We start from the raw sequence: 72,089 nt of genomic DNA on the forward strand, positions 1-72,089 counted from the left end.
TTGATGTTAGTTTAAGATAAAGGCTATCGTCTGCATCTATTTTTCCACAAGCTTTTTTCAGTAGCTCGTTTAAACCTAACTGGTCGTTTCTCAATACACCTCTCTGTGGTACAGCCCATGACTCTGCTAAGCTCGTCACAAGCGGGCTGCCTGATTTAAAGGTGACCACTATTTTTGCAGCAAGGCATGCGCAGCTTCTGAGTACAATGGGGCATATTACCAACGATTAGCGATATTTATCGCTATCAAGGCTTAGCAACACATTTTTTATCGCTATGCATCGCCTGAAATTATCACTGAGATAACTTGCTATTAGCAAGGTGTATCTCCAAAGCGATAATTTTTCCAGCGATAGCGTGAATATCGCTGAGAATACAGCGATATTCACGCATTAGCGACAAAATGTTCTTAGCCATGTTATCCACCTCCCATTGGATAACATGGCTAAGAACTGGTCTGAGCAGGCGTTAGTTTTTGGAGATATTCGCGCTTAGCGCGAATATTTCCAACGGTACGCCTGCCTTGTTAATAGACGATAGCGATGTTATCGACTGCTTTCAGTCGCTAACAGGTTGGGTACGCCCACTTTGCATGTCATTAGCGATAAACATCGCTGACATTCAAAGCGGGCCCCAAACCGCTCGCTATCGCCTAAAAGCTGTTGCTAACATCAGTTAGCGACAGCTTGCTAATGGGGCAATATAATTATCGCCGTTTTGCGGCTGAAAACGGCCGCTAAATCGGCGATAATTGTCTATCGCCCCCCCTTGATAATATGCACCAATGTTCCTTGATGGCTGGTCCTGAAGACAAACTCCCAAGGAGAAAGTCTACCTTCGGCACTGACGTAAATAATGTCACCCTCGTGCTTGGAGTTTTGTATCAGCATGTGGGAGACATTTTAGGACTTCCTCAGTTAAGAGTAGGGAACACCACAGATTATGTGTAATCCCAATCAGAAAGGTACCATTGCCACAGGTGTGGGGCCTCCTGCAAGGGGGGTTGCAGCAGAACCAATGGCCGTAAGCGATTGGGAGCACAATCTTTCTCGGCAATCTACGAGCCGCAAGGGAAGAAATAGTGGTACAGGTGACGCTTCCACATTTTGGGGCTTAATTACAAGCCTCTTGCGCCACCGGTGCATCACTTTTTGCGACGCAGCGCCGGCGCAACCTCCTGCCCCATATTTTCAAGGCAATGTAAAGCCAACTTGCCTGGCCTTTCCTGTCTTTGTTAACATGGCCCATTCTCACACAGCACTTTGCGTGAAAGGGACGTGATATGGGTGTTGCTGTGGGTGTTCCCAAGCAACACCAATGTATTCTGCCACATTTCCAGATTTACAAGAATTCGTAAACCTGGAAATGTGTCTAAATGCTACGCCGTGGCGTAGCGAGGCGCAACGAGGAGAAATGTTTACATTTCTTCTCGTTTTTTCCTCTTTCTATGCTTACTGCATTCTGCAGCACACATAGACAGAGGAAATCACCTCTTGTGATTGTTCTTGTGCAGGAAGGTGTCCCATCCTGCACAAAAACAATCTCCCCGCAACACAGGCACCCTTGCACCATGGCGCAAGTGTGCCTGTGTGGCGCATTCCAGCCGATTGTGCGCCATCGCAGGGCAACACACAGGGTTGCATCATATTGTTGTAAATATGACGTATCCCTGCGCTTTGAAAGTGCCGCAGTGTGGTGCAGCCAAAGAGCGTGCGGTGCTGGGATGCAGCACTTTCTTATAAATAAGGCCCAAAGTATCTGGCATATGTGATATTAGCATCCTCTTCTGAACGAAGGCCTTAGTCTTCTGCGTTGTCTCGGTGTGGCTGCACGGTTATTTCTCATCATCTTTTCCAGATCTTTTTGAATTTTTAAAAATCCCATTAAGGCATTCTCTTCAACAGAGAAGAGCCCACCCCAGCTAAAAGGAAAGCCTCCTCTCTTAGGAATAGCTACGTTTGCTCCCTTCTCCCCATCACCCACAGGCTGATCGTATGTTTCAGTGAACACATAGTTTACACTGACTCTCCTACAGTTTCCGGTGTGGGATCAATTAACTCCCCTGCCTCCACATTACCTCCTAAAGACTGCTACAATGATTATCTTCAGGGACCTTTGGTAGTCGCCTCTGTCCAATAAAAAGAAAAGGCTTACTATCTGGAAGTGCTGTATTGCTCCCCCTTAACTAACAACGACCACTGGGCATCCTTCACTCTAAAGTTGCTGCTGATGACAGGGAGTTTGTGAGTGTTTACATTTGGCAATTATGGTTTTAGGTGGAAGGCCACAGGGGCTTAGGAGGGTGACAAATGCATAATGTTAGATACAATATTATAATATTACATGGCCAGAGAGGAATGGCCGAAAAGAATCAGATCAAGTGATTAGTCATGTGAATGTGTAGAGGAGTAGTGAATTTTATTTATTGAGTGGACAGAGAGAGATTGGTTTATTATGATCATGTTTTGGCAGTTGTTAGGGGTTATGTTATGTTATGTTAAGGTGTCTTATAGAGCGCAACAGCTGCCCCAGCGAAAGGGCTTCCCGGCACCAAAAGAAAAACTGACAAATCGCAGAGCAACACCAGCTAGTTAGAGGGTAAAAGAAGAGTCTTAAATGGGCTTCCTGAAATCCAAGGGGCGTGAAGGAACATACGGTGAAAGAAGATTGGCCAAAATAGGCTGGGTGGCAGATTTCAAAACCTTAAAAGAGGTGCATAGGGCCTTGAATTCAATGTGCCTGGCCACCGGAAGCCAATGGAGGTGACGGATGGCACTGGACACAGAACAGAACTTGCGCAAGCCTAGAAGTGTTCTGGCTGCTGCATTTTGTGTCCTTTGCAGCCTCTGAACCTCTGCTTAATTGGACCCCAAATAGAGAGAACAGGCATAGTCAAGTCTAGACAAGACCATTGCTTGAATAATGACCTGATGTATAGAGGCATCAAAGAAGCCCATCAATGGCCTGAGCTCCCATAGAAGTCCAAAGCAAATCCCTGCTGTTTTTTTGTTTGGGCTCAATAGTTTAAAGATGAGTCCAACCAAACCCCTAAGTGCTTAACCACTTGCTTGGGGGAGGTGGGCTTGAGGGAGAACGTCACCAAAAAAAAAGAGTGGCATACAGGTTGCTAGAGATTCTAATATGGGATTAAGTTACTCAAAAAAGTGACATAGAGGTTGCCAGAGATCAAAAAAGAAATCAATATTTCGGGGCGGAACATAGGCACAATGTGAGAATTGAACGACCTCATTCATAGTAGTGGCTCATAGTGATGTGGGAGTGGTTGCAAGTTCCTTGCTGAAGCAAACGCCCATTCCTCTGCTTTTGTGGGAATACCTTGTGAATTTGATATGAAGAGTTTTTTTTAATATTGAAATGTTTGATTTGGATTTACACAAAGGGGGTAAATAAGGTGGGCTTTGAATGGTTTAGGGAGCAGATGAAAAGGTAAGATGAGTGCAATAAAAAAGGTAGGGGCTGAAATGGTGGGCAGGAGTGTGAAGCCTAGCATAGAAGCTGGTGCCTTTATGGAGTGGAAGGCAGAGTAGGATGCTGGAATTCATAATTGATGGAAACATGATGTATGATGGTGTCTTTGAAAGGTGTATATGTTCGTGGGTGCTCTGGTTGCTGCCTAGCAGTACTGGCAGCAACAGTGAAATAGTGGTGATGAAGGATTAGGTCATGCTGTGAGTAGGACTTCGTTTGGAGGTGGGAAGATCTTGTATTGACACAGTGAAATCAGTGAAGTGAAACAAAGTAGAATGGTCTAAGGGTTTAAAGGAACATACCTTTTGAGTATTGCATTGTATGAGCATACATAGAGATGCACAGTATACATATTTGTGTAGAGTTGCAGCAACACGAATGGCACTTGTTGCAGCATTTGAAGTGTGACCTTAACGTTTTTACTAGCTATTATCTGTGAGTTATCACAGGTGAGAAGACTTAGAGGCATATTTACAAGTCCCTATCGCTACCAAAACGTCTTTTTTTCAGAAGTTGTGGTGGCGATAGTGACTTCGCCTTATTTACAAGGCCTTGTAAATAAGGCACCCTATCACGCTACACTTAGCGTGAAAGGGGAAGCCAATGGGTGTTGCGGTGGGCATTCCGCCGCAACACCCATTGATTTTGACGCAGTCCCCTTTTACAAGGGTGGCATAAGTAGGAGGCAATGTCAAAATTAAGACCAGGGAAACCTTCCTGCACATGAACAATCATTTATCTGCAACGCAGACAGCCGTGCAACGGGTGCCTGCATTGGCGCTAGGCAGCTAAAGTAGCGCCAGCACATGGGGAAGTGCAGGGCTGAACCATATTCTTGTAAATATGGTGCACCCCTGCATTTCTAAAGTGATGGAGCGTGTCGTTAGCCTTATTGGCTTAACAACACGCTTTGCCACTTTCCTTCTGAATATGCCGCTGTTTTGTTAACGTAGGCCCAATAGATCCCTAAATAAGCATAATAACAATGCACAGACATTGGTTAGAATCTTCAGTGCAAACACTGAAACCCGTATAGGGCACACATTGAATTTCAGGGATTGCATTTTTTAGCTATTCCCAAAGATGCTTTGCATACCCATCAATACATACTCACAGGGCCAGATGTGGAAAAAAGCATGCATGCTGTTTCTTAATAGCAAATCCGAGCAATTTTCTGTTAGGAAATCGCAAACAGCTATGTACAACAGTGTGTTTGACACTGTTAGCAATTTGCAGTGGGTCACAAATAGACCTGTCTCATCAATATTAATGAGGCAGGTCTCAATTTGCAACCCATTGTGAATGGATATGGTGGCCTGCTGGGGTCAGCAGACCACCATGTCTGTGACTGCTTTTTAAATAAAGCAAATTGTTATGTAATGCAGCCCATTTTCGATAAAGGAAAACGGGATGTATTTCAAAAATAAAAATGAAAAGCCACTATCTCATTTTTTAACAGCAGGCAGAGGTCCGTGGCACCACTGCCTGATCTTAAAAAATGTTGGTGCCCAAATTCATAAAGGTGAAGGAGTCCCTTGGGGGACCTCTAACCGTTTGCAAATCGGTTACTACCAAGTTGAAGTTGGTGGTAACTGTGAATATTTTGTGATCGAATTACCGGTCGCAAAACATTCTTACATACCACTGTGATTCGATGTTAGGAAGGGACGCCCTAAACACGCCCCTTACTGACAACGAATCTTAAACCCTATTTGTGATTAGGTAATAGGATAGTGAATCACAAATCAGGTTTGGTACAGGCCTGAAAGAAGATTACAGGTCGCAAATCGCCCGATGGGCCATTTGCGACCAGTAAAATGCTTCTTACATCTGGCCCATAGTGTGGTATGTGCAGGCTGTAGTGGTACAGTTGACAAACCATAGTTCCTTTTTTTTTTTTTTTTTTTTTTATTTGGCAAATTCAGACAAAATACAAGTTCCCTAAGGGGGAGAGAGAAACAGAAAAATACAATACAAACTGTATCATTTCATATCATAAGCTGAGTACCAGGAATAGTACAAAAACATATAACATAACGATGGCATAACAGCAATAGAGAAAAGAGGAGAAGAGGAAAGGAGTACAACCTATTAAATTATTTAATCGATGACAGAATCTGAGAGTCACCCCTCGTTAGTATACCACCTAGAGATAGGATCCCAAATCTGTGCTCCAACTGCTCTTGCTTTTCTACCTCTGGTAGCATATATAGCAATTTCTTGTTTATAAATTGCGAGGAATCGGCTTAGCCACATTCGAAAAGTAGGGGGTTCCGGATCTTTCCATCAAGCAGCCAAAATTATACGAAAAACGGCATACCCCACAAAAATAACCGCTTGTTCCTCAATATTGTGACCCAAAGAATCATCGTGGCCCAATATATAAAGAGTTAGTGAATCTCTTATCTGATGTCCGAAGACTTGGGCCCAAAACTCCAGTATCTTGGCCTTTAATGTTGCAAGTTCCGAGCATTCAGAAAACATATGTACTAAATTGGCCAGTGGTTGCTTACATCTTGGGCAGTTGTCATCGGCCCGGAGACCCCAAGCAAATAATTTTGCCGGTGTGTAATACAAGTTGTATACAACTCTATAGTATTGTGCTTTTAAGTTAGAAGCTAAGAAGTATTTTGCCGAAAGAGCAATTGAGAGATCGATGTCAACATTGGGGTTTGCTAGTTTTACAGCCCAAGATTGTTCGATTCGCTCAAGGTCATCGGGGTTTTTTTCCATCAACAACTGATAAAGAGCCCTATTCTTGTAGATTTTTTACCTATAACCTCAAAAAGTGGCAACGTATCCAATAAAGTTGTTGGTATGGCGTTACGGATACTCGACAATATTTGATAATATTTAAGAAAGTCACAGGCGGGAATAGAGTATTTTTCTTGGAAAGATTCAAAAGAGGTGGGGATATTATGTCCTAGAAAGTCACCGACTGTGTTGATACCTAGACGCTCCCACCTTTGCGAGGTAGTATCATTAAGAGAGGGGGAGATAATCTTGCTGTGCCACAAAGGAGTATATTTTGTAAAAGTGGGAATAGATAGATATTTAGAAATAGCTTTCCACACAGCCCATGCATCTAGAACTGTCTTTAATTTAGTTTTTTTTATAATACGAGGACTCTATCTGCCTTAAAAATAACCCTTTACACTTCTCACCAAGGCTGAGTTCGTAAATCGAAGGAATGAATGGATCTGGGGGTAATGAGGTACTTTTTTTATTAGTTAGTAGGGGATCCATAGATTGTATTAATGTTGCCCATAGATATAATTTTAAATTAGGAATAGCTAGTCCTCCTCTGTCTTGAGGTAATGACATCAGGGGGAGTGCTTTTCTTATCTTACCATAGCTCCACATAAATTTAGAGATGGTAGAATCGATAGTCTTAATAAAGTTTACACCAGCCAGCAATGGAATTGCTCTAAAAAGATAGAGAATCCGTGGAAAAATATTAATTTTTATGTAGTTTGCCCTTCCGATTATAGATAGATGTAAGTTATCTATTCTTTTAAGGTCATTTTTAATTTTATCAATAAGGGGAGTATAGTTCAGATGACTAATTTTATCCACCTCAACAGAGAGGCATACACCTAAGTATGTAGCCTCTTTAACCTTAAGAGGTCTTTCATATTGAATATTTTTAGTAGCGAGTACCATGGTTTTATCCCTATTTAGGGAATATCCTGAGTAGGTGCCAAAGGCCTGGGTAACTATTTCGATTTCCAGAATTGCATCGGCAGGATTAGTGGTTATGACGGCAACATCATCAGCATATGCCATGACTTTGGTAGAATATGAAACTTCCTTGACTGGTTGAATTGAGGGTGTCAAAAAAAGCTTCTAAATAAGGGGGTCTATGTATAAGGCAAATAATATCGGGGAGCATGGACACCCTTGTCTTGTACCTCTTTGTACCTCAATAAACTCTGACTCAGCACCACATATAGAGATTTTTGCCCTGGGGTTAGTATATATGGCTTTAATGGCTTTAATAAAGTTGTTTCCAAAAATTTTTCGTTCCAAGATGTTCCAAAGAAACTGCCATGATACGCGATCAAAAGCCTTTTTGGCATCGAGAAGGATCATCGACATCTCGCCCCCCATGGCAACCATGATATCAAAAAGGGTAATAGCTCTTCGGGTATGATCTGTAGTGCCCTTCCCGGGAATAAAGCCATGTTGCCAAGGGGATACGAGATGTTCGATGACCCCACTCAGCCGATTAGCTAGTATTTTAGCGTAGAGCTTTGAGTCAGAGTTTATTAAGGATATCGGCCTATACGATGAAGGAAGGTGCGAAGGTTTTCCCTTTTTATGGAAAATTATTATGTTTGTTTGTTTCCAAGAGTCTGGTGGAGTTGAGTGGTACTGTACTCCGAGAAACAAATCCAGTAGAAAGGGAATTATTTGATTGCCTAGGATTTTATATAAATCCAGAGGGATTTTGTCTGGGCCCGCCGCTTTACCATTGGCGAGCTCAGATAAGGCAATTTCTACTTCCGTGACCGTGATTTCCCTGTCCAGAGTTGCTTTGACCCTATCATCAATCATAATATTTGAGTCTTGATCTGGGAGCCAGCTGTTCAAAAATGTTGCAATATCGGCATCAGAGTTTGAAACATCGTTGTGATATAGTTTCTGATAGTATTTTTGGAATACATTTACAATATCCTGCGTAGATGAGTATTCCTTACCCTCAAATTCAATCATCTTTATGTTACTATATGATTGTTTTTGGCGTGTTCGTAGTGCCAGCTGCCTACCCACATTTTCCCCTGATTCATATAGCCTGGTTTTATTTGCTTGATAGGTTTCGGCAGCTTTCTGGATTAAAGAATTATTAATTTCATTCTTTAGGATCAGTATTTTTTTGAGGGTTTCTGAGGTTGAGTCACCCTGACCTATCTGAGTGGCGTGATGGGTCTCAAGATCGGAGAGTTCTTTCATGAGCTGTAAATTGATATTATCCTCCTTCTTCCTTTTATTAGCTACAAATGAAATAGTTTCTCCCCTCAATGCCGCTTTGAAACAGTCCCAGACAGTTGTTCTTGATGCACTAAACCGATTGCAGTCAAAAAAATCCTGAGTCCATAATTTAATGTGTTTTATGTATTCCTGATTAACCAAAAGTCTTCTATCAAAGGTCCATTGTGTCTTTGGTTTTACCATTTTAGTAGTGTCAAAAATAAAGGTAAGTGCATTATGGTCCGAGATTGTTTTGGGGGATTTAATTATATCAATAATAACCAGACCCTCCAAAGATGACATAACGTAGTCAATTCGGACATATTTGTTGTGCGGATGAGAAAAATATGTATAACCATCAACGTTTTTTCCAGACATATCCCACACATCAAATAAATTATGACTTTCCATCAGCTGCCCTAATGCTTTAAATACCTTTGGTTTACGCCCTTTGTAGTTTAGAGACAAACGGTTATCCGCAAGCAATCCTACATCAATATTAAAATCCCCACAAAAAATAAGAGGGCCTGTCCAGGAGGCCAATTCAATTTCTAACTCCTGAAAAATAGTAGGATCATCGAGGTTTGAGCCATATATCGCACATATAGTGAGGCCGAGTTTTAACTGAACTATGGCCCATCTACCATGTTTATCAGCCAATCTGCGGATCGGGTGACCCATTATAGGTTTAGCTAAAATAGCTACCCCTCTAGTTTTAGATGATTGAGATGTGGTCACCATAAGGTTGTAACCAGGTAGTTTAAGCAGTTCTCTGTCAGCATCTGCAATGTGTGTTTCTTGCAGGCACAGTATATCTCCTGGGTTCTGACGTGTTAATTGAAATAACTGGGCCCTTTTACTTCTATCATTGAGGCCTGCCACATTCCATGTACAAAGACTCACTCTCCCCATTTAACATGAAGAATGCCTATCCCAGTTTTGATATACTGATTACGTAAGCAGCAGTTAGCCTTGTGTTTTATTTTGGTTCTTTGCCTTCTGCCACATTGGCACCAATCAAAGTGAAATCTTTGAGCATTTTTAAACTCTTGAATGAATTTGCTCTTTTTTATACATTCCCCCCCCTCCCTCCCCCCCCCCTTTCCCACCACCCCCCTCCCCCATCCCCAGCCCCCACAGGCCACCCAATAAGGTATTTAGACTCGAACAAGAGCCTGTTGTGATGGAGAGACACCCCTAACCAGTGCCACACAAATAAATCTTATAACTTCTAACAACCCTTAGCTGGGCTAAAAAGGAGGTGCAAGACCAATGAAAACAAATACCAAGAAAAATAACAATGGAACCATATATAGGACCTTATAGAAACAGACCCTTTCAGAAATAATCAATACAGATGAGGCATCAACTACCTCTGAATCTGAGAAACAAAAATAGTCATAGTAGTCCCCAAACAATTAGGCAATGTCTTAATAAACTTCAACTATAAATACTTTTACAGACATTCCTACAATCATGTGGGTTTCTAGAGCCTAAACTTGTATATCCGATTAAGTTAATTTCCACCAAGCTTCGCACATTAGAACCCAATGTCATAGAAGGATGAATAGATACAGCTTTAGGTCAAACTGTCTAGAAACTCCTTTGCTTTGATTTCCGAGGTGAAAAACTTGGCCTGGCCCTTATAGATAACTTTTAGCGTGGCTGGATAATTCAGATAAACCTGAGTTTTTTTCTCCAGAAAGGGCTTGATCAATTGACGGAGACGCCACCTCCGCTCCACTGTAGTGTGGCAGAAATCAGGCCTAACAAAATATGAAATGTCACCTCTAATCTGATGGGCATCTGGTCTTGCTTTCTCAGCGATAGCTTGGCGGAGAAGAAAGTTTCCAAAATATACTAAGATCGCCCTAGGATATATGCCCTGCAAGGTTGAGGCCCTTAGTGTAAATGGTGTTCTGTGAACTCGTTGGACTTCTAGTTCCCAGTTCCATGTGGCCAATTCGGGAAATGTATCCTTGAATAGCTGGATCACAAATACACGTATATTGTCCCCCTCTATTTTTTCTGGAATGCCCAGTATTCGGAGGTTATTACGACGCATGCGATTTTCCATTTTCTCCAGTTTCCATTTTACGTCCTTAAGTTCTGCATCATGAGCATCTACTTGCTCCTTAACAACAGTGGCTTCGGCTTCATTAATTACTATGCGATCCTCCATATCGATCAATCTTATGTTAGAGGCTGCAACTGACTTGGAGAGTTTACGCACTACGCCTTGAACCTTGTGTAGTGCTTGTTGAGCCCTACGCCCATCCTTTGAAGTCTGTTCTCTATGGGAAGCTATCGCTTGAAGCACCGTGTCCATAACAGATGTTAGAGTGGCATTTTGCTGCTCAATTGAGGGAGTACCTTCGATATGGACTCTAGAGGGGGGATCCTGCAGGCTAGAAGCCACTGCTGGAGAGTAGTCCCTAATTAAACCAGCGGCGCCATGATGGCTCTTTTTCTTTCTTAGCACTGTATGCCTCCCATCTCTGGATGCGCCTAAGGCAGCATCAGGGTCACTGTCCTGTGAGCTAATGTTAGAGCCAGTGTGGAAATCAGAAAAGGAGTAGGAGTCTGAGTTTGTATCCAGGTCATGAGACCAACTGGGATCTTCAAGCCCATCAGAGATGGTAAAAAATGTTTCCTTGTCTGTATCCGAGGCTATGCCCGTCCCCCCCTTAAGATCGGACAAAGGGGCTGCTATAGCCTGCGAAGGGGCTGCTATAACCTGTTAATTGTCTAGTGCCGCTAACGATTCTTTATGTGCCTGGTTCTGGATGACGGTTGCTGAATGCTGTAGTGAGTTAGCATCCTCATTCTCATCAATCAGGCTAGGAGAGACAGTCTCTTCGGGGGGCAGAGTACTTGTTTGGAGCTGTGTTGGGCTTAGTTCTGTGATATTGAGGCTCAAAGAAGATATGGTATTAGGGAGGGTAGGTGTGACAGTCTGTGCTTGGTGTGATTCACCTGCAGGTCTACCTTCCTTCTGGATCAGTTCCTGGTCTCCCTGAGCTGGCCCATGCTCCGCTGCTGGCGTTGCTTGAGTTATTGAGTTTGATGGAAGTATTGCTGTGCCAGACATTCCTGAGATACCCTTTGGCGCCCCATCCTTCCGAGTGTCTGCAGACACCTGTATTAGCACTGCTGAGTCGACTGGGTCAGCTTCTGTTGAGGCTCTCGAATCGGAGGCTGAGGCTGAGGCTGCCGGAGGAGCCGACGGCAAATCCACAGTGGTGAGAGTTGTAGACGCAGCGGGAGCCGCTGCAATCAGCGTCCCGCTTGTTGCGTGGTGAGCGAGAGGGGAGGCAACATCCACTGCGGGAGCGGTGCCAGCAGGCGTTTTCCGTAGTAGATCTACCACCGAGGGGCCCGGTCCCGGTGTGGCAGGTGTTTTTGCCACCCTAGAATGCTTCTGGTTTGTCTGCAATTGCACACCGTCGGGGCCAATAGTTTCATCTGTCAGCGAGCCCCCGGCGCGTCTTGCTGCCAGCTTGAGGTCGCGGAGGGCCTGTTTAGCCGCTCGAGTTTTGGAAGTGGCTGCAATCGCCGCTGCATTTTTTGGGGGCATCTGTTCAGTGAAGCCAGCAGAATCACCGACAAGTTCCTTAGACGTTCGGAGCCGCAAAAAAAGTCTCAGCACCGCAAAACCAAGAACCGAGGCCACCAGATGCAAATGTGAGCGGGACCACCCTGTTGCAGGTGAAGGATCGGCTGTTTCTGTCGGGTAGGTTCTCAGCATTATCTGTATTTGCTATCCCACATGTAATGGTATCTTCGTGTTCTTCGTATCTTCGTGTTCTTAGCGTTCACCATGCGGTATTTCAAACTCGCTTTTTGCTGTAGCACATCTCTTTGCGCTATGACGGTCCCATTCCTGTGGAGCACCACCTAGCCCATAGAATTAGGCACTGGTCAGAGGGCGACTCACAGCGGTCTAGGGAGCCGCCGCCATCTTGCCTCGACAAACCATAGTTCCACTGTGGGGGTAGGGGAGTTTGGCAGTCATAGTCAAGTTCCCAAAACAACACTAGGTATGGCAAATCGGAAAAGTGGATATGGTATCCACGCAATACACTAGATTTTGTTGAGAATGTTTGAATTCACCATATCGGGTGATTTTTGATAGAGGCCAGTGAGTCCTCTCCTCAGCCTAGGGGGATAGTGCCTTCTGGTTCGAAGGAAAACATGACCCTTCAATATGAATATGACAAGTGTATGCCATGGACAGGGTTATCTGAATGCTCAAAAGGCCCTATGGTTCTCTGGAATCAATTGGGCAATAAGTGAAAAAAAATTACAAAATACCTAACAAAATCTTTTAAGAGCATGTGAAATGACGGTGACTAACATCCAAGGAACTCAGAAGGTAGGTCGCTGCCAAAAATAGGCTTTATTCTTTAGCGAGGATAATCTCTTAAGGTCTAATAATGAATGGAAAACCTTGTACAGGAATTTAGGGATACTGGCAGCTGGTGCAGGCTCCCAATGGTGGGTTACAGTGGGTTATTTGGATTGGATTGGACTGTTCAAATTGGCATGATATGTGACACACAATATGGTGCCCTGATGTTGACCATGTACACAATTACTAAAAGGAGCAGGGGTATTGTCAAATCATTAAAAATAGAACTTCTGATGCACTGAGCAAAGGACCATTGGGGCATGAGATGGTGTCCTGGGAGTAGGCTAGGTTTAAGTATGCAGACAGTACTTTGGACCATTCCTTTCCTTGCAACATCTGGCATGGAGGGTCATTTACACATAAGCGGGCCGCATAAAAACACATCAGCTCATATGCATTGTTGCATTTGTGGGTTTTCACTCCACTTTTGATGGCATAACCCCCAATCAGCTTACAATTAGGATGCAGGGAGTTTTAATAAAAATCATCCAATTACTCTATTCTAGCTATTGGGTGCAGGTACAATGAATTATTGTAGGTCACTTAACTAATGGGATATTTGTACATAAAAGACTAAAAGGAATGTTCTTTTTGGCACTGCACTGATTTAGCCAGTTCTGGGCAGAATTGCTGGGAATACGTATAAGACTGGGCATGCTTATGACCCATATAACTTCTTTTTAAGATAGGAAGCCATTATAGCAAAGAACTAGTTTATGCTAACGATTTAGTCTTATTTTACTAGGCCTTTCTTACATGAAGCCTTGCAGATCAAAAATATTGTTATATAAAATGAAAAGTCTAAGAGTGAAAAAAGATTTTCAACTATAAAGGTTACGCAAAATTGTACTTTCAGATTCTTTAAATTTGAAGAAGAAAAATATCCTCATAAATTAGATCAAGCCTTGGGCTCAAAGACACAACATCATATGCAAACATGTATACGTTTGTTTGAAATTAGATATATTCCAAAAGAAAACCATGATAACAAGAGAAAGACTGTGTAATTATGTTAGGCAGCCGACATCATAGGCAATTTGAAATGCTGTGCAGAATCAAAAACACATTCAACCCAAAGCTAAATTAGATGAATAAACATTTACAATTTATAGTGAATAATGTCAACTCATAATTAACTAACTTTTTTAATGTCAAATTACAGATAAGTTAGTATTCAATATAGATATTCATCTTTAGGTAAACTACTAAACAAGATACACTTCATGAACCTATAGGCTTTCACCCTCATTCACTAATGAGGAGATTATCCTACATTTACATAGGTTGATAGAAAAGGTTTATTGCTGATTCGGTACATTTGAAAGTGAACAGTAAAAACTATTGCATAGCTTTAGACAGAGATGATATAGGGGGACAACACTAGAGGAGGGTAAAAAAAATACAAAAAAACAAAAATAATAACACATAGAAAATTCCTAAAGATGAAAGTAAAATGAATAACATAATTATAAATAATATTGATTCATTAGTATCACATCTAATTTAATGAAAGGTTTCCACAAATATTAGGCTTTAACCGAAAAGGATACGAACATAAAGAAACAATTTTCTAGAAAAAAAAACCTGAAAGAAGCATTAATAAAAGTTCTAAAACGCAAAAAAACACTATTGTACAAACACTTCTAAAGAAGAAAAACACAGAGGCATTCCTGTGTCTAAGTTGCATAAACTGTGATATGACAAAAATGACAAAAGGAAACCACATATTTGATACTCACACAGGAAAAGCTGTACTGATTGAAGGGTACTATATATATGCTACAACATGTCAGATATGTGTGCAATTTGATGATCTTGTGTATTCTATTACGAGGCTAACCTAGCAGAAAAACAACAGCAGATGAAAATTCAAACACCAATTATAGGGAATAATGACAAACAATACCCAGTGACTAATCGACATGTTGCACAAACCCAATTGCTTTCACAAATGAAATTGTTGAAGGATCCAAGAGAGTACCAATAGGTTGAGATAGACAGGTAATCCAAAATAAAGCAGAAACTTACTAAAATTATAAGCTTGATACAAGTTTGCTAAAACATGTCTAACAAAATGGAGAACATAATAACATAGTGTAATTTTTAAGTTTGTCATCGGTTGGTAGTTCTAAAGGTGACTGGGCACCATGATTTTGAGTTCATTTGACTTTCTTTTTCTAAAATGAACTTCTAAAGTGGGAACGGTCCTCGTGTGCAGCTAGCATTTTCCCTGTGTGCAAGGGCCATTGATTGCTTCATCTAGCAGGGAAACCAAGTGATGGTTACCTGATGGTAAATAGGGTTTGGGTAACATTACTTTAACATGTTGGATGTGCCACCATGTCAAGGGTTTCTGCTGTTTCAGCCCGCTAAGGCTCCATCAGTGTAAACTATGTTGTTGTATATGATGTTTATATAAGTAGAAAGAAGGGGCCTTATTTATAAGGCCCTTACACCGCTGTGCCTCACTTTTTGTGACACTGCAGTGGCGTAAAAAATGTGACAATCTGCGCCATATTTACAAGGTTACTCATCTAGGCAGATGCATCACTTTGCAAGCCCCTGCTCAACATTATACCTGCAAGAGGTAAAATGTATGCAGAGCGTGCTTCTAACTCAACAAAGCCATGTAGAAGTGACGTAGAGTCTATGAGATTTCACTGCTCCACTTCTAGGGCATCACTACCTCAAATCCTAATGCCTCTTTGAAGCAGCTGTAAGGAGGGATGCAGGGCTTTTCACATGGGGCTTGCAACATGCTGCGACACCATGCCCAACCTCATCGCCCCCCGTAGCAATCGACTCTCACCACGACATCCTTCTCGGCGACCTCAACTGTCACACCAATGACCCTAACGATGCCCACTCATTTGCCCTCATGGAGAACCTGAACAACATTGGCCTCACCCAACTGATCACTGAACCCATGAACAAAGCCGGACACATACTTGACCCCATCTTAACATCCAGCAACAGAATCAAATTCGGCCACACCACAGAACTCACCTGGACACCACTGTACATGTCACTATCACCGATACCCAGCAAACCATAACCAGGCATTAGCCCCTCCCCCCACCGCAGCTGGAGCAAGGTCACCAAAACCCAGTGGTCACAGGCCCTCACAACCTCCCAACCTAAGACCATAGCAGACCTAAATCAGGCTGTCCCGAACTTGACAGTGCCGACAGAGTTGCTCCACTGAGACCTAGAAAATCCAATGAATCCTCCAAACATGCCAGCTAGTATACCCCAGAAGTCAGGACCACCAAGCACAACTGCCACCAGCTGGAGAAATTATGTCTGGCCACTAAGAACCCCGCTGATAAAGAAGCTCACAAAACAAACCTCAGCGGATATCACCAGCACATCAAGGAAGCCAAGAAAGCAGCCATCACCACACGGATCAACTCCGCCACCAATCAACGCAAAGGAACTCTTCAAAATAGTCAATAGCCACAGAGAATACCATCCACCCTTCATACAACTCTGTGAATCCCTCTCAGACTACTTCCACAGCAAGATCACCAACATCTACAACAATTTCAATCTCCAATCGATCACCCTCAGCCCCAATGACCCCTACTAACCAGCGAACATCAGCCAAACCATTACTACCTGGTCTCAATTTGCTGCCCTGACCACCTCAGCCATCATGTTTTCCATCCACTACAGGGTGCCCACCAAGCCCTGTCCCCACCACATCAACAAACCCAATCAGCTTACATTCACCAGCATCCTAAACACCTCCATCTTCACAGCAGTCTTACCGGACAGATGGAAGCACACAAACATCCGACCCCTCCTACAGAAAGCCTCCGCCGACCCCGGAGATCTAAAAAAATGATTGTCCAATCTCCGTGCTCCCCTACCTCACCAAAGTACTTGTGAAAGCCATCAACCAGCACCTCACCGAATTCCTGGAAAACCACCTACTGGACACCTCAGAATCAGGATTCCGTGCCAACAATAGCACTGAGACTGTGTTGATTGCCACCAAACACGGCATCAGAACACTCCTTGACCGTGGAGAAACTGTGGCCCTGATCCTCCTTGACCTCTCTGCAATGGTCAATACCTTCTCCCACAACACCCTCATCAACAGACTCTGCAGCATAGGCATACTGCAAGACACCCTCAAGTGGATTGCCTCCTTCCTTACAGGACACACACAGAGCAGCCAACTGCCTCCTTTTCACTCCACCCGCTAAAATATCATGTGCGGCGTACCACAAGAATCATCCCTCAGCCCCACCCTGTTCAACTTCTACAAGAACCCCTTGCAGATGACATTGGATCCCACGTACTCAAGATAATCTCCTATGCAAACAACACTCAACTGACCCTTTCACTCACCGAGGAACCCTCCAACACCAAAGAAAACCATTACAACACCATGATCAACATGGCTAAATGGATAAGTGACAACTGCTTCCAACTCAACTTCAACAAAACTGCAGTAGTGATCTTCAGGAAGAACACCTCTACATGGGACCACAGCTGGTGGCCTGTAGAACTTGTACCTTCACCCACATCAACCAACTAACCATGCACGCAACCTCTGCATCATCCTTGACAGCCAACTGACCATGTAACAACAAGTCAATGCAGTTACCACCTCCTGCTTCCACACAATTTGCATGTGCCTCAGAATCTTGAGAAGGATTCTAACCAACACCAGAAAGACCGTCACTCAGGTCCTCGTCACAATGCCTCAACATCAAAGCCCTCTACACCGGCATCTCCACAAAGCTCCTCAGAAAACTCCAGAGCATTCAGATCCCTGCAGCAAAACTCATCCAGAATCTCACCAAGCGAACCCACATCACCCCCCCGCCCACCTGAGAGACCTCCACTGGCTCCCTATTCAGAAGAGATACCAGTTTAAGATACTCTTACACACCTACAAAGTCCACCATGACATAGGACCTGCCTACATCAACCATCAACTGAACTTCCACCTGCCCTCTAGAAACCTGTGCTTCTCTTCACTCGCAGACAGCCCCCTGCATCCGTTACAGCCGCAGTAGTGGCTGCTCCTTGTCCTACATTGCTGTCAAGACCTGGAATGACCTAGCCCTCCAACTCTATACAGCCCTCTTACTGGTAGCCTTCAGAAACAGACTCAAGACCTGTCTCTTCGACTGAGACACAGTGCCCAGATACCTCTAGGGGTGACAGTGTTGCACTTTACAAAAAGCTGATTGATTTTCTAACTATATTAAATATTTAATGTAATTCAACATCATTTCTATGGTGTTTTATTTAAGTCCCTACCTCAATTTTCACATAAGTGATTTTTAAGATTTATTATAAACAAACCTAAAATTAAATATTTTTTTTATTATGTGACACAAAACACAAAACTTTATGTATATAATGTAATTATTTTCACAAAAAGTACACATTTTTAAAAATTATTTCTAAATGATGTTTTAATAAAATAAGGTTAATTTTGTAGTTAATTTTACATTTCTTAAAATTGAATTTTATATTTACATATAATTTTTTTCAAAAGTTAAAATAAATCGATTTAATGTAACATTTTAACTTTATTTCCTATGGAGTTCGATTTTAAGTCCTTAACTTTACAATTGCATTGTTCACAATACCATCAAATTAACCTTGCAAAGGCACAGTTTGTTTGCCTCATCCATGATCCTTCCATGCAGCATTTGATTCTTGTCGTAAATATGAATTTTTCTATGTAGGATTTATGTATTTTGATTATGTTTTTTAATTTTGAGCCAAGGTAGCCCTTTTTTCATCTTCCCATTCAGCACTCTCCGCCACCTGTAATTTTAGTTTTGCACGTTTTTACCTGTGTCACTTGTTTGTTTTTCCTTTCATATAGTCACTGACATTTACATTTTTTTTCATACCTGGTGAAAATAATTGACTGTTTACTGAGGCAGAGTTGACGGTCATGATGAATAAAATAATTAGAGTAGAGCCCAAACATTTTGGTTCCCAATTGAGGCATACTCCTCTCAGCAGGAAAAATGAAATGTGGGACAGGTCAGTCAACAGAGTGAATGCTGTTGGAACCCCCTGCGCATACAGAACAACATTAGGAAGAGATGGCCTGACCTCAGTTTGAGGGTGCATACCCGGAACAACAGCCACCACCTAGAGGCTCAGAGGACTGACCATGGCCCTTCCAGAGCCCCATTGCAATTCTTTAACTAGCAGGAGAAGGTCTGGGACATCCTGCATTCTGAGGGCTGGACAAGAATTGCTGGGGGAGTGGACTCTGGCAAATTACACTTTAATAACTGTCTCAATATCACAATGTCCGGTTTGCTCTCAACTCTGCTTTTGCTATTGTGTTCTCTATCTTCTTTCCTAACATGCAGTACTCAAGGAATCTGAGATGTTGGTTTGTCTGTGTCAATGTGTATTGTTGCATATAGGAGCACATGTATCCAATTCCATTACATGCCACAAGGTGGAATGGTGTCTGTAAGTGGATAACCATAAAAATATCATTCCAGGATCCATGGTATGTTTTAAAATGTAAATGTATGGTTCATCGCAAATGCATGTTGCCAGCAGGTATGGTACACTAACCATTTTCTAGTGCTGGTAAAGTGAGATTGAAGTGAATACAACTACCATGAGGCCCTGTGACTGGAACTCCAACCAAGATGATAGACTCCTTTTGCCTATTCTCACGTGTCTGTCATTTCACAACTGATGTTCGCTATTCATGCAGCTTTCCACACGTCAAGTGTTGGTAAAATGCGATTGTAGCGACTACAAGTAATATCTACCCTTGTGACTGGATCTCTAACCAAGATGCTAGACTCCTTTTACCCCTTCTCACTTGTCTGCCATCTTACAACTGATGTTCTAAACCCACCCCAGTCACTGAAGAACCAAGACCCTGTGGGCAGGTGCAGTCGGTGCCAAGTGCACATGCCCTTGGGTGTAGGTTTCGTGGGAGGCTAACTGTGGGCCCAGAGAGTGAATCCACAGGGGCCACAGACACGTAGGCTGCCATCACCCAAGTTCTACCAGGACTCCCAAGGTGTGAGGGGAAAGGTACCGACCGAAATCCAGGAAATTAGGTGGCTGGCACCAACACCAACATGGCCTCCGTATTTAGGATGCTGCGGGACATCAACTCCGCCCTCTGCTGTGTATTTCCACCTGCATCTAACCCTTCCTGTGGTCCATCCAGGACATCAATTGGTAATAGAGGGTGCACTGCGTTTGATTAAAGAAATTTCCTTGAGACTTTGAACTGGAGGTTAAGCAGGTTGGGTGCACTCTCGGGTGGCGTCTCCGTCCGGCGCCTATAATATACTAGTGAGTAGTGTACGCATAAAAATGCGTATGCATCCCTGTGAGAGGCACTCCTGGTTGGTTCGTAGAAAGATTCCAAACTTAAATGAAGAAGTAGTTAATTTTTATTCGCATGAGTTATTTCTTCATGATATTGGTAGCATATCAGAAAAGTTCATGGCAAAATCATGATATGATCATTTAATGAAGACTCCGATGCATTTCGGGCGAGATGCCCTTTTTCAAGGAGCACTGAAAGAAGAAGAAATGAAATGGATGTAAGGGGTCTGGATAATCTGACAAACAGTAGTGGTTGACGGCGAATGGGGCACAGTTGGAGAGCATCACTGCAATCCATTTTGTTTGGATTGCGAGCTCCCCATCAAAAGTCGAATGTTTCGCTAGTGCTCACCTTTGAGCGAGGTGTGCGGTCTAGTTGTTCAAGCTCGAGATGCTGCAGCGTCTCCAACGCTCGAGCTCGAGCTTCGCTCTGCGCACTTTAACTGTGAAGTCACAGCAAGCAGTTGGATTTTCCTCAGCGCTCCTGTTTTTGAAATGCGTTGAAGAAAGAATTTGAGTCTTCGTTCCTAAACCTTAAGGGAAGTAAGCGAGTTACTTAGTTTTCTAGTCGGAATGAAAATTATATTGAATTCATCTATTTTTTTAGTAAATTTGTATTGAGTGCAGCTGTATGATAGCTGTGAAGAAGTGCTCACATCCAAGTCTCTATGGTTGGAGAGAAACGGAGAAAAGAGTTTGAGGAGTTCAGTTGCGCTTCAGTGAAGAGAAACCGACTATATTTGCCTTCTCAAGTAAGAGTATTAATTTTGGTTTATTCTTCAGCAAGCAACGGAGATTCTAATGTTGCAGTTGGTAAAAAGGTAAAGCAGTGAAGATAATAGACTCCTAATAAACGTCTAGTCGACTGCATTTTTTAATTTAAATATCAGAAAGACAATGCTTGACGCTTTGGAAAATATTTGTTCACTCCAAAGAGTCCAACCAAATAAAATTTGAGCAGGAGTTCAGTAGAACGCTACAAGGATTCTGTATTGTTAAAAAGAACTCTAGTGATCATTGAATAAGAACTAAAATATCAAAAGTCACAAGAAGAACTTATATACAAATAACTTGATGCCGGAAGTTCTTACAGTTGATCAAATAAATATTACACGACCAACCTGATAGAGAGGGGCGCATCGCAGACATTCACAGGTAAAAGATAGATAATTTAAAAAATACGATAATAAGTTGTAGAGTAGTGTAGGGAGGAGTAATTTGTGTCATTCTTGTTTTGTAGTATTTTCTAAGGAGAATTCCAGGAGAAGACCTGTGACCTGAGGCAGCCTCTCTTGTTTTGTCATTCCAGTTCCCCTTTCCCCCGATCTGAAATCAGATGCAGCATAACTTGCGGTAGCTGACAGCAGACGGTGGGAGTTCGTGAAAAGGCATCTGCTTGGAAGGAGATATCTCCTTGGAAGCAGATCGTCACATAGAGTTCTGACAGATTGAAGTGCCCATAATATTAAGTCTCCTAATTGAGACTTAAGATCTCCTTTGGAAGAGCATGGCGAAGGGTTTGATGTAAAAACTTTGGCAACCATTCTAGATGGTACTCAATCTCAGTTAACTAAGGCTTTAGAAGAGAATAAATCCCTGAGAGAGGAAGTTAGAAGAGTAACTCAAGAATCAGTTCAAACCAGAAAGAAATTAAGTGAATTAGAGGCCTCAGCCGTTTCAGGTTCAGCCTTTAAGAGTACACAGGGGTTGTCCGGTGGTTCATCTCCCTCAGAAATTGCCACACAGGTTATCCATTCTATATCACCGGTTATTCCTTTGGCACCAAGGTAGATAGTCATAGATCGGTGGAGCACGCTTCTTCAGAAGAACCCATGCAAATTGGTTCTATTAGAGGGCCTGTAACTAAGGAAGTTAAGGAGAGGCACATAACTAGTCAACTATGTTTATATTGTGGTCAAGCAGGGCATTTTGTGACGGATTGGCAAAAGAAACCAAAATCGTCTCTGTCGGGAAAAGGTCAGGTTCACCTGTAGATGGAGTTGAAAAGGTGAAAGCAGATTTGAAGTCAGCTCCAGTTTCACAGCAAGTGGCAAATACTTTGCGGTCTTCTTCAGCACCTCATTTGGTTGTCACCTTCTCAGCAAAATTTCAAGAACAAATTGTACATGGAGTTCCTGTAATGATTGACTCAGGAGCTACAGGGAACTTTTGCGACATAAAATATGCACATCAAATTGGTATAAAGTTTGTGAAGAAGGAAGTCTTGGAGGCAGTCAGAGCTGTAGATGGGACAAATTTGTCTTCTGGGCCTATCACCCACGAAACTGAATTGATAGAATTGTCTGGGCTGAATGGACACACTGACTTGATAGCATTCAAATTGATTGACGCCCACCAGTTTTAGTTAATCTTGGAGCTTCTGTGGCTGACAGAGCACAATCCTTGTATTTATTGGTGCAAGAAGACGGTGGTGATGAATTCTCCTTATTGCCTGGAGAATTGTTTTGGTGAACATCCAAGACCGATGGGAGAATCTTCAGCTAGAAGTTTGGCAAGTCATCCTGCCCAAATTTGCTCCTTGGAGATTCCGTTAGTGTATCAGGATTTGTCATCTGTATTTGATAAAAGAGAAGTGGAGAAACTTCCTCCTCATTGCCCGTATGACTGCAAGATTGATATTGAACCAGGTTCAGTTTTGCCTTGTAGTCATATCTATGCTTTAACAGAAGCTGAGAATCAATATTTGAAGACTCATCTGGATCAACATTTGGCAAATGGATTTATTCGTCCATCAAAATCTCCAGTATCTTCTTTATTTTTTTTTTCTAAGAGATGGAGATCTTCGAACTTGCATCGATTATCGAGCATTAAATCAAGTGACAATAAAAAATCAATATCCCTTTCTATTAATTTCCGTTTTAATGGATCAAGTGAAAAATGCTAAAATATACACCAAGTTGGATCTTCGTGGGGCATATCATTTGATCCGAATTGCTACAGGAGATGAGTGGAAGATGGCATTTCCAACCCGTAACGGCCTGTTTGAATATCAGGTGATGCCCTATGGGTTGTACAATGCCTCAGCCGCATTCCAACACTTCGTGAATGACGTCTTTCTAGAATTTCTAGACAGAATAGCAGTTGTCTACATAGATGACATTTTGATTTTTTCTGATAGCGTTGAAGAGCATGTGACTCATGTAAGATCCATTTGTCCAAGTTACTTGAAAATCATCTCTATGTGAAATTGGAAAAATGTGCATTTAATGTACAAAAGGTTGAGTTCCTTGGCTTTGTGCTGTCCCCAGATGGAGTCAGTATGGATTTAGCTAAGGTCAAGGCAGTTCAAGACTGGCCTTCCCCAAAAACAGTAAAAGAGATCCAGAGTTTTATTGGATTTTCACATTTTTACCGGAGGTTTATTCCAGATTTCTCTCTCAAAGTGAGTCCCATCACTCGACTACTTAAGAAAGGCGTGAAGTTTGTTTGGCATGAGGAAGCAAAAAGAAGTTTCCAATTTTTGAAGAAATCATTTACTCAGGCCTCCATTTTATTGGACCCAAGAACTGAAGAACCCTTTTACGTCGAAGCAGATGCTTCTGATGTTGCAATCGGTGGAATTTTGTCTCAACGGCACAAGGACATGGGTCCGATTCATCCAGTTGATACTATTCCAGAAGATTGACTCCCCCTGAATGCAATTATTCAATTGCAGTCAAAGAATTGTTGGCTGTCAAGTGCGCCTTTTTGGAGTGGTGCCATTATTTGATGGGAACAAAACACAAGGTTACATTATTCACCGATCACAGAAATTTACAATTTCTCAAGTCAGCTCGCACATTGACAGCAAGATTTTGATTTTGTAATCACTTTCAGACCCAGAGTGAATAATGTCAAGGCTGACGCTCTCTCAAGAGTAAATTCGGATTTTTCTGAAACAAACCCACAAAAACAGCTGATAATTCCAGAGTAGAAATTTGCTCTTGCTACACTCAGTATAGACCTTTCTAGTGAAATTAAATAAGCTTTGACTACAGAAGAAATGACTCAATGGGTTAAGGAGAAACCAGAGAGAAAAGTTTGTGGAGGTCTTCCATATCAAGGAGATTGTCTGTATTTGCCTACTAAAGATCTTCAAGAAAAAGCCTTGAAGTCCTGTCATGATGAATTGCTAGCTGGACATAAAGGAATACAGAAGACATTGGAATTAGTAGAAAGAAATTCTTGGTGGCCAGATATGAAATCACAGGTACGACAGTATGTAACCACTTGTGAACGATGTCTGAGGGGGAAATCTGATCGCACGGCCCCACAAGGTCTACTAATGCCTATGCCCACCCCACCCCATCCATGGCACACTGTATCTATGGATTTGATCATAGACCTCCCTCCTAGTCAGGGTTACAACACAATCTTACTCATGGTAGATACATTCTCTAAGATGGCACATTTTGTTCCTTTAAAAAGTATCCCAAAAGCACCTCAATTAGCACAACTGTTTGCACTACACATAGTAAAATTGCATGGAATTCCAAAGGTCTTAATTTCAGATCGTGATTCACAATTTGTTTCTCACTCCTGTAAGGCATTCACAAAGAGATTGGGAATAGATGCTCGTTTTTCCACCAGTTTTGATCCGGAAACTGATGGACAGATGGAGAGGGTCAACCAGGATTTAGAACAATATTTGCAACTCATTTTATTAGATCAGAGGAAGAGAGGTCGGAGTTGGTGTGGGCTGCTGAGTTTGTCTATAATTACTCTAAGCATTCATCTACTGGATTCTCTCCCTTTTACTTAAATTATTGAAGGCATCCAAGTTTGGTAATAGATAAGGAGGATGTCCAGTACCAGCAGTAGAGTTTGTACGAGAAATCCAGAATTCCTTAACTCAAGCAGAAGAAAATATTGTGAAGGCTAAGAACTCTTACAAAACTCAGGCAGATAAGAGAAGGAGACTTAGTCCAGTCTTTAAGTCTGGAGATACCATTTAGTTGTCTACTAAAAATCTTAAACTAAAAGAAAATCGTAAATTTCAAACTCGATTCATTGGTCCCTTTAGAGTAGAAAAGATATTAAATCCAGTTACAGTTAAAATTCACTTGCCCGCTTATCTAAAAGTACATCTGGTATTCCATGTTCCTTTACGGAAGAGAAGCCCCCCTCACTTGAGAATTCTTTCACCTCCCAAGCCAATTCAGCTTGATTCAGTAGATGAATATGAGGTTCACAAAATTTTGAATTCAACTCTGAGAAAGTGCAAATTGTATTATTTGGTCGACTGGAAGAACTTTGGTCCTGAGAAACAGTCTTGGGAACCACATAACAAAGTTCATGCTCCAAAACCTATTCGAGACTTTCACAAGGCTAATCCTTCTAAGCCCAAGATGAAGGGGAGTACAGTCAGGAACTCTCATCTCTGTTCCAGTGCTAATGTCATTTCCCAGACAGCTCCCTGTAGACGAAGACAACAGGCTAAATATCCACGTTGGCGGCGAATGGGGCTCAGTTGGAGAGCCTCTCTGCGATCCATTTGGTTTGGATTGAGAGTTCCCCATCAAAAACCGAATGTTTCGCTAGTGCGCACCTTTGAGCAAGGTGCGCGGTTTAGTTGCTCAAGCTCGAGATGCTGCAGCATCTCCAACGCTCAAGCTCGAGCTTTGCTCTGCGCACTTCAACTGTGAAGTCACAGCAAGCAGCGAATGCTAATTTGCTAAATGGTATGTATGTAACATTTTTGCTGCAAAATTAGGAATCGCAAAATTTGCTATTCTTTATTTTGCGATCGCACTTAAGGAATCGCTAATTTTGCGATTCCTTAAATGCAATGTATCAAAGAAAAAATACTTCAAAAATGCCCATAAGGATTCGCAAATTACCACCAACTTCTAGTTGGTGGTAAGTTGCGAATTCTTTTCAAAAAGCAATTTTCAAAAAAACAAAAGGTGCCATATGACGCTCATACATGCCCTTAGGGCATGTATGTGCGCCATATGCCCCCACATGTCATTTCCAGGGGTGCAGCAGGGTGTTCTTGAGACACCCCTGCACCCTTGAAAATATTCCTATTAAAATCGCAAATTTCCCCCTTCATTCCTATGGGCCCCCTGGCCCATAGAAATGAATGGGTAATTTGCGATTAGCAATTTGCTAATCGCAAATTAGGAATGTTAAGGATTCGCTAAAAAGAAGCGATTTTTTACATACATACCGTTTTGCAAGTTCTAAATAGAGATTCCTTAAAAATCGCTATTTAGAATTCGCAAAACGGAACTATGATACATATGGCCCTTAGTTTTCTAGTCGGAATGAAAATTATATTGATTTCATCTTTTTTAGTGATTTTGTATTGAGCGCAGCTGTATAATAGCAGAATGCTGTGAAGAAGCGCTCACATCCAAGTCTCTTCGGTTGGAAAAACGGAAAAAAGAGTTGGATGAGTCAAGGTGCGCTTCAGTGAAGAGAAGCCGACTATATTTTCCTTCTCAAGTAAGAGTATTCATTTTGGGTTATTCTTGAGCAAGCAACGGAGATTCTAGTGTTGCAGTTGGTATCAAGGTGAAGCAGGGAAGATAATAGAATCTTAATAAACGTCTAGTCAACTGCATTTTTTAATTTAAATGTCACAAAGAAAAAACTTGACGCTTTAGAAAATATTTGTTCACTCCAAAGAGTCCAACCAAATAATATTTGAGCAGGAGTTCAGTAGAACGCTACAAGGATTCTGTATTGTTAAAAAGAACTCTAGTGATCATTCAATAAGAACTAAAATATCAAAAGTCACAAGAAGAACTTATATACAAATAACTTGATGCCGGAAGTTCTTACAGTTGATCAAATAAATACTACATAACAAACCTGATAGAGAGGGGCGCATCTCAGACATTCACAGATAAAAGATAGATAATTTAAAAAACACAATAATAAGTTGTAGAGTAGTGTAGGGAGGAGTAATTTGTGTAATTCTTGTTTTGTAGGATTTTCTAAGGAGAATTCCAGAAGAAGACCTGTGACCTGAGACAGTCTCTCTTGTTTTGTCATTCCACTTCCCCTTTCCCCAGATCTGAAGTCAAATGCAGCATAACTTGCGGTAGATGACAGCAGACGGTGGAAGTTGGTGAAAAGGCATCTGCTTGGAAGGAGATCGTCACATAGAGTTCTGACAGGAAGCATGGGTATGTTGTATGTAAACAATGTTCAGCTCAGGATCACTAATGTGTCACAACAACACATACCTACAAGTGTCTGGGCTGATAGCATCTTTGTAACATTGTTCTAATCATAGGCTGACATGATGTCAGAAACATAGCAAATAAGACCTTACTCAGTTATTCTGTGTCAGTGATCACATAATAACTTGCAGACTTTCACAACATTGGAAGGAGGGGACACAGCTGACAATATCTTACACAATAGTCAACAATAAATTACGTCTATATCATCAGCTGGAGCCATATTGCCTACCTCACAAAAGGAATCCAATATCAAATAAACAAAGAAACAGATGCATGACAGTAAAACAGTTTATGACTGCAGGGTCCTTTCAATCCAGTGTTGCTTGCATTTCCTGGAACGTCAAACAAATGGCAGAGAGGTGCCACAAGCATTTTGGCCTACAATGAGGAGACATATCAAGAGCTACATACAATTCTTACACAATGAGGAATGGGACAATGTGAAGGCAGAATTGCATGAATTGGGCCCAGCACAACATTGTGTTGGATTACATGATGGTACACACATTACATTAGGTACAACACACGACAAGGAAAAAGTCAAATGGAATTCACATATTTTTAATTCCATTACTGTGCAAGCTGTCTTGGAACCAGCTTTGTACACCCACACTGTATGACAGACGTTCAACGGACCAATCCATGTCCACCTCATATGTCTGAACACCATCATGTACCTGCTAATGTCACAACTCTGAAATGTTCAAATGAAGATGCTATGGTGAAGGAATCTAAAACAGACAAACACAGATAGGGATATTAGCAAAGAAACCATACAAATGGCACAAATCACATTGCCAACTCCTGGAGAACACAGTCCCACACAACATTTACAGCTGAGCAAAGCTACAATTACAAAACAAACACCTTTCTCCAGATTTTGCGAGACCCCTATATTCCTAGTATGTAGCATTAACATCCTCCTCACAACATCACTACAAGAGTTGCAATAATAGTCAAAGTCCTCACATTTCACACCAAATGTACACTCATTAGAAGTAGTTTTGGATGAGATCTTGACGCAAGTCCATTCCTTCTTCTTCACCACTATCATTATCACTTGGCTTTTTTAGGTTCCTCACTCGGTAGCTCTTTGTGGCCTACATCCCGTGCGATGTAAAGGAAGTTCCGTCACAGGGCAATGTTGTGGAGCATGGAGCAAGCCACGGTGATCTTACAAACATTCATGGGTGAGTAGAGAAGAGCTACTCCCGTCTTTAGCAGACATTTGAATCTGGCTTTCAGAGGTCTAAAATCTGGCTCCACTGGTCACTGTGTTCTTTCATGGGCCTCATTGAAGCGGACTTCCCCTGGCATAGTAGCATTCCTTAGCAGTGCCAACAACCATGGACAGTTGGGAAATGCTGAGTTTTCTAGATAGAAAACAGACATAAGTGCAAACATGAGTTACACACTTTCAGATTATACTACCTGACATTACCCACACAAAGTTAGGACAGATCACACTTACCCACAATCCAGGCCCTCTCTTGTAGTAGTTGTGACATAAGCTGGGATATGGTGCTGTTCCACAGTATGAAGGAATCATGTGCAGATCCTGGGAACCGAGCACAGACATTTGAGAAGTACACATCCGGTAAGCAGACAACTTGCATGTTGACAGAATGGAAGTGCCTCCTGTTGTGGTACACTGGTTCCCTGTCTTGTGGTGGTGCTGATGCAATATGGGTACCATCAATGGATCCAGTCACATGTGGGGTGTGGCTAAATGCATAGAAATCCACCTTCACAGTGGCTAAATCCTCACAACTAGGGAACTGGATGTAGCTGTCCATTGTCTCAACAGTGCTGCTAGCACCTTTGGAGTACCTGACTGAACATGGATTGTGACAATCCACCTGAAATTGCTACACTGAATTGAAACAAGCTTGTGTCTAAAAAACACAATACAGACATGAGATTGACACTGGATGGGATTGATGTAGGATAAGGGATGTGAGGTATGAGGTCAGGCTCCAACTGATGACATAAGTCCAGTATTGTTTGACGATTCAAACTAAATTTCTGCAGTACATGTCTCTCTCCCATGGTCTGAAGGTGTAGAAATGGGCAGTACACTGGAGCTTGGCATCCCCTCCCTCTCCCAAGGTACCTATGTGAGGAGTATCACAAAAATGTATAATGGTCATAGTTGGCAAAATATCATATATGAAGAGTAAGACAAAAGTTATGTGTCTGAACATTGATACTTCATGAAGCATTACATATTTAACATCACTGTCATGTGTTGAACATTCCACAAGTCATCCCCAAGGTGGCCTTCATATGTCTGCAACAGAACGGCTTACATCATCAAATCAGAAATAGTGAATTGGCATTATAGTGAGGATACCAGTACATTTCATGTGAAAGACTGCCAACCATGGTGAATAGTGTGTACGCATATTTTGCCTATGTGCACAGTAATGCACTACCCAGATTATGTTATGTGCTGAAAATGGCATGAGAATGGAGTTTTCAAAAGTAAACATGTTCGCCCTTATTTGTAGAGGTGGCCCCGCACTTAAATGTCAACAATACTATTTTCCCTACCGCTAACATGGCAGATGCCTGACCTCACTAATAGGACATTTTGATTGTCAGCTGCTGGCGGAATTCAACTGCATAGGAGGCGATTGCATGCACGGTGGACACAGACATGGGCTAACATTAATGATAGTGATGGTCACAGTCCAATGGCTGTGTGCGCCGATGCTGATGACTGTGTATGTGGTGTACATGTATTCTGCAGTTTGTAAAATAACTCACTTGCCTCCTGACACTGCTGCTATCAACACCTCCTTCATTTTAGCTGCTGCTTACCACCACTGGGAGCAATTATGGCACGCCATGCTGGTGAGAGAGCCCTTCCCTTCACTCCAGAGGAGCGGGATGCCCTGGTAGATGAGGTCCTTTCCTAGTATGTTCAGCTCTATGGCTCATCAAAGGAACAGGTAATAATCTCTAGTAAATATGCAACACTATTTAATTGCTTCCTTTCAATTCCCATAAGCTACAATGCGCCTCTGAGTGTCAGAGTGTAAGCATTATGTTGATTGCACATATTGTATGGTGCCTATATAGGACACACATGTAATGGATTAGGGGGCCCTGTACTTTATGGAGAAAAGAACACCATTGTAATGTGTGAAAAGGGTAGGCTCGGGCGCAGTTCGCTGAGTCGCGGAACTCCATGGAGTGGCTGAAAACCTTTGCTGAGCTACGCGGTGTCCCGCAGGCAGGCCAAGTTTGCTGGTGCACCCGTTCACATTGTGAAATGCAAAATGGAGTGCATAAACGTGTTCCAAATCATGCGGGAACTGCACCATGCAGTTCGCATGGGTGTGGCCATCTTCATTTTCTACTCTGTTTATAGTGCTGGGCCTAATTTTCAATCCCTCTTTATATCTTTAAACCTCCCCCTATCAAACTTATTTACCACTCATTTGTATTTATTATATTAGTGTGTGTCTTTTTGTTTGTGTATTTTATGTTTTTATGTAATTTTTGTGTGGTTTTCGTGACTTTTTGTATTTTGTTTATTTTTTCCTTTACTTCCTTATTTCGTCTCTCCTTTCCTTCCTTTTCCTGTTTCTTAATTTTTTAATCTTTCTTTATCTCATCCAGCGCCATGACAGCATGTCACCTACCTTGCTGTCTGCGCCTCCGTCCAAGTTTGCAGCCCCGGGTGATCTTCAGCAAAGAGGAGATGGCAGCACTAGTTTTTTTGTGCAATGCCACACCCCCTCCATGCTGGCAGCAGGCCAGTGCATCGACTGTTCTGGGGGAAGATGCACCAGTGTGTGCGGCACACCAGCCAGGTTCGGCGCACCATCCAGCAGCTGATGCACCGCTGGGCAGATGATCTTGACTGTGAGCAGGTCCTGCTCGATCTGTCCTGTGCCGAAATTCTGCATCTTGGTGAGTATTAAGTTTGTTCTGTTTCTACAATGTTAACAATTTTTTTCCGAATAGCAGTTCACACTTTGGGCCTGATTCTGATGTGGTTAGGAAGGCCTTCTAACCGCATTTGCTCCATCCAAATCAGATCGGGAAGTGTCTTTCCAACCAACTCGGAACGGTTTCTGACCGAATACGATGCGAATTACTAAGGTGTACAGAGCAGAATCGTATGTCTCTACGGGGCGCATTTCCGAATGACCTGTATTTAGACAGTCTTTCCGAATTGTGCCATCCAACTTGAATCAGCAGCCGGAATCAGAATTTGGGGGCCGTAGTGGGCCCCACTGCACTCGAAGCCTTCCCAATCATGCCCCTTGGGGTATCCATGGGTCCCCCCTTACCAGCCATGCACAGTGTGACAGGCACCTGGGGGTGCCCGCCACAGGGTACCTGATTTTCCTGGGCCGTACAAGAACAGAAATCGGCATTTCTGGAGGTGAAGCGTTGCCTGCGGGCAGAGAACATACAATATTCCCTGATGTTCCTGGCGGTCTCAAAATTATGCAATAAGGCTCCACCATATTCTTCACGGTTGTGGAGGAGCTCTATGATTGGGTGGATCAACATTGCACACAGTGCCCTAACGTAGAGGCCACACACAATCGGCGCCCGAAAACACGGAGCTCCAGAAGACGTCGCTCATGGCAGCGAAACAGAACAGGGGACACAGCGGCACTGTCCTGCTCCTTTGGATTGCCCAAGCTGGAATAAATCATACGAGAACATCACAAAGCCCTGCAGGCTGCGGCGGAGCTCCGGCCCTTCTCCCCTGCAATGGACATAGACCGTGGTCCACACCTCTTCTCATCTGATGGCGAAGGCGACAGTGAGGATACTCAATCTAGAGTGGACTCGGTGACTCTGCCCCTGGTCACTTCACAGACTGTCGATACTCGGATTTGAACTGGACTTCAGTAGACCATGTAAGTGGGGTTCCCAGGCCTACATAACTATGAAACAACTCACGAGTGAGTATTCATGCAGCACCAGCACAGCATTCACACATCTCTACTACAGGCCAGATGGAGCGCAATGATTATACAAATGCCCTTACTGAGATCCACCTCGCATGCATCTGGCGTCACACCCACATTCGATTCACCCTCTTTTCTTATATGAGAGTCAGTTTGGACGTATCGCCTGTAGCAATAGGTCCCCAGCATTGAGGCTTATCCCCTACCCCAGTTATTCCTCCCCGTGTTTCCATACCGCATTACACCTTGTCAACATGTCTGCAATATCAGCAGGCTGCAGCTACACCGGGCCAACGTAGGTACTTGGGAGGGGTAAGGCGGGTTACCCCTCGGAGGCAGGCTCCACTGCACCCCTCTCCTCAACAACCTACCATTCCAAATGGCACACGCAGGTGCCATCACAATCCTCACGCTTAATGTGAGAGACATGCACACAGCATGCACCATATACGCCTACAGAAAGCGCCAGCAGGCACAGATCGCTCTGTTGAAAGAGACCCACCTCACCATAGGGGAAGTGGCAAAACTGCGCAAGCAATAGCGTGGCATTTTTTACGCTACCATATATTCAGCCTGTGCTCGGGGGACCCTTATCTGAGTTCGCCCTGGGATGCCCATCCAAGAACTGTCTCGGACAATTGACCCCAAGGGACGTTATGTCCTTATGCGAGGCCTATGGGATGGCCAGCCGGTATATTTGGGAAGCATTTACACACCTAAAATAGATCCGTGTAAATTCTGGGACACGCTCTCCCTCCTTCTGAGCATGCATACCCAAGCACCATGGATCCTAGGAGGAGACTACAATTGTGTTCAAACACGTATTTAGATAGATCATATCCCTCCACCAGACCTCTCCAATTGTAGTGCAAGCTAATCGCTTTGCAGCATGGGCGGCTCACTGGTCCCTGATGGATGCCTGGCACTCTAAGCACCCACATACACGGCTATACTCATTCCACTGGCTGGTATCCGATCCTCCGTGCACTTCTGGAACGATCGCCCCCTAGTTGTCATCTGCAAAATCGCAGTTGCCAAGATGAAATTAGTCCCGAGATTGCTATACTATTTCGCAAACCTCCCAGTGGTTCCCCATGCTCCTTCTTCCGGGAGCTGGGCACCCTACTCTGCACCCTTATCTGGGGCTTAGGATGTTGGCACATTGTTCTTGCTAAGCTGCAGCTACCCATGGATCAGGGAGGGTTAGGGGCCCCTTCCTTTGAGACGTATTTTCTCGTGGCCCAGCTTCAATGGGTGTCGAGATGGACAGCAGGCCGTGCATTGGGGGAAACGACCACAGCCTTCAGGCCCATCCCGATCATAACCATAATCTGCATGCTGTTGCCAGGGGCAGCACCCATACAAGAATGTCACCTCCAAGTACCAGTGGCGCGCTTGCCTAACCTGTTTGCATAGAATTCACTGTGAAGCACCCATGTATTCCCCCGTCCTGCAGCTGGTGGGGTTCCCCTGGGGTCGCACACTACAACACAGAGCGAGCGCTGTGAGAGTGGACTGAGCACTCGGTCACAGAAGTAGGCTCCTTATACATGAATGGGCAACTGCAGATATTTGCATCACTGGTGGCCGACATGGATCTCCCCAGGGGACAATTCCTCTTGCATCAGCAACTGCTGGAAGACTGCCATAGGATCTGGCATACTATAGACACGGAGCCCCCCACACACCCAGTGATACACACACTGCTGCATATGGACCTAGGGCGCCATCTGGTCACATGGTTATACAAAGCATAGCAGCACGGGCACTGTGCCTGATTACCCTTGCACCTCTTTTTAGGAGAAGTGGGAGGCTGAGTTCCAGGTACCACTCCACGACAAAGAGTGGGAGCAGGAACTCCTAAAAGTGTCCCGCAACTATTGCTTTAAAAACATGCAACTCCATATATTGCACCGCGCCTACATGAATCTCGAGAAACTCCAACACTACTATCCGGACTCGTCCTTCACATGTCCCAGATGTCGAACCTAATGCAACCTCTCTACACATGTTCTAGGACTGCCCAACGCTCCGTGCCTACTGGACCAGAATTCATGCCACCCTTCTCACAGTCAAGGGCGCTCCTTTTGGCTAAAAGATGCATAGCAATGCACTGAAGGGTGCCTGGGGGACCCCCGCTAGCGGCCTGGGCAGGGGCGGTCAACAAATGGGGCGCTGCAGAGGAGGAGGTGCTCGGAACTGAAAAGGCAAAGGGTATCCATAAACACCTCATATCAATGCCATGGGCTATCCTACTCTATTTCTTCAAACACAAAATCAAGGAGGAGCCATTGTCACAGAGTATTCGCTCTCCCGCAGCAACTTTACACCACAAGACTACCCACTGCAGTCCCTCAGCAGAGTAGATACCTAGCGGGATGGGGCTCGATGCAGAAGACCTACAATGCAGGCACCACCACCAACACAGTATCCCTGTCTACCCTGGTGTGCACACACAGTCCTCAACCCGGTTCCGCTGAATTGGCTCGCCGGCTCCTACCACGCGGCACCAATTCAAGCACAGTGTACCCCAGTTCTATCTCCCAAGTTTGAAGAGTTCATCTCGTTATCTACACCCAGAAAACAGAGAATCATATGGCCAGCGATGGGAGCTTATGCTCCGCTCACAGTACATACAATAGACACCCACCCATAGGCACACGCTTCATACCCACACGCCTCCTCAAACTGGCGGCAATATTTAAGGGAATGTTGTACAGGCCATGTTCTAATGCCCGGGCCTAAACAATGATACGATGTACAAAAGGTATGATGTTTGTCTCCGAAGCAATTATAATTCTTGTAATGTACACTATAAGCAATGCAAATAAAAATGATTTTACAAAAAAAACACCTACTATTGGACCGAATTATGCATGTACTTTCTCTTTTAGAAATGGAAAAATTATATTTTGAGATATGAGATGGCACCTGCTGACTGCAGGGCCTTAACAGCCAGTCAAAGATAAATAAGGCGCTATGTGTTATTGTTCCTTGGTGACTTACTGAATGATCAAAATGTTTTATGTAATTCCATCACTTTCGCTCATTTTTCTCATGTTCAATGTAAACTGTTTGTATTTGTTAATGTATTTACATACCTGTGTACGGTTCCGTATTCTATTCATGGGCTTCTTTTCAAACGTGTGAGCAGATGGCTCTTTTCACTGCAGAAAAATAGAAAAATAAATGTTGTATTTTGAACATCGAATTAACATAATAATTACATGACTGAGAGGACAGTGGTAATGCAAAATGTTTCAAAATGTTTGCTGGTATAGTAGTTCTACCTGTTGCCATCTTACCAGTGATTTGAAGATGGACTCACCGGACATAGTTCTGCTGTGTTAATTCCAAAGGGTCTTCACCCATTCCACCAAAGAGCAGTGCAAAAGAAAAAGGTAGTGGTAAATCCAAATTTATTGAAACCTCGTAGCCAACAGCATTAGCCTAGCGACATAAGGTAACAGTTCAAACGCATCCTCCCACTGTAGCGCGAAAAAACATAAATCTCCTATGAAAGTGTTTGTATGAATGGCAGTTGCTACCAAGCAAACACTATACATTTTACAATAATGGCTGACTGATCTGTTGTCACCTCCTTTTTACAAAGTACTGCAAATGAATTTGCAGCTTCCATGGAATGGTTCATACTTGGTCTTGTTTTTTGAAGAGCCTTCGAAAGGGAAAATGAAAGGTATTTTTAGGTTTGGATTTATGGAAGTTGCAAAGTAGCAATCATATTTTTAAGAAAATGTGATGAAAGAGGTTGAATTGCTAATTTGCATGTTGTGATTTTGTGATTGGTTGAGAGGCCAGAATCATGCATCAGGAATGGAGGTTAGCGTCTACACATTGGTGTACAATTAGAGAGAAATTCTGGGGCATAGCTATCAAAAGGAGCGAAAGGCAGAAGAGCAACCAAAGCTGCTGTACTTAAATGAGCTAGAAGGAAAGAGCAGAACCAAGACATATCAACTAAGAAGAGGCGCTGTTGTTCTTTTTCCCCAGTGGTGACTCACAATGAGTCTGCGATGCAACCTGCACAAACCTTGCGACCATAGTGTAAATGATAGCTAGCATGGATACGTATCCTTCATCTACCAAATAAAATGCTTAGACAAACGTTTGAACTTTTCCCACATTGGTTGTGTACTGTATCGTGCAGCACACATGCAATGTGCGAAAAACTGGGAGAACTTAAAAGATTTCCCCTTTGTAGCAATTGCCTCAAAAAGGCATGTTTTTTTGTCGCGAAGCCATATGTTGCAATTTTAGTAAATGGGGCTTTGCATCAAAAACCATGGGTAGTGGCATGAAAATGCCCATGTAGCCATCCATGAGATGCCCTCTTGATGCAAAGTAGCACAAGGCATTATTTGTTTTACTTTTAGGGCTATTTTTCAGCACAAAATAGTATTTCTGTTGGAAAGTAAATAATTTTGTCAAAACATTGCATACATAGGCTTGCACCATTTTGTGTGACTTTGTATCAGGACATACTTTTAATAAATCTGCCTATCTCCATAGGAATGGTTCAACGCATGCAGTAGATTTATTGCATCTGAGCTGGCTGCCTGAATTATAAAGCACTCTCTGTCTTTGGAAATAGTTTGAGAGGAGCAGGGTAAATCACAATAATTCAAAGAATAATTTAGGGCACCTTTCTGCTCAAAATATAAACACCGAAAAGTTAGAGAGCATGCCAATCCACAAATTCAACAGCAGATACAATGTTTATTATAAATATATTTATAAATATACACACACACACACACACCCACCCACGCGCGCACACACACACACACACACACACACATATATATATATAAATCAAAACGATCTTGGTCCACCGTCCGATGGGACCTTCCAGGTGCCACAAGACGTAGAATGTTGCTGTGATGAAGTGCTTTATTTAAAATTCATGACTCACAGTCTGCTTCAGGCCAATGCCTGACATGACACGTTACTACTGTAAAAACTCAGTCTTGATCACATGACGCGCCACCCCATGTTCATCATTTAAATAGTGAACAACACCCTCTCGTGCCTAAAACCATAATGCAACGTTCATAGATATAGATGACAGACAGTTGATACAAGCTCTTATGAATGCATATATATGGTTACATAAGTACAGGTACATTTCATTTGCATACATAATTGAATTATATTGGTATATCAAATTACATTCAGAGAAATTAATTTAATACATATGATGTGATTGTTAGTTGCTTGGATTGTTATATGTGAACAATCACTTGATTATTGTAAAGTGCAATTGCTATTGCTTGTACATGACAACATGCTACTAATATATATTCACCACATAACTCAATTCATCATTGTTATAAAGTGCAAGTGCTTTATATATTGTCCATGATGGAACCACTGTTGGCTGCTTGTATTTCCTGTAAAAAACAGCCTATACAATTAATATATCTCCTATTTTTCAATTTCTTAATATTGAAGTGCTAGTGCCCTGAACATTGCCATTAACCCTAAATTGCTATAAATTAAAATACTACACTGTTCTCAACCTCAGTGGAAATACACATTTGATCGTGAAGCTGTCCAAGAGGTCGTGGTTAAACATCATCAGTAATGGTAAAAGTGCTAGTGCATTTATAGATGTTAGGATGCCAAACTTTATTTGTCAAGATTGACAGATATTTTATAACAACAACAGAAAAAAAGACATGCTTGCTATTGTTAGGACAGTGAACTCTCTTCATGTATCATCATCTCAGTTAGTGGTGTGTTTGATTTACGTTGGGAAACAAGAGGAGCCCCTTATACACCCAGTGGGACTAGGGCACTTGAACAGTGAAATACGAGAAATCCCATGGGGTAGATTTCTATACAAATGTTGAAACCATACATCAGTTATCAATCGATCCCACTTCGCTCTTACCACTTTCTCCCAATGCACACCAGTAGATTGTGCCATATATAACAAAAGGACTACTATGGAAAGTAAAAATTGCACAATATTTTATTTGTTACATATACAAAAAATGTCATAAAATTACGAAGGCCTAACAATCAGCTAAGTATTTCAGAATTATAAAAAACAAAACAAAGCAATTTAATTCAACATGGTTAACAACACACACTAGAGAGTTCCACAGCCAGACAAATATAATCAGTCTTTACAGTCTACACATCCAATATTGCAGAATATTACTTGCATTGAAAGATAAAGTTCACTCTTATTATTATTCAAACAATGCTGGATCAATGGATTGTGTATTTTCATTTAGCATCGACGCGTTTCTATGGTTCATTTAAATTATTCCATCTTTTTCAAGACCAATTAATAGCTCTCTATACTTGTTGTAAAAATATTTTCAAGCGTTCACCTATAAAAACATAACCACTATTAAAACTACATAACAAAAACTTTTTGCCACAATATAAACAATCCATAGTATAATTTAAGGCCTCAATCTGTCTAAAAATACTAAACATTTACACGTTGCTTAAAAACAACCTTTTTACATCAGATATACTTTTCTCGAGTTCAACATTAGCCCACTCCCTTTGTTCATTTTACCCCTTGTTATATGGTTGAGTTATCAGGATCATGTAAATCTTGTATCAACTGTCCCTTTATATATGGCCCAATCACCACAAATGCTGAAAGTAACATTGTTCAGGTGATAACATACTTAAGATACTCTTATCTCTCATTCATTCTCGCTCTACTGTGACGGAGACTAAATTGTACTCCCTATTTCAATCATTATCTATTCCACCTCACCTTAGGCGTGATGGTAGGTTGCCTATTTTTATTTGGCTCGTCTATCCCGTCTTTGGTATAGACTGTGTGCTGCACGAAGAACAATATTCCAATGACGTTCAGCTGCAGGCAAAAACATAATTCAATAAAATGATCAATAATTTGTAATTAGTTTGCCTGCCAGACAAGACCCTCAATTTGGGGGTGTCTCACCTGCAAGTAGTCTCCAATGTTTATACTTCTATCCTCGATTGGAAGCTCCTGAGTAATTTTTATAATTCTGAAATACTTAGCTGATTGTTAGGCCTTTGTTATTTTACTTTCCATAGTAGTCCTTTTGTTATATATGGCATAATCTACTGGTGTGCATTGAGAGAAAGTGGTAAGAGCGGAGTGGGATCGATTGATAACTGATGTATGGTATTCAGTGTTTGATTTACTACACATCACTCCATAGTGACATCAAGGACTTAGGGATCGTAGAAATGTCACAAAAATAATTAGCATAAAACCGGGAGCCCAAATTATAATAAAGAATATATATAAATCCACCAGATTCCGTCTCACCACAGGATTCTCTATTCTCTCTCTCTCTCTCTCTCTCTCTCTCTCTCTCTCTCTCTCTCTATATATATATATATATATATATATATATATATATATAGATATATATATATCTATATATGTATATATATATATATATATGTGTGTGTGTATATATAGATTCACTGAAAAAAAGATTAGGTTTCAGACATGTTATTGTTAGGAATTAGCATTTAAAAAACCTTAGAAATTCACTGAAAAAACCATAGATTTGGAGGTTACAAAAACAACATGGGCAAGGAATGAAACAGCGACGAGAATAATGGAGTTAGAATCACACTTTCTATCCTGGGGGATACGCCTAAAAAGAATGGAAAAAACTGGGTACGCGGAACCACTACGCCAGGCATACAATGAGCGACAAGCCCAAAACCCATTTAACAAACAATCTCCAGCAAATACTGAAAGTGTCTTAAAGGGGGCCAGAAGCCTCTCAGTGTCCAGAATGACCTCTCAGGCAAATAGGCCAGAGCAAGGGCCACTTGGACAAGACAACTGGAATTGGATAGCGAGGACAATAGACACTAGGGCCCCAAAGTTCTGACAAAAAACTCAACAAAACACCGCAACACAACAACAACTAAAAGTATGTTCTTGGAACATAAATGGTTTAGGTAATAAAAGAGACAATACTCAGCTCTTCCTCTACCTCCAAAAATTCGATATAATAGCTCTACAGGAGACTTGGCTAGACCAACCACACCAAATCCAGGGCTTCAACTCATATCATCTCCCAGCGACAAGAAATGCCAAATATGGCCACCTAAAAGGCAGCCTAATAATATACACTGCCATAAAGAGCTTCAATGAATCTAAGTATACAAATGTGAAACAGACAGGTAACAATTGCACACTCACAATAGAACTGGAAGTGAGGGGAAAAGATCTAAAACAATAACTAAGATTGATGAATGTATACTTACATCCCCGGGAAAAAAAAAACGTAATGAACCTCTTGACGGAAGAAATTTCAAAAACATTGGCAGAAGCAGAAACTCTCAACCTAATAGTAACAGGGGATTTCAATATGTTCCTGGGAGGGCCTCAAACAAGAGACACATCGCTGGAAGATCAATTCCTGGCATGGGACATACCACAACAAGCAACAAGCAAATGGGATAAACAAAATCGGCTAGCAAGGGCCAGCGTAAAGGAACTAGAACATCTTAATCTGGCAGCCTTAAACGGTCGCTTCATAAACGACAGCCCCCCATCGGCCACTTTCCACAATTCAACCGCTAGCTCTACCTTAGACTTCACATTTGCAGCTCTCCAACTCCTTGGGAAAGTCATGGACTTCCGAATAGGCACAATGTCAGCCAGCGACCATCAGCTGCAAGAATTTGGCCCCAACTTTCAAGGGGCCATGCAATCCATGCTGGCGACAAACCTTGGATGCACACTGTCGGTGGCACAGAAAAGAATAAAAAGCAACACGACAAACTTGGAAGGCTTCACAATAGACACAAAAAAGTCAGTGGGAAAAGAGCATCACAAACCAGCCCGATTATCTAAGCGCCTGGGAGCAATTTACGAGCAGTCTGGATCAGGCACATACAAGGAAAGTTAAGAAACACACAAAGCTGGACCATCGAAGCTGCAAAAGTAAAAAAAAGCGAACTGAATCAGCTGGCAGCTGCGACAAGGCCTTAAACCAAAACATCAAGATAAAGCTCCTCAAAAGAAACATTAACAAATTACTGCGGAAAGTACACCGCGACGGACCAGATATCGCGATTCAAAAGGAATTGCAAAACTTAAAACAGAGTGAAAAGAGAATAATTTGGAATGGAAAAAAGGAAGCAGAGGATGCTCTATGGGCGAAACCTCTTCATGACGCCAAAGGAACTAATACAAGCGGAAGATTCTGGAAGACAGTCAATACACTCCAGAATTTTAGAAGTCCCACCATTGACTCTTATCTAACCGAGGAAACCTGGACCAACTACCTTCAGGCACACTTCAACACAGCGCTAAAGTTTGTAACAACTATCTAACCGGATAAGGTTAGAAGAACTCGACGTCGTACACCACAATTGGTCATTACTCCATCTGACCCAACCGAAAAACAAATTATAAGCAGGATCGCGAAGGGGAAGGTGGAGGGGGCGCCAGGTCCCAACGGGATCCCCCCAATACTGTACAAACAAAATCCGTAATACTGGGCAGCCGCCTTACTGCCACTCTTCAAACAGATAACAGACACCACAACTTTCCCAGCATCATGGAAAGGCTCAATAATAGCGCCAATACACAAGAAGGGCAACGTAAAAGATCCTAAAAAATACAGATTAGTAGCCTTAATCGATAACAAGGCCAAATACTATGCTGGCCATCTTTTAGAGGAGCTCTTGGAATTGCCAGAAGAAAATGCAGTAATCCCCATCACGCAGACAGGATTCCGCAAACAAATGGGCACAACATCAAATATTTTGGCTCTCTCGCTCCTCATTGATGCCACAAAGACATCCAATCTGTCCCTGTATGTATGTTTAATCGATTTTACCACAGCGTTTGATACTATCAACAGAAACTTATTATGGTCAAAGTTGGAAGAAAGGAATATCCCAACTGGGCTACTTACACAGCTGATTTTACCACACACGGACACATGGGTCCAAGTCAAGCTAGGATCAGGAGATCTCCTGTCAAGAAAAATAAAGACCACAAAAGGCTTAAAGCAAGGTTGTGTGCTAGCGCCAACATTATTCAAATCTTTATGTCTGACCTTGCACAGCAGCTGGATGAAAGCAACTCTCATGCTCCAAGCATAGGTGGCTTTACTCTCTCCAATCTAATGTATGCTGATGATAATGTGCTAATTAGCAGAACACCGATAGGGCTACAACATCTTTTTAGCACTACTTTTAATTACTCAACAGGGAACAGCTTAAGCATTACCCTCTCAAAACCAAAAATAATGATAATTAATGCTAAAACATCATCAGCAGGGTTCCGCTGGCACATGGGAGGGTTCACACTGGAAGCAGTGGAGGAGTACAAGTATCTGGGCGTAATTGTGGACAGAAAGGGCTCATTCCAACAGCGAAAGGAAGCAATACAACGGAGGGTAACCAGCATAGCGATTGCTCTAAGGAGCCTCAAAACCAAACCAGTCGGCCGAAGCTTCACCCCCCTGCTTCAAGTGCTTCAGGCAAAATTAACACCAGCCATAGCTTATGGAAGCGAATGCCTCCGAGAGAGGGACTCTCAGCTATTGAACAGCACAATAGCGAAGGCCATGAGAATGATATTCAGCCTGCCCAACTACACCTCGCAGGCACAAATAAGGCTGGAATTTGGCCTGAGAAACCAAACAATAGAGCGAATGGGTGCCTATGTCAAAAGATGGCACACGATCCAGAGAGGAGAAGCCGCAAGTCTAAATCACTATATATGGAAAGAGATATAAAGTAAGAGCAAAAGCGCGGCCGCAAAATATCTTAAGCACTCAATAAACTCCTTGTGCCTACACGAAGCCTGGAAGACCAGCGGGTCTAATAACATCTTCAAACAGCTAGTCAACAAATCAGTAAGATCTATCTTGTTAATAGAGGATAAAGCAAGCCTAGCTAACCGGGCCCATGGCTGGATAGTCATTCAAAGCTATACAAGCAGTCTTTGCCAAAGCTATTTAGGAGTCGGGTTACGGCTGGGCCTACTTCCGGCACAAAATCATCTCCCCCCATGGAAAAGGCCCCAAGCAACAATCAACTGCCGAATATGTGGGAACGCAAAAGAAGAAATCCTGCACCTAATATGTACCTGCAAAGGTCTGGACACAGAGCGCAGATCGCTCCTAAAACTGCGCCTCAACCGGCTGGGCATAAGAACATGCCGGCAAGCGGTCAAGGCTTGCTTTGATGGAATAGACATTCAATTAGCAAGCCATGTTGTCAAATTCTTAGAGAAAGCAGAAAAGAAACAAGAACAACACTGGATGATGCTAACCTAAGAAGCAAAATCAAAGGGGCAACGAACAGCGAATCAACCATCTAATATGGGCAACGAACAGACTCCCGAATGCAAGTTAGCACACAACAAAACAGTGGGGGATCGCCATGAACTAATAGACTCCGGTGAATATCAAGCTTCATTTATGTTCCAAGCACACGCTCTAGTGCGGTCTAACCCCAGGTGCAAGTCTTCCGACACATCCAGCTCAGGCAAAATAAGTGACTCACTCTATTTTACTCTATGCTCAGTGCGAAAGAAGCATACATTTATGTAGTAATTACCATTTTCTATATGAAGTTACAGTCATTTTATATCTTTTATAATAATTGTATTTAATTAATGTATTTTATGCCAATATTTGCAATGGTTTTAATTAACTGAGCAATAAAGATTTACTTACTTACTGTATCACTCTATCTCTTGTTGTGTAAACTACTACATAAGTTGGTTACTAGCTATGTGAAAGTCTATATTAGTTATTATTTAGTTAAGTGAGTACTTGTATGGAATAGTGAATGAATGTGTGTGTGGTTGCGTGGGAGGTGTGTGACTGTCCAAAGATGTGTAAATAGTTGATTTAGTAGGTTTATGAGGTTAAGACTGTATGTGGAAACAGTTGTTTTGGTGAGTAAATCTCTTTATGTATGTGGTGATGAGTAAATATATTTCTCAATGTTACATGTCCAAGAAACTTGAAATATAAAAGGCAGTGTATGTGACAGTTGTTGTATATAAATAAGTATACATAAGACTCAGTGATTGCAAGAGTGACGTATGGATAACTGTATACTTGTAATAGTGATTTTATAACACGAGTATGAGTTACTATCTATATCAATAAATAAAGTGGTGTTTATGTAAGTGTGTAGCTTAGTAAATATAAGTATGATCAATTGTTTGCATAAGTGAGTAGGATGACTGCGTAAGTGAATAGGATATGTGCTGGTTTGTAATGTTGATGTAGGTGTATACGTATATTTAATAGTGTTCTATTAATCTTTGTTAGCATGTATGAGGGAATCTATAGGTAAGTGTTTAGATGTGTGTGTAGATGTAGGAATCACTGAGTGAGTTTTTAGAAACTTGTATTGGTGTGTCAATGGTTTCAAATATGGTACTCCATATTTTATAATGAGTGTTGAAAGGTTATACTAGTGTATGATAAGATGTATCAGTTTGTCATGTGGATGATGTCATCAGTGATGTAATTTGAGATGTCATCAGTGATGTCACTGACCATGTCATGAATGATGTAATATGTGACATCATCAGCAGTGGATTGCGGGCGCGCGAGTTATAGTTAGTACAACTAACTATAACGGGGGGATTTCAATGGTTTTGTACGAGTGAAATGTCCAACTAACTATATCACCCCTAAAACCTATGGTTTTTTCAGTGAATTTCTAAGGTTTTAAATGCTAATTCCTAACTATAACATGTCTGAAACCTTTGTTTTTTTAGTGAATTTGAAAGGTTTTTTAAATGCTAATTCCTAGCTATAACATGTCTGAACCTATGGTTTTTTCAGTGAATTTTAAAGGTTTTGTAAATGACAATTTTTAAATGTGTTAATTCTTATATTTTTTTTTTTGATACTGATGTACTAATTTGTATTTATTTTTAGATATTTTATTTTTTAAATTACATTATAATTACATTATGCATTACATTACAAAATATACTTTCTGAGAATAAATTACTTTAGTTTAAATACTTTGCAAATAGGCAATAGACTTTTAAGTACAGTAGTTACAGTTGTTGTAATGCACAACACACTTTCAGACACAATGCAACATTGAGCTCAATGTGAATTTCTAGTTAAATGCAACTAGTTACTTTTTGGATTACTTTTCTAACCACAAGACTAGATCCTAGATTCAGTCCTGGGACATCTCCTGTAAACAGTTGAGTAAAAAACGTTTTGATTACAGTAGTGATTTTTAAGGAATATTATTGTATTTTAAAAGTTGACACATAGAATCACCAATGTTATCCTATGGGAGGAAATTCACTTATCAGGTAAGTAGTGTTAACATTACTTTTTCTTACTCAGTGGTGGATCCTGGATCCAGCAAGGGTGCATCTCCTGTAAACAGTCAAAAGAATGTGTTTAAGTCATACAGGCAATTTTTAAGGAATATTTTTAGTTTGTGAAAATAGACTCTTAGAAACTTTTCCGGTGAAAACCACACAATGGATTCATATGGAAGGAAATACAAGTTACTGGTAAGTACGGTTAGAATTACTCTTCAGGATCAATACTGGGCTCAAAGAAGCAGCACGGGGGTCACTCGTGATAACAGGTGAGTAAATCGGAAATCGTAGTTCTGCTGATTTAAAGGAATTTCTGTACGTTTCAAAAATCAACACTTAGAAACTTTTCTGATGAAAACCACACAATAGATTCCTATGGAAGGAAATACAAGTTACTGGTAAGTACGCTTAGAATTACTTTTCAGGGTCAGTGCTGGGCTAAAAGTTGCAGCACTGAGGGGCATATTATCAAGGACAGGCGATACATTATCGCCGCTTTTATCGGCAGGAAACTGCCGATAAAGTGGCGATAATGGCCTTGATAATATGCTCTATGAATTCCAATCGAAGCCCATGTTAGATGTGTTTCCCAGCCTTCTGCGGGAGCCGGCATCGCTTTTCCATATGGGGAGCAGCTAACATGCTGCTCCCCATATGGAAAAGCAATCTGCTTTGCTTCATTGAAGCGAGAGCAGGTTTCCCTGCTCTCGCTTCAATGAAGCAAAGCAGTTTGCATGGCAGGGTGGGAGCCCTGCCGTTCCAAACAGCAGTGTCCCAGGGGTGGCCACCCCGGGACACTGCAGGAAATGGCCCTGGGGGGTGGCGGACCCCAGGGCCATCGAGGGCTCCCACATTTTTAAGAAGCCCCGGGGTGGTGGTCCCCGGGGCTGGGGGGGCCTCAGATGCCCCCATTTAATACTCTAAAACCAGGGGGAGGCGGTCCCCGGGGCTGGGGGGCCTGAAAGCACTCCACCATTTGATAGAAGCCCCCGGGCGGTGGCAGTCCCCGGGCCGGCGGCCCCGTGAGCCCCCCGTATATATTAAATTAGAGCCCCCGGGGTGGGGCCCCCCGGGGCTGGGGGGCCTCAGAGCCCCCCCATTTAATACTCTAAAGCCCCAGGGGGTGGCGGTTCCTGGGGCTGGGGGGGCTTGAAAGCCCCCCACCATTTGATAGAAGCCCCGGGGGGTGGCGGTCCGTGAGCCCCCCGCATATATTAAATTAGAGCATGAAGGCGTGCCAAATGCAAGCCTGTGTGTGCCAGTCCGTGCCTGCACATTGCCAAGCTCCAGGCAACATGGTTTTCGACCAAGACATAGCATCGAATCTGCACTGCTTGCAGTCACGGAGCAGCTACTGTCTGCTCTGAATGAGGGCAGAACCTCTGCACTGATGCTGCAAAATCGGAGTGCGGCCTTTGACACGGTCTCCCATGTGATCTTGCTCATTTGGCTGGGTGAGATTGGTGGCCAAGCTAAGGCCCTCCTGGTTTTCATCCTTTCTGGCTGACCCGTCCTTCAAGGTCTCTGCTCCCTCCTGTGTCCACGGCTCTGCCCTGAGACCCACTCTATTTAATGTTTGGGGGGGTTGTTTTTGTTTTTAATAATGCCCCCGGGGGCAAATTAAAATATATATTTTTTTTTAGCGCTAGGATGAGCAGATCCCATTCGCACCCCCTGAGCAGGCCTAGGGGATCAGGGTATGTCTACCTTGCCCACTTTTTGCGTTTTGCCGCATTTGTTTTGGTTTTCTTGTGCCTCGGTTCTACCAAAGCACAAGATGGCTGCCAACACTTCCTGATTTTCACTGTTGACAGCCAATTAGCATACAGCTTGTGCACGGCAGGGGGCGTGCGTTTAGGGTACGCGGAGAGATACGCGGATCCACTGCGCCCAGAGATATATAAATGACTTTAACTGTCATTTTCTCAGGAACTACTGAACGGATTTACACCAAATAAGCAAAAGGCACAAGTATGAACTAAGGACTACCTTTTTGCCAAATTTGGTGTAATTCCGTTCAGCAGTTCGGGCTGTAGCTGAGTCTAAAGGTCCTATGGGAAATTGCATGGGGAAACCGCGTTTTGGGACCCCCTTTTTTCTTGGCCACCACTTGATGAATCATCGTGAAACTTTCAGGATAGGAGCGGACCGGAGGTGGCCAAAAGTTTGGAACATTTTGCGCAGATTCGTCAATTGGCGACAAAGTTATTTCAAATAGAATGTTGCGGATTTCCTATGACCGCCAGTAGATAATATATATATATATATATATTTCATACTCGTTACCCTCTCAACGACGCGCCCACAATCCAGAGCCATCAAACAGGAGGAAAAACGGAAGACCCAAGATGCAAGTGAGTTCTTTTATTGCTTAGTACGCCACGGCAGCATAACGTTTCAGCCTACACCGAGGCCTTGGTCACATGGCGCACTGAGAAAGTTGCGTGAATTTAAAGTGCTCGTGCATTCAACAATCTACAATTTGATTGGATAGATGTTTTTTAGTGGGGGAGTGTCCATTTTGGCTATTGACAGCGTATTGCACTAGTTATTGGGATACAGGTTTAACTTTGTACCACCACTTTCATTAACAACTGTTTAAATACATTTTTATATCCGACACACCAAGAAAATGTATACAAAATAGAGATAAAATCTTATACCATGATAAAATACATGTAGAGCATTTTATATATATATATATATATATATATATATATACATACACACACACACACACACACAAACACACAAACACACGTGTCTCAGGTCATATGTGACAACTCACACCGACAATACACTGCATTCTGTCCCTTCTAGTGTTGCATTTATCATGGCCAACAACAGAGGACTGGCTGAAGGTCGATTACATTACATTTTTCCTCTTTGGGTGAACACATTTTCTAATAAGTGATCTACGCTTGTTTGTATATTTACCACTGAATGTTATCTGTGTGCACGGGAGCCTATAAAAAGATCATTTTGATAACAAAACCCCGCAAAGGGCATCCTGCCCATCTTAACACTCAATCAAATACCTTATAAAGGAAGGCTTCCCAGGTTCTTTCTTGACTTTCTTTCAAAATGGAAGATATCAGTAGTTCATCTAATTCCAACAGTTTATTTTATAGCTCTTTTTTTACTATTTTCGCGAGAAAAGACATCAAGTAACAGTGCAAGGTTACACATGCTCAGTTGACAGTGACAATAACTACATCGCCAAGTAATTAACCCACTCCGTCCCAATAAGAAACAGTATCATCCAAATGTTTTTTTTAAACTCTGCTGCTTGTAATCTTCCATTTGGAATATGTTGACCTTTATGTTTATTTCCGAGAAATAAAAATACATCTTTAAAAACACAGCACCTGATAATACAGTGATTCATCCTACATAATTTAGAACAAAAATCATTTGTGATATGTTCTCTTCCACGACTGTTAAGAAATCCAGTCAAAAATCCCACTCACAAGGTCAGAAGGGAGCATTGTGAGGCATGGTTTGCCAAGGAAATTTGGAAACGCCCAAAAACGTACATTTATCACTGTTCCTAAACCATTAACTGATGCTTTTCTACCCAAGGAAATAATTGTAATGTTACGCCAACCAGAGGTGGAGCAACTCCCTTTTCAGGTTGGGAATTAAAATGGATCAGGTCCATACTGAGGCCATTCTCCATATGGGAGGATGTGGTTCCTGTCTATAAAAAGACAAAAATGTGTCCACTCCTTATGCATTGAATTATATGCTACGTAGAATTTTGCATAGGCAGAATAGGACCACAGAAGAGATGCCATGTGACATTTCAAGAAGTAAGCTTGGAAGCCTGCACGTGTGTCATCTTTCCAGTGACACTTGTGTAAAGTAAGGAGACGTAAGTGCTATATAATTGAATTTCAATTCAATCTTAAATGTGTAAAAATAGAAAGGAAGTAAAAATACACTCATGAAGAGATGAGTAGGGGGCGTGGCTTGGCAGCCGATGGAGCTGGCTGTGTGAGCGCCGAGCTCCTCTGCCATACCCGTGTGATCCTGTAAATACTTGGCCGCCAGGACTGCCCGCGATCAATGTGGGACGGCAGAGGGGTGCGGACCTGCCCCGGCTCATAACTATTGACTGCCGGCCCGTGTGTTGCGGGATTCAAGCGGGATTCGCTTCCGGATCGAGAGCGTAGTTGGAAGCTAAAATGGTGGCGGCCCCGCTGGAGGAAAAAGGACATTGGTGCGGGGCCGCGCGGTGCTGTTAATTGGAGGCACGCAGAAGAGTTCAGCAATCTGGAGCAGCGGAGGGCTGGCAGGGAGATTGCTGGCAGCGGAGCCCGGGAATACTAAGGCTTGATAGTCCCGAGGCCCCATATGCGGACTGCGTGGACAGCCCGCCGCTGGCTGTGAGTAACTGGAGAGTGTGCGGTGCCCCGGTTCTTGGCCCTTGGGGGGGGGGGGGGCGGTGATATCGGACGGAGGGCAGGCTGCGGGCCGCAATATGGAGGGCGGTACCTGGATGCATTGTGGCTAGAGCGTAAAGGCATTGCCCCGCTGGGCTTTATAATTTGAGGCCAGGCTGGGAAAGCGACGAGAATAGCGAGAATGGGGATCCTGAGCTGCTGAGTCGAGCATGGCAGACGTCGTCCACAGGCAGCGCCGAATGAGTGAAGGAGGCCCTGGGACTGCGTGATCTCGTGGCTCAGCGAGGAGCGGCTGGTGTGGGCTGAGTGGCGGACCGGAGGTGACCTCGCTCCTGCCGCGGTGAGTGGGGGGCGGCTTGTTCAGCAGCACTGGGCTGCGGAGGTGGCTATGGGGGTGTGAGGGACGGCCACGGCCTGCAAGCTGTGGTGGGGGTTAGGAGGACGGAGTTGGCAGCTAGAGGAGTCCCAGCTGGGGCAGAGCAGTGACCCCGAGAGGCAGGCTGGAGGGGGGCTGCCCCCCTGCAGGGGAGAAGCTTGTGACTTGCCCTGGCTGCTCTCTTGGGGTGAAAGTGGAGGGCGGCGAGGAAGACCAGCCCGGGAATAGTGAGGGCACAGGCGGAGTACAGGAGCTGTGTTGGGCAGACCGGCCCAGCTGAAGCTTCAGGATGTTGTATTGAAAAGGGAGCAGGCACAGTGCTCTCATCGGCAGTGGTGGCACGAGACAGTGGGAGTGATGCCTCGCTGGGCATGCATGGCGGAGTAAGCCCAGAGGAGTACTGAGGTCACCAATGAAGGGGAAATAGATGTCCTGTGGTGCGAGAACCGCTGGATTTAATATTGCGCCATCTGTGACGGCGGGGAGAGTCTTTTCCTGAAGGACAGGATCGCTGACCTGGCTTGTGAGGATTGGGGCCACTTCTATTGTATCTAAGGATCGGGACACCGAGGCGAACACATTCCCGCAAGATTACGCTTCAGTGGCCTAGACTATGGGGAAGCCAAGAGGGAAGCTGGGAGTGGGAAACCAACCACCGGACAGAGAATCAAGGTCTCAAACTGACTCGGAAGAGGCGGGCGCTTTTCAAGACCCTGGGATGCAGCAATAATTTGATAAGATACTTGCAGCGATCGCAGACTCACGCACGGCCCTGCAGCGGGATATTGTGCAGGTGGCGATGGGGCTGGGACTCCTGCGAGCTGACCACTCTAAGTTGGTTGACAGGGTGAAGCATGCAGAGGATACATTGCTGGAGGTGGTACCGGCCCATAAGGAGTTAGGTAACAAGATGGCGAACGCTCTGGAGCGCATACAGGCTTTGGAAAAAAATGGCAGAGGACGCCGAAAGCCGAAATAGGAGGAGCAACATCCGAGAACTGGCTCTGCCGGAAAAAGTGGAAGGGGCAGACATGGTGAGGTATCTGGAAGAATGGCTGCGCACGGTGGTGGCGACGGAGGGGCTCTCGCCCTTCTACAAGCTGGAACGGGCACACAGGGTGCCGGCTAAGCCCCCACTGCCTGGACGTCCCCCTCGACCAGTGGTGGCTAAGTTGCTGCATTTTAGGGACAGGGACCTCTTGCTTAATAAGGCTAGAACAGACAGGCCGTATCAAGTGGACAATAGTAAAGTGACGATATTCCCAGAATATACATGGGAAATCCAGCACCGTCATGCCTCCATTCTGACAGTCAATAGAGAACTGAGATCGGAAGGCATTCAGTATGCATTGTTATTCCCGGCAAAGTTAAAGATAATACTGGATGGTACTACGTAGTTTCATGACACTCCGGAAGACGCTTGGGCGTGGCTGGAGAATTATAGAGCTGGAACAGATCGCACGGAGCGGTGCTACGGTGAGCCTGGTGGGGGCCTCCCACAGCGACAATCGCAACGCCTTCGACGCAAGCGACAAGATAGGCGTAAGCCTTCGCCGGCATAAACTGAGATAGAAAGACAAGAAGCACTTGATGCGGTAATGGCATTATCGGGAGAACCTTGCTGCAGTCGCCAGAAAACACAGACTCTGAAAAGGACAAGGCCCAGACGGATAACGAGGCCTCGGAGGTAGAGAGTATTAAGCTACCACAGGTCACTCCGGCGACGGCGGATGGACTCTTGGATAAGTAATGGTCCAATTCACGGTGCAGGGTGGGAAAACCTGGGGCCAAAGATGGGGACTTGGTTGTAACTATTGTGTTATAGTGGAGTGGTTGCTAGACGGAGAGCCTGAGGATGTCCCTAGGTGGTTGGGCTGGGGTGGACTGGCATCCTCGAGAGCTGTATCTTAAATCCTATAACATGATGTGGGGGTTCTGGGGGCTAGATGTCATTATTTGAGGGGTGGGGCGGGGGCAGCTCAGTTCGCAAGTGGTCACCCGTTGGCTCGGAGTCCCCCCACTGCCCATAAGGCATGTCTACAGTGACTACTGATAGGCTTAGGCGTGAGTTAACAGTTGATATGGTTTGGACGGGGGCTAGCAATGTTGTTCTAGGTCCTGTTCTTGGGGGGAGGGGGGGGGAGTTGGGATTTGAGGAAAGGGTGGGGAGTGTTGATCGCCGTATGTTCTGCTTTTTATGAGGGGAGGAGGTCCGATGGTGGTATGACAATGGGGGCATCACCTGATTTGCGTTGCGTCACATGGAATGTACGGGGACTCTACACGATGTCAAGACGACACAAGGTACATGCATACTTAGTTAGGAGAGGTATACATGTAGCGTTGCTTCAGGAAACACACCTTACTAAGGCAGAGGGAATGGCTTTGTAGTGTAGGTGGAGAGGGCAGGTATTCAGCACATCGTATTCGGCATTCGCGAGGGGGCACTGATCTAGATCAGGGCGGGAGTCCCATTTCAAGTGATGAATCAAACGATAAACTCTGAGAGTAGATTTGTGGCATTCGAAGGGCGTTTGTATTGGAGGGAGGTAGCAATCTGCAGCGTTTATGCACCAAATATAGACAGGCACGTTTCTTAGATAGGATTTCTGGAGTGTTAGCGCACTATTTGGCAGGCCCGATAGTGCTGGGTGGAGACTTTAATTCGATAGCGAATCCCTCACGGGATATATCACACCCTCCCTTGCTGGACTCCCCGGTCTACAAATTAGCAAAGTATAGGCTGGACTGGCAGACCAGGTGGAACTTGGTGGATGCATGGAGGGCGCACCACCTGCAGGATAGAGATTATTCATACTTTTCGTCGCCCACAAACTACATGTTCGGCTGTATGCGATATTATGCTCACAGTCAGTAGTGGCTACTGTACCCAATTCAGAGTACCTTACCAGGACACTCTCTGACCACAACCCATTGATGGTTACTATGCACTGGATGAGGGAAAGATCTGATGTACCGACCTGGAGATTGCGCCCAGAAACACTGGAAGACCCAGGGTTCCGAAGAGAAGTGGGGGAAGGGATTTTGCACTACTTCGCTGAAAATGCGGGCACCGCCTTCACCAGAGCAGTGGAATGGGATGCCTTTAAGGTGGTGACACAGGGAATTTGTATAAGCAAATATGCTGGAGTGAGGAATGTATTGTTGCAAGATGTGGAAAGAGCAGAACTGCAGTTGAGATTAAAAGAACAAGCGCGGCCTGAGAGACCGGAAATGCAGGCTGAAGTGTCAGAAGCTAAAGAGGCAGTGGCAACGGAAGTGGAGAGGTTACGCTGCTTTGATTATAAGAGTTACATTGAAAAAACCCATGTTGAGGGGGACAAGGTGGGCACTTTACTAGCACAGCTATCCAACCCGACGCCGCGGGGGTCACCAATATTGGCACTGGCGACAGAGGATGGGGTGCAGTGTACAAGCAGAGAGAGATACTGACCAGGTTCCAGGAGTATTATGAGGCATTGTATGAGAGCAAGTTGTGGGCAGGAGAGGAGGATATTGATTCCTTTTTGGGTAATATGCAGCTCCTGCAATTGGAGGAGGAACAGGTGACGTACCTGGGTAGGGATATAAGAGTAGAGGAGATTCGGAGTGCTGTCAAGAGCATGGCACGCAAAAAGACACCAGGAGTTGACTGATTACCAATAGAGTTTTATTTACAATATATAGATCTACTAGCGCCAAAATTATTGGAAGTCTATGGGGAAGCCCGAGAGTTAGGTCAATTTCCGTTATCAATGAGAGAGGCACTTATTATCCTGCTGCTGAAGCCAGGACAGGAGGGCCTGGAAGTGGCTGCATATCGGCCGTTATCGATGATGTCCACGGATTACAAGATTCTCAGTAGAATCCTGGCTACACGTTTTCTACAGCATATGACCAGCTTGATACATGAAGATCAAGCCGGGTTTTTTCCCACTAGATATACCACCTTGAATGTACGGAGGTTGGTAAGAGTTATGGGGGAAGCCCGCGTTACATCACCAATGGCAACAATACTGTCAGTAGATATAGAAAAGCTTTTGATAGCTTGGAATGGCCGTTTCTTTACAAAACAATGATGTGTTTTGGATTGGGAGACTCCTTTGTGGGTTGGACAACAGTATTATATACATCAGCAGTGGCCAGAGTGAAAGTGGGGACGATGGTCTCACCCAGGTACGTAGTGGCTCGCGGGACTCGGCAGGGTTGCCCGTTGTCCCCGCTGCTATTTGCCTTAGCGATAGAACCACTAGCAGCACAGGCTCGGATGGGACGGTGGTATGAGGGCTTGATGCACAGGAAGGAGCCGCAGCACATTTCGCTATATGCGGATGACTTGTTGATGTTCCTGGCAGATGCGGGGAGAGCGCTAGCGACAAGATTACTGGTGGATTTTGGTTGTATTTCTGGGTTAAATGTGAATTGGTCCAAGACATGCTTGGTTCCAGTAGCACCGGGGAGAACGGTGCCGGAAATGCCGTGGGCCATGCGATGGGAACCATCTTGCTTGGACTATCTTGGGGTACGTGTCTATCACAAAGCGGATGCTATTCTGGATGGAAACATAGGGAGGTGTATATGAGCACTGAAAGGAAGCATGGCGTTCTGGAGTACACTGCCATTGTCTGTGATGGGGTGGATAGCCCTGTTGAAAATGGTGGCCCTCCCTAGACTGTTGTACTTGTTTCGAACATTACCAGTGTGGGTGCCATGCTCATTATTCAAGTTATTGCAGTCCATGGTGGTGGGGTTCCTTTGGGGATCGGGAAGACGTAGAGTAGCGCCGAAGACAATGATGAGGCCAAAGGCAGAGGGCGGGATGGCGGTTCCAGACCTGGAACTCTATCACCTGGCGGCACAGCTCCAGCTCCTTACACAAGCGGTGGCAAAAGAGTTTAGGGGACCAGAGGACCTGCGGGGCAGGGGCATACAGAGGCATATTTTATCCTTCATTATCCTACAGCAACGGTTAGACCTCAGGGGTCTCTCCCTAGAAGAAAAAACACTGAGGCTGTGCTGGAATCGGAGTCAGCGGCGAGCAGGTGTCTCACACCCTTATGCCCCTGAAATCCCGTTGGGAATGGTTACGGCATTGCCTCATGGAGGAGACTGGTCGTCCCTGCAGCACTGGGAGCAGGCAGGGATCCAGGTGCTCGGAGACTTATACGAAGATGGCGTGATGCTTTCGTATCGGGCGTGTTGCAGGAGCGGTATGAGCTCCCTAGGGGTGGATTCTTGATGCATGCAGCCCTGATCCGAGCACTGCAAAAGCATAGGTGAGGGGGACTGGCAGAGGCTGAAACTACAATGGCATGTCGGTATGTGGTAATGGCGGCGGGCACCTTTAAGGCTGTTACGTGCCTATATGCGAGAATGCTGAACGAAACATTGGTCCCGCTAGTTACACTAAAACTAAAATAGGAAGCAGGGATTGGTAGACCCATACCAGAAACTGCGTGGGGACAAATATTGCACAGGGCATGGAAAAGCACCAGAAATGCGCGTTTTCAGCTAGTACACTTCTTTATAATACATAGGGCATATTTGACGCCGGGGAAGATAATGAGATACTTCAATATTGAGAATGCGGTGTGTCCCAGGTGTGCTGGAGCTGGGGTGGAATTGGAGCACATGTTGTGGGAATGTCTGAGGTTGGGGACCTACTGGAGAGAAGTGGGGGATCTCCTGAACTTGATTATAGAGCGTAATTTAGAATATGACATTGCTACATGGATACTGCACTGGTTTCCACACACCCACAAAACAAAAGTGACGAGTAAATTAGTAGACATGGGCCTGGTGCTAGCGAAAAGAGAAATAACAATGCACTGGAAGTCTAGAGACGGTCCCAGCAGTAAGAGATGGAGAGCTGAGTTGTTAAAGTGGGCTAGCGCAGAGGATGCAATCAGGCTTAGGTTAGCGTGACGCATGAACAATGAGAAAGCATTAGACACAGCGAGAGCATGGGGAGAACTAGTCCACTCCCTGTTGGACTGGCAGTCACAGGAAGATCAAAGACAAAATGATGGAACGCATGAAGGGCATTGAAATGCCTGAAGCACAAATCCTGGGTATAGGCTACACACTCTACGCGAAATGTATCCGTAGACATATAGAACACACCGGCAACAGGGGGACAGGGAGGGGGAGGCGGAGTAGTAAGCTAGGGAGGGAGGGGTTATATAAGGAATTAATGTAATTGATGGTTGGGACTGTTGGTTGTGATATTATATAGGAGTATGAGCCATCTGAGAACAAGCTGCTTGGACTTAGTTGATGAACACTCGACTAAGGTGGTCTATTTGGTTCCTATGGCGATCCTTTGCTTCATGGAGGGGTTGGTTGGGTCTTTGAGGGATTAACAATAAGATGTATAACTGTTGTGCAAAATAACAATACAATGTGTTAAAAAAAAAATTAAGAGATGAGTATCTCTGCTCCTATTATTTTTTTCTATGAAAGGGCCTAATATAGTACCATGCCTCCCATTGTAGATCATGATGCGCCGCTTGTTCAGTAGTATTCTGCGAACCCTACGGTGTGTATCCCTGAACCCATGAAGAAGAATAATACACTAGTGGTTCCCTGAGCCATAATACAGAGAGCCCATCTCATTCACAACATCCAGTGCTTAGACAGCACTTCAACTGATGCTTTAATCACTCAGTAGACCACAAATGTGCATCATTCAGTGATTTCCTGAAGTTCATTTCCCCGTTCTACTGAGATGCATCACTAGTGTTCCGCTGATCCGTACGCTTAGTCCTGCCTTATGGTACATCACTCTCAACCCCCTGAACTACATGACTGTGTGCCCCTCCTACACTGTTGTTCAGGTCCGCACTGGCAGTAGTGGGCCCCTGACGTTTTCCCTGTGGACTGGAAGAGTGGGAGACGGTTTTCCAGCGGCGGGAGCAGGTTTTGTTACTGGAGGCTGGATCTGTAGCAGTTCTGCAATATTGGCCCCCTGTGGCAAAACCATCAGTAGTGCTGAAGTGGAAGCAGTGCTGCTTCTCGCTAGCACCCCCGCGCCCCATTTTCTGAGACGATCCAGCAGAATTCCAGCTGTTCCGCACTACCTTTGGAGCGTCACGCGTGTGGGTAGGTTTGCGAGCTCTGGCTGCACGCACTAGAGGTACCGTACCTTTTCATGCTGCCCCATGGGAACAGACTGCGGGGCCCACTAGGGACACCCCTAGGGTCACCACACTAGAGCAGGACCTTCTGGCCTGCCCCCTTACTGACCCAGCGAGGTTGTATTTTTTACCTTTCTTTCTCTTTGTTGTTTTTCATCACTGTGTAGTACTGAGCACCTGAGGTCCTGAAGAATTGCCAGTTGGGCAAGAAACATGTCGACCTAATCAGAGGGTTGAGGTAGTCCCTGTACCCCTTACAGTCCCTATCTTCCCTCCCACTCTTTTAATCAAGGGAGTCAGCCACGTGAATAAAGGTCCTTGTGGACTGACCCACCTTTTTTAACCACCACTCCCTCACGACTACACCTTCACTTGACCCCTCACATGCACTCAACCATTGGCTGGAACAAAAGAACTCCAACAAAGAGCGCCTATTAGGCGCCCGTCAGACATTGCAGCGCCAGTCTGAAGAGGAGCAGGAGGTCAATGATGAAGCATGACATCTAGCTCACTGGGTGTGTGAGGTCTTCTAGTTCCAACAAGGGAACACCCTGTTCCCTGCCTTTGCTCTCCTCCTCTACACACACACACTTTCTTGTCTATCCCCCGGGGAACTTTGTACCTTTTGTTGTGTATGGTTGACTGAACATGTACACTGGACCCCGTTAAATATCGTCCACATATGGTTCCCTCTTTTGTATTGAGATCCAGCAGAATTGCCAGGTCTGGTTTGTGTTCCCAGTCCGGCCCTGCTGTGGTTCACTATTGCATGACCTTCCTTACGGGAAACAGCCTTTACAACAAGGTTTTTTACCACGTTGTGCTTGTACCACACATTTTTTAGCATGTGTGTTTTTACCACGTGCATGTCTTTACAAAGCATGCCTTTACCACACATTTAAGGTAAGTTGGGAGATGTGGGGGTCTTCCCCCACAAAACATTTTTTTACGTAGCTAAACAATGTGTGGTAATAGAATGCATTGCAAAAAGCATATGAGTTGTAAAAAAGCTGAATGCTGTGCAGAATAATGTACCACTGTAGGTCAGTGTGCATTGGTGCCTATGTGTGATTTGGACTATACGCAGAGGTGTTGAATACTTCCTAGACGTTGTTGACATTTATGTCTATAAGTGGCTAGTTTGCGTGCAAGCTGTATGACTGCATGTTTGCCATAATGCCATGTCCGTCTGGGTTTATGCAATATGCAAAGCTAAATCTACTAGCTTTGTTGATCCATGGTTTTTTTTCACCTTTTGCCCATCCCTTTTTATAGATTCATAACTTTTTTATTGTTATTTGCTCGATCTGTAAACCATGTCTCATTCTTTAAATGTAATGAAATATTCTCGAGAACTGGCTCATAAATATGTCTCATAGTTTTGTAGGTCTATAAATCTACAGATGCTTTTTACTTAGCAGAGATACAGCAAAACATCAACATTGATCACTTTTTGGTCTTTTGATACGTTTAACTGAACATTTGATGCCATAGAGAAAACAGTGAAGTGACTGCATTCCTTATAATTTATTTTTTATTTTAAAACACAACAGGCAAAAATCGAGTGTTGAGACCTTTGTATATTCTACAAACAGCTGCAGTTTGGGTTGTTTTCAACTGTGAGTATTTGACAAATGAAGGAAAACGAACAAAAGCTTTCCTTTGAGCAGACGTCATGAGTGCAATTTGTCTGCAGAGTGGGTGATTTTCAACACTGCATACAAACTGAGGGGCATATTTACAACAGAATGGAGACATTGCTAACGCCACACTTCTCCATTCTGAAAAAGCAGGGATGCACCTTATTCACAACAATGCGACGCACCCCTGTGTTTCCCCTAGTGCAGGAGCTGAGTTCAGCTGCTTAGCACCAATGCAGGCACCCTTGCATCATAGTGCAAGGGTGTCTGCGTTGGGGAAAATTATTGTTTTCCTTCCTGCACATAAAAAATCATTCATGGAGTTTTGAAACTTCTTTGTGTGCTTCTTTGTGTGCTGCTTTATGCAGCACACATAGAAGTTGCAAAACATATGTGCAGGAAGGGTCATGCTCTGTTTTATCGCCACTTTCGTCCTCTATGACAGTTTTTGCCTTTTTTCTTTCCCTCCTCTTTTCCCCTTTGCTACATTTCTCTCTCTTGTTCTTTGTCAAAGTGTTATGATCAAAAATATTTCCAGATCGCTAAAAACGAGCGCCCGTGGGCACTAGCAGCAACCACTGGTTCAAATTAAATCCTGAGATTGGCTCATGCCGTGGCAGGACACAGGGTCAAAAAGCTCAGGTTATGATGTAAACTACCAATTGATACGCATGCTTTTAAGGATTGAGAGGTTCTGCAATGAATCTATGCAAATGAGCTAAGCAGAGGTTCATAAACGAGTAAAACATCATTTCAGATGTTGTCACAATTTAAAAAGGAGACCCACAGCATTGCACTTTTTTCCATAATACATTGATTTTCCTGTTTGATTTCTGCGCATCATTCAAACTCTTGTAAGAGCCAACGTGCAACAGCAAATATAGTAACTAGTTTAGTTTTGTGCTGTGGTGTAGTGCAGGATCATGTGTATCATGTGGGTAACTGTAATTGCATTTATATAGCGCTTAAAACCTCTGACGAGGTGTTGAAACGCTTTATCGGCAAGTAGCACGCTACTCCAGAACCCCAAAAGGATTAGTGGTGAATTAGTAAAGGGTATAGAAAACTTTCAGGTATACAGGTTCAGTATGGCTGCTTCGATCATCTAACAACATGGCAAATTCTTGTGTCCTCTTTGGGCCATATGCTAAGAGAAAGTGTAGGAGATACAGGAATAGTGGCTGTAAGCTCGCGTACAGTGACCCTGGAAAAACATGCCTGCACATCATGAACAACAAACCGATCCTTCCTTTTCTATATTGTTGAGGCTAAAAGATGATGAACCACTAGTTTAGACAAAGTGATTGAGGGGCAGATATCAAGCCATGCAAGGCCACCTTGTTTGGCAAGTATGGCTTGATAAATCTAGAGTAGCACAATGTTGCTTTGCTCCAGCGAGGCGTGCCACGTATGCAGCGTGGGTGTTCCCATGCAGCCACCCATGGATTTTGCCACATTCCTAGATTTACAATTACTAGTAGACCTGGGGAATGCGTCAAAATGCTGCTCTTCCTCCGGTGAGGTGTAATAAGGAGAAATATCTTTATTTCTCCTTGTTTCACTTTTTTTGTCTTTCTACATGTACCACATTCTGCAGCACACAAAGAAAGAAGAAAATACCTCAGAAGATCATGTTTGTGCGGGAAGGTGCCCCTTCTTGCACAAATAACAATCCTGTCTGCGATGCAGGCCCCCTTACACCATGCCTCAAGGCTACCTGCGTTGGAGCTAGGCAGCACATTGTGCACCAGTGCAAGGAAAGGACAGCATTGTGCTGTATCATGGTAAATTCGGTGCATTCCTGCCCTTTCCCGCAGCGCAGCAAGGTGGCTTGCTGAGCTGCATGAAATAATGATAAATGTACGTCTGAATGTTTAGACTTAGAAGATGGGTTGAGACGGTCTGCATCATTGAATCTAGAGGCATCACTTGGTAGCAGGATACATGTATTGCACAGGCCTCTCTAACAGAACCAGCATGTTGCCCATTGGAATTGATGGGACTGCTGGAGGCTGTAAACAGCTTCAACAGTCAAGGACAGACTAATGCCCTTGCAACCGGGGAGACTTCACAATATGCGCTGACCCTTCTTTCTTAGAGAGGACAGCACAAAGCGCATTGCATGCAGCACACACCACACTGATGATGTATGCCGATGCACACCGAGATATATGTCATTCCTTGTCCTGTCACAAAGGCTGGAGATTATTGACACAGAGGTACTGTTAATCGATGAGGGCATGTGTAAAACACATTCATCATTTCCCATCAGTCATGTGCTCAGTGCATGGTATGCAGTGGCCCACAGAAGACTGATGTGTGGGGACATCAGGCCCAGCTACAGCTCTCTCTGGCTTATGGAGAATTAAGCCCTTCTTCAGGGAATTGATTTTTTCTGGATCTGTTGAAGTAATATAAGTGAAGCAGAGCACGTGTTTATTTTACTATGCTCAGAAAGAAGGATATATTTATACTCATGACTCCCATAAGTCTGGAGAAAAGTGGAACTTCCACAATAGGCTGTTTACCCAAGCCGCCAGATTATTTCAGAAAAAGAAGAGTGTAGAAATCTAATGGCTACTGGGATACTACTGTGGCTCAGAGAAACATCTGTGGTTACCAAAGACCCACCGCACCAAGCTGCCAATTAGCAAACGTCCTCTCAGTGCCTCGGTTCCCTGATCATTCCCTGTACCATCCATCCCAATGTAGCCACTCATTTCGAGATGGCAGGATTTAACTTCAGGGATATCGCTGTCCTGAAATCTCCATTTAAAGACGATGCCCACGCACCTGAATCCACATATCATGAGGATACTACTCCGGGCAACCACCAGTGCTATCCCAGCTTCCATTTCACATTTCTTTCATTTTTCCCCAAATTATTATTTTTTTAATCCTTTTTTTAATGTCAAAAATAGATTTCGTCAATTTTGTTTTTGTAAAGCAAAATAGGCAAATGCCCAAACTATATTTTAATGAGAAACAGGATCTGTAAGATCTTACCGTTTTCATCCACAGCAACGTATGCACCTTTGATTTATTGCATTTGGATATTAGTTTATCATTTTATCATATCGTATGTCAATGGAGTTTTTCCGTCTCGCTGAGTGAGTAGTATAATACTAAATCAGAACGGATGTATACATTAAACTATCTATATTATTAATAGTATAATATTGAAGGGCCCGAGTCACACATGCACACTGGTAACGTTTAAGTCTCTGCTTGACATACTTACAAATTTTTTTGCGAAGACACTTTGGCATGCAGAGGTGTCACCCTGCTGCACCAGCAGATTTCTGGCATTCTTAAGTGGCACCTTGGGCAGTGACGTACCTTTACCTAGGGGAGTGTCGCAGAGGAGATCAGGAAAATACAGTTAAGATTATGTACACCTGCGCACTTCAAACTTAACTTTATTCAGACGTGTGCAATGCCTTTCAAACTTAGACCTGAATGATTCAGATGCAAGTGGTATGGCCACTGGGCGTGGCTATCATTGGTGTTTCAGGCTCTGTGGGTGTGGGGCTCAGACGTATGAGGGAAGTTCAATGAACCGTTTGGGTCTATAATATATTTTCTTTGACAGTAGGTGTTTCAATTGCCTTTGCACTCCAATAGATATAGGGGGGGTGAAAGCTCCCTGCCATCAGCAGCCTACTTCACCATACCCACGTCGTACAAGACAGCCAATCCCTAAGAAAGGTGGATGTACAATTGTACTGAAACTGACAGCACTGCTTCAGTGGTCATGTGGTACTATTCCGGCCATGGATGCTGATTGTGAATCAAGACCGTTGGTTATTAAGTCTACAGACACACATCTTCTAGTAACATGTTACTTATATTTGTTAACATGTCTCTGGTGTTCTAACTCTGTTCAAGTAGATTCATCAACTTTTGAGAGAAAATAGGCAGCAGGACAACATGGAATGAAAATTACCTTGGAGCACTGAGCTTCTTCCCTAATAAATTAGATGATACAAAACTCTGGAGCCAAGCTATAATTGCGTCATAAAATATTGGATAACATTATCACAACCCTTTGAATTTCTTGCTCAATTTTCTTCAAGACACTGTGCTTAGCACTCAGAGCATTCAAAGAATTCAGCAGAAGATAGCTCAAAAACAATTCCAAACTCAATATGCAGCCTTCATACCAACTCAGTTATGCAAATCATAATGCCATGCTTTAATGAAATTGAACTCTGAAGCTGTTCCTTCTCTCTCCAAGCTACCAAACTCTGGAAGGAGTAAGAAAATACTGGAACCCAGATGGTGGATCTAATGCAATAAAACATGACTTTTAAATTTTCGGGCAAGAAATTGAGCCTCATTCCGACTCCAGACAACCCCTAACAACTGTCCATTCACTTCTGTTGCCACAGGCAAGGCCACTATGACACATCTCATATTTCTTCTGCCCTGCGACAGCCATTTTCAAATAGTCGGTGTAAGATTTGGGGGTCTCTAGTTGGCAGAGGTAGGTACCTTTGACCAAATAGGGACCCTTGTGTCTAGTCAGGGTAAGGGGGTACACTCCTAAAATAACCCCTTCTTACCGCCTTGGTAGCTTGGCACGGGCAGACAGGCTTATCTCAGAGGCAGTGTGTAAAGCATTTGTGAACACATAGAGTAACCCAGTGACCACACTACAGATGGACACCACACAAGTTGTAGTATAAAAATAAGTATTTTTATATAGACTTAACACAAGACCACATACAACAAAAATCCACAATACTTTACTTTAAAAATGGTAGAAATAGCTTAGTTCTCTTTATACGTAAAATGCAACACTTTGAGTTCAATGTACATTTGGATGCGTTATGCTATACAACAAAAGTGTTGGAGGGAAGGTGATGCATCGGTTCCTTACACGCAAGAACGGTGATGCGTCGGGTCCCTACTGCTGCATAGGGGATGCGTCAGTTCCTCTCCGTGTGGGGAGGTGATGTATCGGTTTCTTGCTGTGCTTCCGTGGTGATGCGACCAGCAGCACTATGATGGGATGAAGATCTTTTTTAATGAAACAAAATAGCAATGTGTGCACGCCCAACGGCAGTGCGGCGACTCAACAATTCTTCTGAGCCACGACAGGCCCTGCGACACGCTTCTCTGGTAATGCGACGGCGTCTGTTGTGACGGTGATACTCTTCCAGGTGATGCGAGGCGCTTCGGGTGATGTGATGGCGACAACGGCAGCAGCACTACTGTGACAGCGACACACTTCTCCTGTGATGTGACGACAACGGCTGCGGCGGCGACACGCTTCTTTGTCTTGAGTCGCGCTTCCAGCTCTCAGCGACACGCAGTCTCTCAGAAGGCCCAGTTCAACAGCAGGCACTTCGATTCCCAGCAAGGGAACACAGGGTAACTGGTTGGTGAAATCTGTTGTCCCTGAGACTTCAGCAGAAGGCAAGCTCTATCTCAAGCCCTTGGAGATCCTTTACAAGTTGATTTGAAAGTAGCACAAAGTCCTTTCTCATTTCTTTGGCAGTCAGGCAACCACTGCAGGCCAATCCCCCAACAACACTCAACGTAGGGATAGTCTCCTCCTCAGTTTCTCTGGTTCCTCTCCTCAGCAAAGGTTCTTCTTTTTTCCCAAAAGTGATCAAATGTTCTGGGGTCTGGGTTACCATATTTATACTAGCAAATCATTTGTTCTCTGAAGGCAGAGAAGCCTTTGCCTAGTCCAAACCAATTCTGGTCAGTCCTGGAGTACTTTGTTGACAAAACTCCTTTTTCCTTTGACAGTGTGGGCCATGGACTTCAGACACACCACAGGGGGTGGAGCCAGCATTGTGGAAGGCATGCCCAGCCCTATTCAGGTCCCAGGTGCAACTCCTCCCACCCATCTACATGTAGATAGCTCTATTCAGCCCTGTGCTGACTCACCCTGTCTCCTGGAAACCCTTCAGCCCCTGTCACTCAAACTCCAGACAAGGAATACTCAAACTAGCAGAAGCAGGGTTGGATAGTTAAGCAAGAAAATACCTACTTTCTAAAAGTGGTATTTTCAAACACAGAATGTTAAAACCAACTTCACTAAAAGATGTATTTCATCATTCTGAGTTCAGGCATACTAAACTCGAATTTCTACCTAGTTCCCGAAGTCAGTTATGGGTAACAGGTAGCCTTGCAATAGTGAAAAACGAAAATGGCTGTAGTCTATTATTAGGACATGCCACACACATCAGGGCATGTCCTTCCTTTTACTTACAATGCACCCTGCTCTTGGGCCTACCATAGGGGTGAGTAATATACAGGAAAGGGAAGGTTAAGGGACTGGCGAGTGGGTGCACTTGGCCAGTCAACATGGCAGTACCAGACTGCACACAGGCTCTGCAATGGCAGACCTGAGACACACTTTACAGACTGCTTCTGTGGGTGACACAACCAGTGCTGCAAACCCACCATCAACATTTGATTTATCAGCCCTGGGCACCCGCAGTGCACTGTACTAGGGTCTGACAGTAAATCAAATAAGCCAATCATGTAGTCGCTAATCCATACATCAATTTACAATAGGCAGAGCATATGCACTTTAGCTCTGATCATCAGTGGAAAAGTGCCAAGAATCAGCAAAAACAGGTCAGACATAATACAGGAGGAAGGCAAAAAGTTCATGGATGACCCTGCAAAAAGGGCCAAGTCCAACAGTCGGTTAGCTTACATATGAGACAACCCAGGTCTTTCCTTCCTCACACCTCATTGTATCAAGTCTGAGAGCACAATGGGCTGACTGTGTAAATTATAGTCAATTCATGTGTTTGGTTGAAATGCCTAAAACTTGATCAATCATGAAATGTAGCGTGGATTCTTCCGGGAAACCAGACAAATTATGTTGCAGCATTCAAATATTTCTGGGGCTTCCCTTTCTTTCTGTTGCTTTCACAACACTTTTGCCATGTCAAGTTGGTCCCCATAGACACTCTAAAGTGGATCACAGTGTTCTTCCTTATGTATACCATCACTGCTTCTGGGTGAAACTCAGAGATCCCCTAGTGGGAGCTGCTGTTTTTTTCCCCCAACAAATGTTCCTCTACTAATGTCTATCAATAGATTTGCCTGGTCACATTCTGCACCACTTCTGGGTAGACCTTGTAGATCATTGACTTAGGGTGTGCAGTAGATTTTTCACTGGGCTGTACCGTCACGGCTTCTGGGTGGACGATATAGATTGTGGGAGCTTGGGCGCGAACCATCAGTTACTTCGAGAGTGACAACCTTTGTTGAAGCATGAGAGGCAGGGGAAGACAACTATCACTGATTAAAACACCATTAGAGTGCAATAAATAAGACCAAACAGGAATTCACTCAACACTTAATTTGAGTTTTGTAAAGTTTAGTTATAGAATGAGAAATAGCTCAATTTATCTCATTCTTATTATAATCATATAGAAAAATAGAAATGGCAGAACTAGTCCAAATCTTCTGAAGAGATGTACCCTATGTAGTACAAAACAAATGACTAACTGTACCGTAATGGTGCAAATGATCAGGAAAAAGAATTGTCCATTGAATGTCATTGGGCACTTCTCCTTCGAAAGCATGAGCAACGTATCTCTCCCGACACTCTTCTTAAGTGGCATCCTTATTTTAAAGGAATTCGATAAAGTTAAGGAAAGGAAGAAAAGAAAGGTGTCCACTGTCAGAGTCTTCAGTAGAAGTACTTCAACAATGGGTCAAGCAGCATAAAGCCACTTGAGTGGAGGCATCGATGTACTCTCCGTGAAAACCTAAGATTGGACCTTCACTCCCTCGCTAAGTACAGCACATAATATTGGTTGACACTCCCACTTGACTTCTTCCATGGTCAATTTCTATAGCTCTGACACGACTGGATACTTTCACCACCTTTCCCATATCAAAGAGTTGTAATCTTCTTGTGTCCTTGATCATTCCTCTCCTCTCCCATGAGAACTCCTCTCCTTGTTTGTTACCGGGATTTCCTCAGCCAACTCCTTCTTCTCATGCTGTCCTATCTATTAAGACAAAACCCCTTTATTCTACCTAATGAGGCTTATCCACACCTGTCGTGGAAACAAAATGAGACAAAACTTTCCATAGCAAAGGGTAAACACAGACAAACAAGCGATTGCAGAGCGAGCTTGCACTGAAACATAATGTTAGGCTGAAATTGAACTGCATCAAGTTAAACCAAAATACATGATATGCCTCATAAAAATATCTAACTTTAGCAAAGAACACTAGGTTACAACTAATAAATGAAATCTCATAACACACAAATAATGTAAAATATATTAAGGATTAATAATAAAAAAATCTCTCAAATGAGCATAATATTGTGTCATACCTGACTCTCCTTACCATTACTTTGCACATTTCGTTTCACTTGTTTCACGGTAAACCATCTATAAATTTCCCCTATTTATTAATAAAATAGTACAGTACATTTCTCTATTGATCACTGTTAGATCTGGGGGTTTCTAGTTGGCAGAGGTAGGTACCAATGTCCAAATAGGGACACTTGCTTCTAGTCAGGGTTAGGGGGATACACTCTTTGGATGACCCCTGCTCACCCCCTTGGTAGCTTGGCACGAGCAGACAGGCTTATCAAAGGCAATGTGTAAAGTATTTGTACCAACACTGACAGCAACACAGAGAAAACACCACAAATGGACTCCACACCAGTTTAGAAAAATAAAGTATCTTTAAAAGAGTTCAAAGGTTTGCGTCAAAAGAATCCACAGTTGCGTCACTTTTAGCCCAAAGTACCTGTAGATGTGACAAAAGTTCCAAGTGGAAGCTTCAGCATTGAAAATCAAGCGATGCGTCACTCCTGAGACCCTGGGGAGGCGATAGGACAACCCCGCTGCACGCAGTGGGCATGTTGGGATGAATCTGGTCTGCATGGGGAGGGATGGGATACCGTCAATGTATTCAGGTGCACTGGTTTGGTAGGAAGCGTCTCGCACAGGCACGATGTGATGATCTTTTGGACGGCGGCGATCTTCGATGCGGCGACGATGCATGGCGCAGCGTTGATCTTCTCCTCTCGCGGTCCCTCAATGCGTTGGCTCTGCGACGAGATGTGACCCGCAAGCAAGCAGTGCTCCGGTTTCCCACAGCGACGACAGGCTCTGCGATGAGACTCGCAGGAACAGGAATCTTCCCCCACCGGGGCGATGCGCTCTGCAAGCGAACGATGTGCAGTGGCAACAGGCGATGCGACGATCTTCGCGGCGACGGGAATTTTCTCGTACTGTCGACGATGTGCTCCGCAAGCGAGCGATGCGTGCAAATTGTGTATCTTCTGTTCTTCTTCTTTTCCAGCTCCCCAAACAGCAGGCAACAACTTCCAGAGGCCCCACAAATGGCTCAAGCACTCTAGGAAGGGCGGAACTCACACAGTAGAGTTCAGGGGGAAAGCTGGGGGTGAAGTGCTTTTGTTCCTGGGACTTCTTAACCGGAGGCCAGCTCTCCTCAGGCCCTTGTAGATCTCTTCAAGCAAGGGGACACAGCAACAGCAAAGTCCTTCCCCTCTCCTTGGCAGAAAAGCAACGGCAGGTCAGCCCACAAACACACAGCAGGACAGTCCTTCCTCTTCAGCCTTCCAGCTTTCTCCTTGGCAAAGGTTCCTTCTTGATTCCAGGATGATCTAATTTTCTGAAGTCTGGGTAGCCCTTTTCATACCAATATTCTCTTTGTTCTCTGAGGGCAGAGAGGCCTTGGCGTAGTCAGAACCAGTTCTGGTCAGTCTTGGAGCATTTCGTTTACTTGACTTCTTCTTTCCTTTGAGAGAGAGGGGCAGGGTCATCAGCGCCCAGCAGGAGGTGGAACCAGCATTGTGGAAGGCTGGCTGTTAGAACTGGGGATCTCTAGTTGGCAGAGTTAGGAACCACTGTCCAAACAGAGACCCTTGCTTCTAGTCAGGGTAAGAAGGAAACAATCCTTAGATAACCTCTGCTCACCCCCTTGGTAGCTTGGCACAAGCAGTCAGGTTTATCCAAAAGCAATGTGTAAAGTATTTGTACCAACACTCACAGCGATACAGTGAAAACACCACAAACAGACTCCACCACAGTTTAGAAAAATAAAGGTATTTAATCTAAACTACACAAGACCAAAACGCCAAAAATCCAACATACACAGTTCAAGAATATGGTTGCAAAAGTGTTCTTAAGGTTGCGATAAAATAATCCTCAGTTGCGTGAAAAGTTCACAGTTGCGTCACGTTTTGCCAACAGTACCTTTTAAAAGCGACAAAGTTCCAAAGCAGAAGCTGGTGCGGTGGAAAACAAGCAATGCGTTGCTCCTGAGACCCTGGGGAGGCGATGTGACAACCCCGCTGCAGCGGCGGGCGTGTTGCAACGAATCTGGTCTGTATGGGGAGGAAGGCGGACTTGTATGGATTCCGGTGCGTAGGTTCCGTAGGAAGTTTTCTCTTCCAAAGGCACGATGCGATGATCTATGGAGTTGCGACGATCTCCGGGGCGATGATGCGTGGACCAGCGGTGATCTCTCTCTCGCAGCTCCTCGATGGGATGGTTTCTGCGATGACACTCGTAGCAACGTGATGCGCTGCGCAAGGAAGCGGGGCGGCGGTCTCACCCAGCGACGACAGGCTCTGCGACGACACTCGTAGCAAGGGTAATCTTCCCGCACCGGTCTGGTGCATCCCGCAAACGAAGGATGCAACGGCTCTGGCAGCGGCAACAGGCGCTGCGACGATCTCGACCTTCGTAGCGGCGGGAATTTCCTCGCACTGTCGGGGATGCGCTCCGCAAGCCAGCGATGCAACAAAACTTGCAGAAAGTCTTTAAAAGCTTGGTTTCCAGCTTCCCAACACAGGTACCACTTCCAGAGGCACCACACATGGGCCACGCACTCCAGGAAGGACAGAACTCTCTCAATAGAGTTCAGGAGAGCTGGGGGTGAAGTCCTTTTGTTCCTGGGACTTCATAACAGGAAGCCAGCTCTTCTCAGGCCCTTGGAGATGCCTTCAAGCAAAGGGGCACAGCACAAGGTAAAGTCCTTCCCCTCTCCTTGGCAGCAAAGCAACAGCAGGTCAGTCCAGCAGAGCAACAGCACGACAGTCTTCCTTCTTCAGGTACAGCTTTCTCCTTGGCAGAGGTTCCTTCTTGATTCCAGGATGATCTAATTTTCTGTAGTCTGGGGTTCTGTACTTATACCCCTAAAAGTCTTTGTTCCCGTTGTGCAGGAGGGCTCTGAGCCCGGTCTGAACCAGTTCTGGATGTTCCTTGAGCACTTTGTTTTCCTGGCCTCTCCTTTCCTTTCCGAGAGAGGGGCAGGGTCATCAGCCGCCCAGAAGGAGGTAGAGCCAGCATTCTGGAGGGAAAGCCCAGCCCTGGAGCACTTTGTTGACATGATTACTTCTCTCCTTTCACAGTGCAGGGTAGAGACATCAGACGCACCACAGGGGGTGGAGCCAGCACTGTGGGGGGCGGTCACAGTCCTATTCAGGCCCAGGTGCTATCCCCTCCCACCACTCAAGCTGCAGATGCAGTCATTCAGCCTAGGGCTTACACAGCCAGCCTCCTGGGGCTCCCCAACCCCTGTCAGTCTCAAACCAGACAGTCAATTCACAAACAGGCCACGGCACACAGAAAGGTCAGATAAGAGAACAGCTACTTTCTAAATATGCTGTTCTCAAACACATGATTTAAAAACAACCTTTCCTAAAAGATGTGTTATTAAATTCTGAGTTCAGGGATACCAGACTGTTATGTCCTATCTTGTTCCACTACCAGAGCATGTCACCTGCACAAGCACATGCTCTACCTTTCACATACACTGCACCCTGCCCAAGGGGGTACATTGGACCTTCCATAGGGGTGCCCCATGTGCACAGAAAGGGAAGGGTTAGGCCTGGCCAGTGGGGGCACTGGTCAGGTCAGCATGGCAGTTAGGAACTGCACACAGGCTCATGTGGGTGGCACAATCAGTGCTGCAGGCCCACTAGTAGCATTTGAATCACCAGCCCTGGCACACTCAGTTCACTTTACTAGGGACCTATTGGTAAAACTAATAAGCCAAACATGGATAACCATTCACAATAACAATTTATACAGCAGCATATGCACTTTAGCACTGATCAGCAGTGGTAAAGTGCCGAGAGTCCTATTGCCAACAACCACAGGTCAGGAAAGATAAAGGAGGAAGAAGCAAAAAATTTGGGGATAACCCTGCAAAAAGGGCCATTTCCAACAATCACAATTTAAACACACATCATATAAGCTGTGTCTGTTATACATGGTGCACTGTATACAAGCGATACTACATCTTTAACTTTTAGTATATTAAGCACACCACAAAACACATTTGAGTGTGGACTACTCTTAGATATGATGCACTCCTACTTTTATCTCAGATTGGATCAAGATTACACTTCCTCAAGATCATCTACTAAGGTGCCCATGGCTTTCCTGGTATTCCGGGGTTGTGACTCTACAAACTCCACTGTTTGGGGCTCATATACTCAAACAGTGTTAAAATATTACATAACATAACATAGCATAACACCGTACAACACATCCCAACACAACACACCACAACTTAACATAACACACGAGGGACCTGATTCACACAGGCAAACATACGATTTGCAATTGTTTGTTATTCAGAAAGGTATTTCACTAGTAGCATCTTTATGACTGTCCTATCTTTTTATGTGCAGCGATCTGTAAGTCGTAAAGACCCATGCAGTAAAATACCTTTCTGAATAGCAATATCAAACAATCGTAAACTTACACAAAAGTGTAAGTTTACCATTATGAATCAGCACATGACATTTATGTGTAAATTGTGAAACTGAAATGTATAATTGAGTCCTCACATACAAAGAATTAAAATTG

The sequence above is a fragment of the Lissotriton helveticus genome, chromosome 6 (assembly GCF_964261635.1).
Source record: "Lissotriton helveticus chromosome 6, aLisHel1.1, whole genome shotgun sequence".
In the NCBI taxonomy this organism is placed as follows: domain Eukaryota; kingdom Metazoa; phylum Chordata; class Amphibia; order Caudata; family Salamandridae; genus Lissotriton; species Lissotriton helveticus.